This window comes from Phragmites australis, chromosome 11 (assembly GCF_958298935.1).
Source record: "Phragmites australis chromosome 11, lpPhrAust1.1, whole genome shotgun sequence".
NCBI classification, from domain to species: domain Eukaryota; kingdom Viridiplantae; phylum Streptophyta; class Magnoliopsida; order Poales; family Poaceae; genus Phragmites; species Phragmites australis.
In genome coordinates, this window is record NC_084931.1 from 2256139 (window position 1) to 2326797 (window position 70659).

Genomic DNA, 70659 nt, shown 5'->3' on the forward strand with positions numbered 1-70659 from the left:
TCAGTTAATAATATTTAACACCATTGTTTGGCTTTGGCTACTGGAGAAGTATTGCATGATACAACTCGGTGTTATGGAAAGAGTCAAGTTAGTTTAGACAAGTTATCTAGTTGTTATGGGCAAAAGACTAGTCGGATTTGATTAGGAGATAGAGTTTGATTAGTTTTCAATTCAGCTAGAGATAAATTAGGTAAGTTAGGATTTGGATCGTAATTTCTCCTCTCTATATAAAGAGGTAGTCACACATCATTGGAAGCAAGCAAGAAGAATTCAGCAAAGGGCTTTTGCCCACATAGTTAGATCAGAGCCTCTTCTCGATGGTAGAAGCCTAGCAATTAGAGGACGGTCTGCCCTTGACCTTGATCAAAGCCTTTGTACCGGAGAAGCCCGGGATTAGAGGGTGATCTACCCTATCCTACCCCTTGTATCCAATGTTTCCTTTCGTTACCATAATATTTGGTATTAGAGACACTAATCCTGCACCACCACCTTATTGCCCTGCCAAGCCGCAGCTACCGCCTTGTCCTTGAGCCACCCACTCTCCACCAATTTCACAAAAAAAAAAATATCATTGCTACACCAACGTCGCTGCCGCCCTCCTGCTGCACCACGCCGTCGCTGCTCTCCTGTTGCACCCTGCCGCCGCTCATCAACATGAGGTTTTCACCAAGGTCGACAGCTATTGCCACCACCACAGCTCAAGGACAAGCTGTCTTCGACGAGAAGTGTAATGTTATGGAAAGAGTCAAGTTAGTTTAGACAAGTTATCTAGTTGTTATGGGCAGGAGATAAGTTGGATTTGATTAGGAGATAGAGTTTGATTAGTTTCCAATTCAGCTAGAGATAAATTAGGTAAGTTAGGATTTGGATTGTAATTTTCTCTCTCTATATAAAGGGCCAGCCACGCATCCTTGTTTTGCCCAGATGTTAGATCAAAATCTCTTCTCGGCGGGAGAAGCACGGCGATCAGAAGGTGATCTTCCCTTGGCATCGATCAAATCCTCGAGTCTACGGGAGAAGCCCGGGATTAGAGAGCGATATGCCCTATCCTACCCCTTGTATCCAATGTTTCCTCTTGTTACCATAATATCATAAACAAAATTAAGGTTCACATGAAGTTGCAGGTTGAGATATCAGCTCAAAAAGGTTTCCACATCTGATATTGTGAGTTATGTGATAAATTTTCTATCACCGCGAGAAGACTTTTATGTTAATAAATCACATTCCTATATCACTTGCAAATTCATCACAAAATATTCTGTTTGTGTTGCATCTTGCATTCATGCATTTTCTAGGTCTGTGTCACCTTAGAGACTTAATTTTAACTTCTACAGAAATAAATCTCATAGGATGATGCTTAGTGGATAAAGAATATAGTGAAGTCATTCCAATGTACTCGGCTGCTTGCCATGGCATGCTGCAAAATTTGATGTCACTAGAAGGCAGCAAGACAAGTATGGACTCATGGCAACAGCAAACAGCTCTAATTATAAAAATTCACAAAACTGGAAAAGAAGTAATTGCACTTCACCACATTATCAGTGGAAAAGGTAGGAGTTAGTGCTTACCAAGAAGCCACCTTCTTTATTCCAACATGATTAGTTATACTCTGAGATCAGGTTGAAAGCTCAAACATTCTGTACTTGATTAAAGCCTCGAGTACAAATGATTAAAATACCTGCAGCAACAAAATAAAGCAAGTAGCGAATCCTAATAGTGGTATCGCAGATGCGAATAATAGTATCAACAATCTTCAGTTTGCATTTCCACCATATCATGTGAAACCTTGAAGTTGTGTAACACTAAATTACTAAGTTATTTTACATCTTCGTGATTGAAATACCGAATGTTAAAATTATGCACAGTTATCTTATATCAGTATATATGATCGTACCAGTGGGCTGTTGGGAAGCAGGAGGATATTATGTGGCTTTCATGCGTAACTCTTTTACATTTGATATGAATAAAACCCGCAGAAGTATATGGGATTCCCATTTCCAATTGAACAAGAAAAATCAAGCAGTACAGAACGCAATGGAGTGATTTTTTGTGTTTTCCGCACTCAGCAGGAGTCAGGTCAACATGTTTTACTGGGGCAGTGTCATGCAGAGTAAGAATCAACAGCGGATAACAAGAACAAGTTGGCTTATGCAGCGATAGTTCTTTGTATGTACAGCTTGGTGGTTGTTGAGACTGAGAGATGGTATCATTTACCAGGATCTACATGGAAGGGGGATGTGATCTACATTAACTGATCTGAATATTGGTGGTCTCAGTGGTCCAGGCATCGATGCATCATTATCCAAGAGAAGTGGAGGATGCTGCCATACTTCAGAAGAAAACATATGCATAAGATATCATTGTTTAATACTTAATTGATGGATGATGTGCCTGGCTGCCTAGATTTCTTGTTTCATCTGCCGGTCTCAGATATGTAGGGTTGTCCCTTTTTTGGTTTTTTATGAACTGTAAATTTAGTCACACTGGTATGTCTTTGTGGTCTGACTTGATAGAATAGGAGTAAGAATCAAGAGATGAATAACAAATGATGCAAATATGGCCACCACCTGATGGAATTCAATTGCTCGAGATAGTATAACTAAAATAGAACAAGGGTGTAAGGGAGTGATTGGCAGAATAATTTTCTCCTCTTGGGCAAATCATTTTTACAAGAATTTGACAGAATGATAAACTAGAATTTCACCAATGAGGCTTAGCAAATAACAGAAACATTGAATTAGTGCACACAAGAAATTCAGATTTGCACCTGGTTTAGAGAAGCTTCAGCAGTTGAGCTTCAACAGATTTGAGAACAAGCTCAAATTAGAAAATGGAAAACTTTTTGCCATGATAGATAAATTGACCACATATATGTGCTGCCTCTGCATTAGGGATAGGCATTCTGAGGAGTCCACAGTCTAGTCCCTTTCTCTACTAACAAGCATGGGGAATGTATTTTTTTTTAAAAAAAATCACCTATTACCATGCCATATGAGGATGATCCAAAGGTAGATTGAAGCTGATGACTAAAGTGGTATTTCTATGAAAATGAAGATTGCATGTTTCATTATGTTGGAAACCATAACATACATATTTGGTGTTCCATATATCTTTGTATATGTAGCCATCTCCCACTGTAGCTCTAAGAAAATAATGCTAGGCTTAATTGAACTAGTGTGTCCCTCCAATGTTTGCAACAATTACCATGAGTCTGCGCGGGGGGGGGGGGGGGGGGGGAGGAAGGGACTGAGACCTTCCATTTTCAAACATTTGGTGATATAAGAAAAGACAGTTGGTTAGCTTATCCTGCAGTTCTAATCTGTTGCAGAACAAATCCTTCCTAGCCCATCAGGAAGAACACTACCATCAGACTTCCAAACAGGTTTTTTTTTGGACTGGCGGGAGAGTTGCCTGTTATATTAAAAGAGCGGAAAAGCCCGACGGGCTGCAGCTGGAAAGAGGCGAAGCCGGGTTGAGGACCCAGGCTAGCCCCAAAAAGAAAATAAAAAGAAGAGGAAGAGGCGAGAAATCCCTATTCTCGCGCCAGAAGGCACCCTAAACAGGAATTTTGAAGACAACTGACAAGATGTTAATCACAGTTAGATTTAGAAGGATAGGGCAGGGCACTAGGACATCGAAAACTGATGTCCCAATCCCATTGCTGTAACTGAGAGTATCAAAGTTTAGCTCCAGGCATTACAATCCATACAGCTTTCAGCTGGAACAAACTGTAATCCTAGAGAAGCTTACTTATGTATAGCATGTTGATGTCAACTATCGTAGTGACACAAAAGTGATATGCAACGCATAGTGACAATTTTTGTTCGAAATATCTCATATTCCCCTTATGAAGACAATACATTATCCACTGCTTCAATCTCCACTGCACCTTTTGCAATTCAGCAAACCGCCGGTATGGTGAATTGGTGATCCCACATACCGGGCCCTTATTGATCTTCCTCCGTTTATCTATGCTTACATTATGACGCTATCTGAGCTAAAAGACCCCTGGTATGATCATTACAGTCCAAATTCTATGAATTTCTGAAATGACCTTACTGTAACTGTAACCCGCAACGGCAACACCGGCACTCCAATTCCCCAATCCGTGTGCCAGCAAAGCGAAACCCTCCACGAACCCCCTCTCAGGTCACGAGCCATCAGACCCACTCGTGAAGCACAAATTACGGAACGCCGAACCAGCACTACTCGCGCGGCATCCGACCTCCACAGCGCGCCCCAATTCCCGTCTCCCCACCGATCAAACACAACCCGCTCCAGTAGAGGGAAACAGCAAGCGGAACAACGAATCCACCTCCCCCGCTGAATTCGTTAATCCTATCCCGCTCCGTTCGGCGATCGAGCTTCCGACCAAACCAAACACCTATCTACCCCCGGGCCCCTAAATTGAACCAATCGAACTGAATCCCGAGCCGCAGATCAAGCGCCAGGCAGAGCGAATCGGAGCAGGCATGGAGAATTAATCGAATCCCGCGGAAATTAAGAATGGGAAAGTTTCATCCCGAGAGGAATCGCGCTTACCTCGTCGTCGCGGTGGCCGGAGCAGGTGCGCCAAGGAGAGAGACGCGTCGGTTTCTAAGGCGCAGAAAGGCAGGAGGCAGGAGAGAGACGGCGAAAGGTTTTGAACTTGTTTTCTCTCTAAGTCTTCTGGCGGGTGGGCCCGATGAAGACTGGGCACGTGACATGGGCTTCTCTTCCATCAAAGAAAACGGCATGAAGCAACGCTCTCAATGTCATGTGGGCCCGTTAGAGGCAAAAGTTTTCATGAGCTTGCGCTATTTTGTGGGGACTTTAATAATCATTCTTTTCTTACAACAATTCTTTATGTACTTAATTGATTCAAATCTATTTTTTCTTCTACTGTAATAAGTGGGTGAACATACTTATTGTAAAAGGCTATTTGCCTATGTACATGCTTAGATGCCTATTTACTTTATTTGATATTTATTGACTGAAAATCAGTGTGTTTTTGCTATTTTGGTATAAATTTGTATTGGTTGGAACCTGTCACCCAAGTGCCTTTGTGTTATTTGTGCTTTACAAAACATGAATAATGTGTTGTGCAAGGTAGCCTTCCGTTGCAGCTTATTATGTCATGTGGCACTCAATTAATTATATTACCTTGTGAAAATTGTCATCTCCTATTGTAACGTACGTGCATTTAACTAATTAGTAGTCCAGTAATCAACCAGCACAACTCCAAGTATGTCTAAGCTGATGTTGGGGGGTCGTTGTTGAGGACTCCTGACGGCCCCTTGGCTTCGCTGGCCCATGCCCATGGGCTCACGCCTCCCGAAGGTCGCTTTCTGACTTCCATGCTTCGGAGTAACCACCTCCCGAAACCATGCCTCCATAAGCTCCCATCTCCCAGAGCCATACCTTCCGAAGCCTCCTTCTCTCGGAGCCATGCCTCCAGAAGCCTCCATCTCCCGAAGCTATGCCTCCCGAGACCTCCGTCTCCCGGAGTCATGCCTCCCCCCCAGAGCCCCCATCTCTGGGGCTCAGGCAGGCTTCCCAAAGGCTACGGCGTAGGCCATCGGGTCTCAAGAAAGATCTGCTAGGAGAGGAACGCCGATCATCCTTTGCTTGCAAGGAAGTGACCGGTATTAATTACCTAAGCTAGTGGGTACCGTCCTGACAATCCAGTACAATGAAGGTTATCCTGACACTCCTGACATCATAGCGTCGGGCCGTAATTGGCGACCGGCTCGCCCCTCTGGGTACATGTACCCCAATAATTACCATGATAGATATTTATCTTCTATGTAGGGTAAAAAGTAGTTATCCAGGATAAGGCCCTATAACTCGACCTAATCCTGGATATTTTGCACACAGCGGTAACTTGTACGTTAAGCTACGCCTAACCCTATAAATAAGGGGTTATGGTCATCTGAGCAGGAGAGCACGCTCAAGCCGGCACGGAGGAGCACAATCACAAGTCTTCCTGTGATACTCCCCCTAGCTCAGTCCATACTTTTATTATCAATACATTTGTTGTGTTCCTTCTTCTCAAACTTTATCTCCAAGCTTGGGTCTCCTCCTTAGAAGAAACTCTCGTCATACTTGCTGGGACAAGACGAACTCTTGTTCCAACAATGGCACCGTCCGTGGGGACTCGAACACAGAAGTGCTAAGAGAGGTAGGATGCCACCCAAGAAGAAGACCACCAAGGCCGCGGGGATGGCAACCGACCCCCTGGTCACACTTGTACGACAGTCCAGGCGACCAGGCGCAGATTGCGCCGATGACGACCCCCTAACCGGGGGAAGCGAAGGACTTACAATCACCGCCGACCCAGCCATGACCATAGCTGCGGCCGGCACCGAGGGGCTCCCTACCCTGGACACCTAGCAGCAACAGCAGCAGTAGGGCAGGGTCCCCGCTGCACCCCTAGGGGCCGCTGCCAACACCACTGCCCACTACCGAAAACACCAGTCCATCTGAGCATCAATCACGCCTGGCGGCACTCCTAACTCGTATGGAGGAACTACAAATGGCCCTACGAGTCAAGCAGCAGGCTACCCGCACGATCGCCGCTACCCCTGTGACGGCCGCCGCTGTTCCGATCCAAGCTCTACAGGCCGATGAACCCTTCGACGCCAGGGCCCTGCACATTCAGCCTTTGGAGCCGACATCGTGAGGATCCTCTGCAAGACTATGACTCTCCCCTACAGGCCGACCTACAGAGGACGCCCTTCCCGGAGGGCTTTCGGACCCTAAAGCTACCTAAGGTCAGGGGTAATTCAGACCCTGATGAGTTCTTCCGGTCCTACGCCCTCGCCATAGATGCTAACGGGGGCAGACCGGACACCATGGCTAAATGCTTTCCTCTCACTTTGGAAGGGGTGGCCATACACTGGTTCTGGGCACTGGACCCTGGCGCTATTCACGCCTGGTCCCAACTTCGAGACCTATTCCGCAGCAACTTCCAAGGTACCTTCATTGAGCCAGTAACATCTGGAAGCCTGTTCACTATCAGACAGGAGCTGGACAAAACACTCCGGGATTACTTCCTAAGGTTCTCTGAGACCAAGGCCAAGATTAGGGGCATATCAGACTCTTCGGTCATCGATACCGCGACCCAGGGCCTAGCCAAAGGCCCCCTATACAATCGACTGAACCGATGTCCCATACGCACGGTGGAAGTTCTCATGAGCAAATTCAATGAATATGAGCACGTAGAGGAGGAAAAGTCCACCGTAGGCGCTCACAAGCTACCGAGACTTCCCGTGTCAACCTCGAGAAGTCACCCTCGGAGGCAGGACCATCACACGCCCCCTCTCGCCCAACAAAGAGGGGCTTCGAGGAGGCTCATACCTCCAGGTCCCAAAAGGGGGCGGCAGCGGCAACACCAAAACATCAACAATATCAGCCCTAGCCGCGGGGCTCCAAACCAAAACCACCCAAAGGGACGTGGCTGAGGACGCCCTGGAGGCATCCCAGAGTGAGGCCGCGCTCCGAACTGGTGCTCTAAGGATGAATCCTGGTGCACTATACACGACGCGTGACGGGGACACAACATCAACAACTGTCAGACCCTCACTACCTTCCGAGAAGAATACCTCGGGAGGCAGGCAGCCTTCACCTCAACTGAGGGGGCCACCCAGGAGCGGTCCGAAGATCACAGGCTACCGGCCAGCCAGCGGGTCGATCATCTGGCCTTGCAGAACCCTTCACAGCTGGTCCTACCTTCTCCGCCCTGGTCATCCGCAAAGTGATACAATGACGAGGGGGTACAGGGCAAACAGATCGTCCTCGCTATAACCGGTGGAGGGAGCTCCAGCTGCGCTTTGAAACGGTAGTGGCAAGACTATGCACGCGGGGTGTACCACATCAGAGCAACCAGCATCCATTGACAGGCCCCCGAATGGTCTGACGCCCCCGTGACATTCACCAGCGACGACTCCGAGGGGGTGAAATTTCCCCACTCTGATGCCCTGGTCATCTTAGCCAACATCGCCGAAGTCGAGGTCCGGAGAATACTGGTCGACGGAGGCAGCTCGGTGGACCTCCTATTCATACATGCCTTCGACCAGCTCCGAATCCCATTGAGCCAGCTCCCGCCAGGCCACAGACCCCTCCAGGGGTTCAATGGGGACCCCCTCGACGCCCTGGGCTAGATAGCACTCCCAATCATCTTCGACGAAGGCCTCGCAGCATGGACATGAGTAATTACCTTCGACATTATGGACGTACCTTATGCCTACAACGCCATCCTCAAACGAGGAACCCTGAACAAATTCAGAGTCGTGCCTCATCACAATTACCTCTGCATGAAAATGCCTGGACTCCAGGGACTAATAGCTATCCACGGCGACCAAGGCTTGGCTAGGCGCATGAAGTATGGGCACCCTGCCCCACTCCCCGGTCGCCACATCCGTGCAGTACCCGAGGAGGGCTCTAAGGACCCTTCATCAGCATATCCCAAGCACCACGGTCCTCCGAGGCCATAACCAGAGGGAGACATAAAGCGTGTCCCCATACACCCGGACCAACCTGACTAGGCCTTCCAAATAGGGGTAGACCTCACCTCCGAGCAGGAAGCCCAGCTCCTGGCCGTCCTACAGGGTAACCTCGACACTTTCGCATGGTCACCACAGGACCTCTCGGGAGTCGACCGCTGCATTATCGAACACTCTCTTTAGATCGACCTGAAGGCCCGTCCCATACGCCAGGGGCTTTGCAAACTCTCCCCAGAGCGAACAGAGGCCGCAAAAGAGGAGGTCCAGAGCTCCTAAAGGCCGGTGTTATCCGAGAGGTAATCCACTCCGATTGGCTCTCCAACACCTTCCTGGTCAATAAACACAACGGAAAGTGGCATATGTGTATCAATTTCACATTGCTAAACAATGTGTGCCCTAAGGACCCATACCCCCTTCCTCACATTGACCAGCTAGTAGATTCCACCGTCGACTGTGAACTGTTGAGCTTCCTGGACGCCTACTCCGGGTACCACCAGGTGTGGATGGCGATAAAGGATGAGAGCAAGACCAGCTTCATTACCCCCTTTGGGGTATACTGCTATGTCCGGATGTCTTTCGATCTTTGAAATGCTGGGGCCACCTTCTCTCGCCTAGTGCACAAGGTACTACAACAGCAACTGGGCCGTAATGTCGAAACCTACATGGACGATATCGTGGTAAAAAGCTGACTAGAAACCAACCACATCACCAACCTGCAAGAAACGTTTGATAGCCTCCGGGTTGTAGGCATACGGCTGAACCCGAAGAAATGCATATTCGGTGCCAAGGCGGGAAAAATACTGGGATATCTCGTCTCGCGAAGAGACATCAAGGACAATCTTGGTAAGATCCGTGCCATGGCAGAGATGTCACCTCCCACCAATCCAAAAGAAGTACAACGCTTGGCTGGCCACCTTGCAGCCCTCAGCCGCTTCCTCTCCAAATCCGCCGAGCATAGCCTCCCCTTCTTCAAAATGTTGAGGGGCTCTGAACCGTTCAGTTGGACTCCAGAGTGCCAGGTGGCATTTGAGGCTCTCAAGACCCACCTTTCCCACCTCGAAACACTCGCAATGCCCCTCCCTGGCGAAGGGCTGGTCCTATACCTATCTGTCTCTGCCTCTACTGTTAGCGCCGCCCTGGTACGGGAGGAGAAGGGTGACAACCACTCTGCTCAGAAGGTCGTATACTATGTCTCGGAGGCCTTAGCCGAGGCCAAGATACGCTACATCGAGCTCAAAAAAATATCATACGCCTTGCTGATGGCCTCACGCAAACTCCGGCACTACTTCCTCGCCTACGACATCACAGTCCTAACCTCATACCCACTTGGCGACATGTTTCGCAACCGGGAGGTGACGGGACGCATCAGCAAATAGGCGGTAGAGCTAGCCCCCTTCGTGGTAAGGTTTGTGACCCGCACCGCTATCAAATCCCAAATCTTAGCAGACTTCATCACCGAATAGACTCTGGCACCCGCCGAACCGACCACTACCCCTCCCCAAGACATCTAGACTATCTACACCGATGGAGCATATGGCTCCATGGGCGCCGGAGCCGGCACGGTCCTCATCTCCCCCACATGCCAGCAGGTCCAGTTCACTGCTCGTTTGGACTTCAAGACAACTAACAACATAGCCGGGTACGAAGCCGTCCTCTTAGGCCTCCAGAAGGCCCGAGCATTGGGGGCAGCCAGAGTCATCATCCGAACCGACTCTCATATCGTCGCCAGTCACATCGACAAAAGCTTCCAAGTTCAACATCCAAACATGGCAAGATACCTCAAATCCATTCGTAAAGCCGAAGCACACTTTCGCGGCATATCAATATGCAGCATACCACGGACGGACAACGGCCAGGAAGACGCCCTGGCAAAAGCTACTGCCATGGGCAAAGACCCACCATTGGGAACCTTCCTCGAGATTCTACACCAGCCGGCTGCCAAAAAACTTGAAGAGACAGCCGCCACAATCCTCCCCCATCGAAACCACTGACTGGAGAACTCCCCTCTTATCCTTCCTCAGCGGAACTGAAGAGCCGGACGACCCAGTTGCGCTCCACCGCATTTAGCATCACACCAGGGGCTACAGTCTCATAGAAGACGACCTTTACAAAACAGGTGTCTGCACTCCCCTCCTTCATTGCATCGCCTTGACAAGAAGGGGTCAACCTCATCCGGGAGATACATTTAGGCCTTTGCAGCAACCATTTGGCACCTCGCGCCCTGGCCGGCAAGGCCCTCCGCCAGAGACTCTACTGGCCTACAATCATGTCCGATGCAGAAGACCTCGTCCGCACCTGCCAAGGATGCCAATGGATGGGACGACGAAGCTACCAGCCCCTAGCTCCCCTACAGCCAACCGCTCCCATCTGGCCCCTGGCTCGTTGGGGCATGGACCTAATCGGCCCATTCCCCCGTGCCAAAGGCAACCTTAAGTACGCGATGGTAGCATTGGAGTACTTCTCCAAATGGATCGAGGCCGAACCCCTCACGACGATCACATCGAAGAACGTCTAGAAATTCTTCTGGAACAACATAATCTGCGACTTCAGCGTCCCACGACAGCTCACGGTCGACAATGACACACAATTCGACTCCGGGCCTTTTAGACAATTCTACGATGACCTCGGCATTGAATTATGCTTCGCTGCAATTCGACATCCTCAGTCCAACGGGGCCATCGAACGAGCCAACGACAACATTCTTTCCTGCTTAAACCGCCGACTCGTCAGCCTAGCTCGAGGCCTGTGGGTCAAGGAACTCCCCAAGGCTTTATGGTCCCTCCACACCACTGTCACACGAACCACAGGGTTCACCCCTTTCGCCTCCTATACGGCGACGAAGCCATGACCCCTACCGAGGTCAAGGGATGCTCGCTTCGGGTACAACTCCCACAAACTACCAAAGGAACGCAGTTCCGTGCTGTCTAGAACCTCGATCACTACATCGCGAAATCCAAGGTCTGGTATGATCCTAAGGTTGCACCACGAAGCTTTGAACCCGGTGATCTAGTACTTCGACGTGCCTTGGCTCTGCGAAAACTGCACAACAAATGGAAAAGGCCATACCTGGTCCTCAGGTCTAACAGACCCTGCTCCTAAAGCCTGACCGACACAGAAGGAACCCCCCTACCACACAATTAGAATGCGGAGATCCTCCACAAATACTATGCGTAGGGGCCCCCAGACTTCGCCCTCTCCAAAGGTCCACAAACTAATAAAACCGTAGATTACCCACCCACAAATAACCACCTTACCTAGAGGTATCACCTCCCAGAAAATCACCTACCCTGCAAAAACAAACCCACACAGAGCCTACTAAGACCCTCCGGCATCTTGAAGGCACTACCTCCGTGCCAAGAGAACTAAATCCCTCTAGCATCTTGAAGGCAGTGCCTCCGTGCCGAAGAAGTATATCTCTCCGCCATCTTTAAGGCATGGATGACCTACGTGGCAGAGAGGCAAACACCGCTCCAGCATCTTGAAGGCTTAAGCCTCCGTGCTAGACAAGCATATATCCCTCCACCATCTTTAAGGTCTAGCTAACCTATATGACGGAGAGGTAAAGACCGCTCTGGCATCTTGAAGGGATTGCCTCCATGCCAGATAGGCATAAGACCCTCCGTCATCTTTAAGGTCTGACTGACCTACGTGGAGAAGGGATAACCTCCCCGGCACCTTAAAGGCCTAGCCTCCGTGCCAAAAAAGATTCATACAAAGTATTGATCCTCTAGCACCTTGAAGAATAAAAGTCTCTGTGCCAAAATCATCTCACCCCTACCGTATCTTCCCTGCTCACACCTAACGCTACGCTGTACCCCTCAGATCTCGCACCCCGCGGCCACTAATAAGCTGCAAAATGTGAAGGGGCTGGGATAGGGGGCACAGGCGAAATGTCGATACGATATCAAAGCATTGATGCAATAAAATTAAAAAAAACAAAACTAACATAACACAAGTTTATTCATACACGGCATACAAAGAGTCTGCACTCAGCTAACCACTATCAAATCTATGCCTAGCAAACTCGCTAACCTATTACGCTTCCTCGGAACACTACGGGAGGACGAGGGCGCTTGATCGCCATGCCTCCTAGAAACACCACGGGACCTGGAGGATGGAGCCCAGTAACTACGCATAGGGGGTCAACGTGAATCCCCTCCATGGAGGGAACCACTGCCTAAAACAGAGCCCCCTCGGCCTCGGGAAGACGAAGGGCCAGCTGGGAAGGGATACAAGTCGAAGGATGAGAAATCCAGCTCATCCTCCTCCTGTTCTTCTGGTGGGGACTCCGCAGCCTGCACCTCATCCACCTTCACCTCGGCTAGGATAGGCTCAAGAATTTCCAAAGGCACCCTTCCATCAGGATCCCGAGGGAGGACAAGGCTTTGGAAGAAGCGTGAACCAACAACCTCCTGGGTTGTTCGAGCTGCACATCAGTCGTCCTTTATAACAAAACATACATCCGAGCTAGATACAAGGGGGTCCTCCGGCTCGACCTTGACCAAGACATCGGTGGCCACCTTCGGATCCATGCGCCCCTCGGAATCATGGGGCATAACAAAGTGACTCCACCGTTGGACAGACGGAGTGGCCCCGGATGCTCTGGACACACTTGATCTCTCCCCGGAGGCACCATCCTGGATACAAGCGAGGCCCCCTCTGGCTTCAGACCGCCACACCTATACACACAGATTGGACTCCAATTAGCCTCGAAGGCACGAACACTCCAGAACAACACAGGCAAACCAAAAGAAGGCAGACATGACTCCATTTATATAAGAAAAAAATCCTAAATACATAAAGCAGAAGGGGGTAGTCAACATACTAAGACCTTGACCCCCTTCAGAAAGAAAGAAAGCAAAAAACAGACGACCTGCAACAAAGCTACACCTCCAGGGCATCCACACACGAAGACTGCTCCTGTGGGGCAACGACGCGAAGCGAAGGGCCTCCAGAGGGCTACGGCGCGCCTGCAGGTTCCGGATGAGGGCCGGACCCCCTGACGAAGAACTCAGACGAAGACCTCCCGGGGCACCTGGAGTCACATGACCTGCCATGTAGTGCATCGTCATGCCCCGGCCGTGCCTTGCCCACAAGTTATGACAGAAGTTCTCTAGAGCCACGCGGATCTCCACCGGAGGTGCCTCGGGCTGAAAACCCTCGATCATGGAGTCCGGCACCGGCTGCTCCAGTACTTTGAGAGGACCAACCCCCGCTTGGTGGAGCAGGGTCAGCTATAGTGTCACGACCACGCATGCGCTAGACCTCGCGTATGCCTTCGCAGCCCTAACCATTACCTTCGCGGCAGACCGAAGCTAGAAGAGCGGCATCACCGACACCTCCAAGTCGGAAGGGAGTGGCGAACACCTGTCCCAAGGCCGCTCAGGGCGTCAAAGGTGATCCGGGCAACCTCTGATGCAAGTGCAGCTAACCACTGGCACTCCGAGTGCAGTGCTTCCTCCGATGCCTGAGTCTCTTCTAGTTCTCGCCGCACCTCACCCACCGCGTCCCGAAGGGTCTCAGCATCACCTTCGGCCGACACCCGGGCCGCATTGGCCGCATCGACGAACTCCCTGGCCTCCCAAAGGTCTTTTGTAGTCTTTCGCGACTCAGCCTCCGTGCGCTCCTGCTTCAAAGCCTCCTCCCGCCAGAGACCCTCCTCACGCTCACGGAGCGCCATCTCCTCCCAAAGATGACCCTCCGAAGACTCTACCCGCTTTCAGGCCTCCTCCAAGGCTTGACAAAGGCCGTCAACCTCATCACGGGCTGTGGCAAAGGCCTGGCGCTCCCTGTCTCCTAGTGCCCTCGTCAAAATTACTTGCTAGGCACAACAGAAGAAGGAAAAGGACCAAATAAGCTACTCAGTATCATGCACCGAACCCGGTAAATCATGACTAAACCACTAAACCTGCAGGGCCACCGCCACCAGAAGCGCCTCCACTTCCTCCAAAGGACGCTGGGCCAAGGATCGCTTGACCTCTCCACTCTGGAGAAGAGAGGAGGCCATGGCAATCAGTGGGCGCTCGGGCGCGGGTGAGCAAGCGCGATCAGTTGCATGCAGTTGGGCGCTGGTTCGGTCGGGATGGTGGAAGCTAGTTGGTTCGATTAGGTGGCGGAATGTAGATTAATATTCTACACCTTAGGTGTAAATAGCGTTCTCGTGTGTGTGTGTGTGTATATATATATATATAGGCACACATACGGGAATACTATTTTACACCTAGGATGTAGAATAGGTCTTATCCATACACATACCTATTTACACATCGAGTAGCAATTCGTGCTGACAAACGTGCTTGCGGGTAGCAAATAGGGAACAAACCCGACCCTATTAGAATATTTACCCATAGGTAATTGGTTAAAATTGACATTCCTAGCTGCTACGGCTCGTCGGAGGCAGTTGTATCAAGGGCCTTCATGGTGGCGTCACCCCTCCTTTGGCTAGTGCATCCCGCGACCAGATCTTCGAAATTGGATTTTGTGCCATTACATTTTGTATCTGATTTGAAACATGTCATTATGTATAAATTTGGACAGTAATACTATTGTCTTCTTCTCCAACAATCCATCTCGATTTCTTCCATATCCTCTATGGATGCCACCAACTGAGCTCCTCCGGTAGCGACGTCCCCATCTGTCTCCCACTCCTATCTCTCTTTTATCCAAGCTTGGCGCCTGAGTAGAATGGTGTTCTGGCAAAGACCATTTATCGGGGAGGGGACCGGCTCCTGGTGGCGGTGGCGAACGACAAGATCCTTCAGGGCGACACACTGTTGCTGCTACTGCTCGCCGAAGGTAGATGTCTCTTGTTGTTGCTGCTTGCCAAAGGTAGATGGTTGTTGATGTTACTGTGTGCCAGGGGCAGCCGTATTAAGGGCCTCCAGAATGTCGGCGCCCCTCCTCTGGCTAGTGCCTCCCTCGATCAGATCTTCAAAATTGGATTTTGAATATTATTTTCTAAAAAAAAATATTTAAAAATAATATAGGCGGAAGCATTTTGAAATATGAATTTAGTTGCATAATTTTTATACACTAAATAGATTTCTAGTTTTACTAATTATTAGTCAAAATACATGAATTTTGTCTTTTCTAAAATAAAATAAAACACGCCTCGTATGTTTAGACTTAGAATGCAAAAAACTTTTCTCGGCTAATAGTACCTTCTCCAGCGTGAAGTGTACTGGGCGCGATCCCACGGCCGGTGGTGAAGACATGCCACGACAAGTGATGTAGGCGTATGGTGGGCCACAGACTCGTTGGGAGTGTTCGGGCCCACATGTCAGTGAAATGCGCACTGAGAAGAACCACGAAGTCAGCGTCCAGCGACACAGCGGCAGGTACACAGTATAACCCCGACGAATCGAGGCGCCACGAACCATGGCGGCGGCGGCGGCGAGCGGGGCGGCGGTGGAGAGCGTGGTGGTGGTCCACAACGTGGCGAAGCGGCACAACGTGGGGACGCTGGCGCGGAGCGCGACGGCGTTCGGCGTGGCCGAGGTGGTCGTCGTCGGCCGCCGCGACGTCAGCGCCTTCGGCAGCCACGGCGCCACCTCGCACCTCCGCTTCCGCCACTTCGCCTCCCTCGCCCTCGCACGCGCGTACCTCAAGGCAAGCAAGCCTGTTGTGGAACAACTCCCCGCCTCCTTAAACCCTAGGCCCTAGTCCCCTCCCCTTTCATTCGTGTTTGTTCACATGAATCACATACGCTTGTTTTGTTGCGTTCAGGATGAGAGGGGGTGTGACATTTGCGGCGTGGAGATCACCGACGACGCACAGCCGGTGACTGCCCACCCGTTCCGCAGGAGCACCGCGTTCCTCTTCGGCAATGAGGTTGGTCGGATCTCGTCATTCAGTACTGACACCAAAAGTCGGTATGCAATTCTGAAGGGGAGAAATAGTGCATCGTGACTTAGTGAGATGACTCAATTTCGTGGATAGGGATGGGATTTAGTAGCTTCCAATCACATAATCACTGTCATTTTACTCGTCCTTTTGCACTGGAACACTTGTAGATTGTGCAAATACTACACTCCTTCAATGTAACTTACGTTGTAATGTTTCGATCAGGCATCTGTTGAAGGACGCATGGTATTGAATAGTTAATTAGCTTCACTAAAGCACAGTTTTGAAGAAAAGTGCATCTCTCTTAGTCTCTTGCAAAAAGTACATCTGGATGACATGGTTTTCGTAGGCATTTACATCAAATGTGGAATTCTTTTGATAGCATGATGTTGGTAACTGGAAATACTATTTGAATTCTATATATCCAACGTAACTTGAAATTGTACTAAGGTTTGTTACGAGTTGCTGTCTTAATTTCCTGCCCCATCCTCCTCCAAATGTTGGGAATAGGGAGATCTATTGTAGTCCCTACTTCCCAAGGAACATTAGCAAGACAGAGTTGTATGACCATTGTAATCATAATATATCCTCAATCCACCATTTGTAGTTAATTAGTTATTGCTCTGCCACCAGAGCCAAGTGCCAAAAGGGGGAAAGGGAGAAGAAATTAAGTCCATGCCTTAGGGCAGAAGAGTTCTTAAAAGAATGGAATAATTCGTAGTTACCTAAGTACCGAAGACCTTTTCTACTTGATTTATACTTGCAAAAAGAAGAAATAAACTCAAGTCATTTCAAGGTAGCCATTATCATAGTACAGTACTTCTTGATTTTATACTAAGATGTTCTACTACTTTTCATAACTTTCCAGTTATTGAAATAAATAAAGGTTCGTGTTATATGTGCTTGTTAATATAGAAGCATAGCTAACAGTTCTTAAATTCTACCAATTTTTTATTTCATCTGGTAGGGTACAGGACTCTCACAAAAAGAGTGCGAGACCTGTGACTTCTTTGTCTACATCCCTCAGTATGGTGGTGGAACTGCATCTCTCAATGTTACAGTTGCAGCTTCAATTGTTCTCCACCACTTTGGGGGTAAGATTTCATCCTTCTCATATTGTTGCAACTTGATTATTTTTGGCAATGTATATCAAGTTAATTGAACATTAGAAATGAATATGCAAGGTGCAAATAGTCAGATCAAGTTCCTTTGTTGCTTTTTAACTTGACTATTCTGTAGAGTGCCAAATTTCCATGTTCCTACTCTTAATGGCTCAATTGAACCAACCTATTCTTCAATTAATACTTGCTTACTTTATCAATAACCTGGAATGCTGAATTATTTACAATAATATTATCTGATGTCTGGTTTTACCCTATCCTTTTTCATGATGTAGAAGCTGTTGGTTTGTAAATTGATGTTCTGATATCTGTTCTAGAGGGGAGAGGTACATATGGCTGCAGTGGTAAATTTTGGAATAGCTTCAATGCTTCATAATGTCAGTGCTGAAACAGTTCTAGCTGATTTTTTGTTACAACATGAAATTGATTAAAGTACTGATGGCAGCAAAGGCCAGGCCCCCTGAATTTCCACTTTGGTCTGATAGGCAGTTAGGCACAGCCAGAGGAAATTTTTGTGATCGATTATTGTGTCTGTTATGGTGATTTCTGAAAGCACAACTATTTGCATTACGTTAAGTCATTAACTGGTTTATATACGTAGATTTTGTTTAGTGAGTGACAGTATGGATATTGCAGCTATGTCCTGCATACACGTTCTTACAATCCATCTTGGAACCATTTCCAAAGAGACGCTAGTATTGGTTTTAGCTGTTACATGTCAGTTGTTGGCAGCCTCTGTGCAAAATGTAGATTTGCTTTTCTACCCTTGGTAACAATCAATAGAGCTTTGATCAGCCTTCGTCTTTGACCTCACCAGAAACCTGGGAGCTGGGGGTTGTCAGTATGCTCTATATCAGCCGTTTTCCCCTTTCTTGGCTCTACCACTGTATAGATTCATCACTTGTTAGAGATACTTTTAATCACAAGCGAGCATGTTCACATCTTAAGTTTTGAAATTGTACTTGATAAAGAAGCATATTGGTATTCAGGACCGAACCATATGCCCTATACTGGGTATGTCCGTTGTTTGGAGGCTTATTATCTTGTCAATTGGAGACCAAAACCCTGAAATCGTCAAGCAAGTTTAAGCATGCCATGTAATGGTCGTAATATGAGACAAACGACTGACTGAAAAAAAATCACCTCTCTTTTTTGTTGAGAATTTGACTGGTATAAACTGATATAACCTTCCAGTCTGATATATGTATACTTTTTGTTACGGGGTGGTTGCAACCAGTTGCTCTATTTGGTTAATTGCTTTTCCGTGGTCACCTAATTTTTTGCATTGCTTTCTGCAGTCTGGGCTGGCTTTCCGGAACGAAGCCGAGAGGGCAAGAAATTCATTGTAGCTGATAAACCACGGGGGCACTCGAGGGGACTTTACTGTACAGACTCAATTGAAGCTGTGATTGAAGAGCGGAAAATGAGAAAAGAAAATGCCTGTGATATACTCGAGGAAAATGGAAGTAGCCATCCTCAGGAATCAAATGGTCTAGATTTGATGTTTACCGACTAGACTATGACTACATACTATGTCGCCCCATGCTGTTGTTGAATCAAGTGTTGTCATTTTAAATAAATTTTAATGTTGAAATTTATTTTCTTGGACCAACCGATTGGCACTTCTCTTTCGGCCCTTGCTGAAATCGGTCCATGCCCAGAAGCTGCTCTATCCATGAGCTGGGCGCTAGTCCTAGGGTTGCTGGCGGGTATTAGGGACCAGCTTGATTTGGTTTTAGACGACTCCAGGGCGGCGGTGGTGGTGGAACAGCTGCGTTCAGATCTCCCATACTTGTGCACGCATTTGTGCATGGTTGGGCTCACAGTTGTCCTCTGAATTCAACTTGGACCATGGGGATTGGTTTGAGCGGCATGGAGGATCATGGGGGCTGAACCGATTTCGTTTGAGGCAGTCATCCTTGGCGTGCGTGCTCAAGGTGAAGGCCTCCTATATCTGCTGGGGTTCTCTCGGTTGGCAGGAGGAAAAAAAGAACAACTCTCTCTGATGTTTCACTCTATTGCCTTCTCTCAGTCCGGCGTGCGCTTGAGTATTGGGGTTTTCTCCTTGCTCGGTTGTGTGAGACGCTGGAGAGAGCTGGTGGTGGTGGAAGGTGGTGCTGTGATGCTGAGGCTCGCCCGCACGTGCCGTCGCAGTGCAATTGAGGCTCTGTATATCCGTTCTCCTTCTCGTTGGCAGTAACAACGGGCGATGAGATTTCTGGGTCTACGACTTTTGAGTTGTGCCTAGCCTTGATCGTCAATTCGTTTCAACGAGTTTCACTGTGAGTATAAAACTCTCCTCTGATCTAAACAGTGTATTGGTTTCTTTGCTCTGTGATGATTAAATACACTGAAATTGGAGTTGTTATCTGAGTACATTAGTTTCAGACCAATGCAGTTCTCTAGTTGTCTGATTATTCTTGGTTGATTCACTAGACTAGTTGCTGCTGTTGGTTCAGATTGTTTAGTTATGATCGATGGAAATCAGGATTTCATTGTTCAGTTTTGGTCAATAAATGTATTGAAGAGTTGCTGCTCTGTTGTTGTTCGAATTGTAGCTATTAAAGAGTTGTTGCTCTGTTGTTGTTCTGACTATAGCTATAATCTGAATTTATCCTCTTAATTTCTATACTTTGGAAAAGGAACAGCAGCACTGTCCACATGAACCTTTCTTCTAGATTTTTATACAGGTTCTGAAACTAGGTGAAGGCGGCTTAGATCCAGCCTAATTTATGATGTGTAGCTGGCAATAGTTAGGGGGCAAGACTTTTTCTATCCTAGGGCCAATTGTTGCAAACATTCTAAGAGATCTGTTATTTAAATTATTTTCTTACTGTTCAGATTTGTTAGTACACATGATTACTGTAATTATCATCTATGAACTATTGTTAATCACCTGTGAAATTATGTGTAATGGAGATATTTTGATCTGCTCTTGTACTTTTATTTATGACACATTGGTATTCATTCTCTTATTATCGCATTATTTACAACAATCCAGAAATCATATTGCTTCTATGATGGCTAATTCTTGCTCCTCTGTCCTACCACCATTGTCCTCGAACATGATTAAGCCTGAGAACTTTGATGGGACTAGCTTTAAGCGTTGGCAGGCCCAGACGAGACTATGGTTGATGGAGCTCGGATTATTCTAAGTCCTCACCGAAGAGCCGCCCTCTCCTCCGAGGGAAGACGTGCAAGACGAGGTCAAAAGAACACGTCTCAACGCGTTAATGGACCGTTGGAAAAAGGCTAATGCTTCAGCCCTAGCACGCCTCTTAGCTGTCCTATCGAACAGGCTCTTCGACGTCTACATGGGGTTTGGGGAAGCACATAAGGTATGGTCAGAGCTGAATGACAAGTATGCTGAAATCGATAATGGTAATAAGTCATTCATGGTGGTTAGCTACCTGAATTTTTGTATAGGGGATAGTAGATCAGTCATGTAACAGATCCATGAGTTGCAGCTGATGGTGTGAGACTTAGGCCAATATGGTTGTGTCCTCCCTGACAATTTTTAGGTTAATGCCATCCTAGTCAAGCTACCCACTTCTTGACGTGACTTTGTCACTGCATGTCGGCACTTAAAATAGCGATTGACTCTTAATGAGCTCATCGCTGCTATAAATATTGAGGAGAAGTCTAAGGTAGGCTTTGGTGGGGTGAAGGCAGCTGCTCAAGCTAACCTTGTTGAGCATAAGAACCTCATCCTGGGAGGAATGTGAATAAAGAGAAGACCAAGCCTGGATCTTCAAGACCGAAGGCTAATGCTATAAAAAAGAAGAAGAAGCTCGAGATTGTCTGTTACGTCCGTGGTGGGTTGGACCACAAGGTCAATAGATGCTGCGATCTTAAGGGCAAGGGGGCGATGTCTGAGTAGCAGAAGGCAGCTAAAACTTAAGTGCATGTGGTGGTTGCGATGGCCAATGATACTGGCAAAGACGACTCCACTAGTGGGTATGTATCTGAGGCCTTTATGGGATATTTGTACTGATCAAACGTGTTTACTTCTCTACAGAGCATAGATGGTGGATCCATACTGATAGGGAACGGAGTCTCGGCAGCAGTATGTGGAGTAGGGCAAGTGAGCCTAAAGTTGACTTCCGGCAAGACTCTTGTCCTGAAGGACGTGCTATTTGTACCTGCCATGACCCGTAATCTACTCAGTGGGTCAATGTTGTGTTGGTAAGGAATAAAGTTAGTCTTCAAGTCAAATCAAGTAGTGTTGATCAGGTATGAGTCGTTTATGGGAAAAGGCTATGATTGCGGAGGCATGTTCCACATTTCTATTATTGATAGTTTCATAAATATTTTCTACTCTTCATATTCTAATAAGAACATTGATATATTATATTCTTGTCTTTGTCATGTTAATAATGAAGCAATTATGCATTTGAGCAAGATGGATCTTATTTCCTCATATAATTATGATAAGAGTCATAAGTGCGAGGTGTGTGTGCAAGCAAAGCAACCCGCAAATATTTTCACTCGGTTGAGGGGAGAAGCACCACACCACTTGAGTTGATCTATTCTGATCTTTGTGAGATGAATGGTATATTAACTAAGGATGGCAAAAGATACTTCTTTACTCTTATAGATGATGCTACTAGGTTCTGCTATGTCTATTTGCTTAGAACAAAAGAAAGCATTAGAATTTTTTAAGATCTATAAGGTTGAAGTAGAAAAACAGATAGGGAAGATAATAAAGAAATTGAGGTCTGACAGAGGTGGGGAATATATTCCCAGGGATTTCTTTGAGTTCTGTGAAGAAAGTGATATAATCCATGAGTTCACGCCACTATACTCACCACAGGCCAATGGAGTAACCGAGAGAAAGAACCGAACGATTTGTGACTTGATTAACGCTTTGTTACAAAGTTTTGGTATGGCTAACTCATGGTGGGGTGAGACTGTTCTTATAGTTAACTTTGTCCTGAATAGGGTCGCTCCTCAAAACCGCGAAGCAACCCCTTATGAAGGATGAAAGGGAAGGAAACCGAATCTATCCTTTCTTCGCACTTGGGACTGTTAGCCATAGTACTTGTTCCCCAGCTGAAAAAAGGAAATTAGGACCAAAGACTATCGATTGTGTCTTTCTTGGGTACGCACACCAAGTATTGCCTATAGATTCCTAGTGGTCTGTAACTATAGATTCCTAGTGGTCTGTTCTATGATCTTAGACATTACTGTCAACTCGATAATGAAGTCTCGGGATGTGATATTCTTTGAGCACATCTTTCCTATACGAACGAAGGAGGCTGATATCTATGATCTTTTAGTTGATGATCCTGTTCCTCAGAGTGTCAGTGACACAGTTCTTAAATTGAAACTTAGGAGGAGCAAGAGGCAAAGAACTAAAAAAATCACTACACACTGGACACACCACCATACCTCAAGTACGTACGTACTCTGCCTGGCTACATGTACTACTGACACTTATTGATACACATGGCATTTGTTTTTTTTCCTCTTTCGAGACTTGGACACAATATTCACAGCATGCAAAAGAAACCCATGACGACGACACCTCCCACGATGATCACCTCCACGATCTATACATCTCGATCTAGCCAATTCACAACGACGCCTCCTGCAGCCACACGTGAACACGGCACATGCATGAGCAACCATGCAACAAGTTAAACACATGCACGCACGCACGCAAAGGGGTATACGTACCGTTGACGTGGAGGAACTGTACGATCTCAATTTTACTGTGCTCGGTTCAACGGGTATAGCGAGACATAAAGCCTCTTGGCATCAAGTGGGAATGTATCTGCTGGGTGGTGGAGAACTGCTTCTTGTTTTCGTAATCAACGCATAGACAACACATGTATTGAGACTGTGTATTTGACTTGTGCGTCGCGGCTTGTACCAGGAAACAATCCACACCGTTCTTGTATTTTGCACTCACACGGCTCACATCGTACATCCATCTTCTATCCATCTACAATTATATCATTATTGTTAATCCAAATTCATAACATCTAGAATATTTTGCGATCACCAACAAATAAATTACCTCGTCATCTCCTACCGGCAATTGGCCCGGGTTGGAGGAGCAGCCTTTTGCATGCTTTTGCATCCGCTTCCGATGAGTATTTGTTGGTGGCATCCCTAAAATTTTTCTTTATTATTCAACACCTTATTTATGACTTGTTAAGGAAATATGAAAAATAAATATCTAAGGTATTTAGGGTCTTCCTATCCCTTCATAAACCGTTTTCACTCTCAAAAATATCTAATATAATAATTAATCGCATAAAATATAACGTAATATATGAAGACAATGCATGCTTACTTACGTAATTAGTGTTTTGAGATGTGACAAACATCATATTGTGGCAATTCATATATTCTTTTCGGATAGTGTTGATGCCACTATACAGTCCTCCTAACTTCTAACATCTCATAAAATTTGAACAAAAACAACTAAATTAATCAAGACGGTGATAAAAAAAATGCATCACAGTGTGAAACGCTCACCTCCATTTTTGCAATTCCATCCCCATGCTCCTCGTGGTCGTCAGCACCAAACAGAGAGAGAAGGAGCAGGCCCCGCGACCTCTCCCAGGAGGAAGCGATGGACATGAGCGTTGGTGGCGTGGCTGCGCAGATCCATCCCGCTTGGATCCAATCGGGCTCGCCATGAAGTCGCCCCAGTCGTCATCAAAGGTGGTAGGTCAGGGATCAGCGTGGGGTGGCTAGGGCGCTGGTGCGGAGGCGAAGGTGAAATCACTGAAACCGAAGTCATCATCAAGGAAAGGCGGAGGGAACGCAATGACATCCATCGGGAGGGGCGCAGCACGGTGGCGTCGACGTTGATCGACGGCTGTGAATGTTAGAACCATTGATGCTGGGCGGTGAGGGGGCACGGAGGATGAAGGAGAGGGGGGCTGGTAGCACGGGCGAGCGTGCTGGGGAGAGGAGGTGCAGGCGGAAGGAGTAAAAATTAGAGGGAGGGAAGCTGAGTGAGGGCGTGGGATTGGTGGCGCAGAACGCAGCCCATATATCGGCACTAAATCGAGGGGGTGCACACGAGGACAGGCAGGATGTCACGCTGTCTTAAAACGGTCACTACGTATTTTTTAAATAGTAAAGATAAAGATACTTAATAATAGGAAAGACGATATTTATCATGTCTGTTTTTTCTTTTTCTTCACACAGATTAATCTCGATCATCCGATGAAGATCCGTCATCGGACGATTATATTTCTTTCTTCCTCCTTCCGCGGTGCTCTCCAGCCACCAAATCCGTCGCTGCCACTGTCCCTCCCTCACTAACTAATCCATTTCCGAGCTCCTCTACCGCCATCCCCGCCGTAACCTTAGTCTCACCGGTGAACCCCTCCCCTGAAACCTAAGGAGCCCTCCTCTAACCTCCGGTTCACACCTGAAATCGAGAGTGCTACCATTCCCGCCCACCGCCGTAACTAGTCTCACCGGTGAACCCCTCCCCAAAACTTAAGCCCTCCTCTAATCTCACCGGTTCACACCTGAAATGGAGCGCGCAATTTCATGCGACGAAGATTAGGAAGTGTGTAAGGATAAGTATCAAACAGATGTGGAAGGGGGCACGATGGAGTCTGATCCGGATCATGATACGGAGACGACATGGCACGTTTATTCAGACACCTTCCTTTTATACACGTACAGTACTACCTTTTGCTTCGAGCCCTACACGTACAGTAGGTACTCTGCCTGGCTACACGTACTACTGACACTTATTGATACACATGGCATTTTTTTTCTCCCTTTCGAGACTTGGACACAACGTTCACAGCATGCAAAAGAAACCCATGACGACGACACCTCCCGCGATGATCACCTCCACGATCTGTACGAAGTGCCAGCCTCGGTCTCGATCTAGCCATTCACAACGACGCCTCCTGCAGCCACACGCGAACACGACACATGCATGAGCAACCATGCAACAAGTTAAACGCATGCATGCACGCACGCACAGGGGTATACGTACCGTTGACGTGGAGGAACTGTCCGGACATGTAGGACGAGTCCTGGTCGCTGGCGAGGAAGACGTAGCTTGGCGCCACCTCGGACGGCTGCCCGGCGCGCTTCATGGGCACCTCGGACCCGAACTGCTCCACCTTCTCCTTGGGGAAGGACGCCGGGATGAGCGGCGTCCAGATGGGGCCCGGGGCGACGCCGTTGACGCGGATGCCCTTCTCCACCAGCTGCAGCGCCAGCGCGCGCGTGAACGCCACGATGGCGCCCTTGGTGGCCGTGTAGTCCAGCAGCGTCTTGTTCCCCTTGTACGCGTTGATGGAGGACGTGTTGATGATGCTCCCACCCTCCTTCATGTGCTTCACCGCGTACTTGGACACGAGGAAGTAGGAGAAGATGTTGGTGCGGAAGACGCGGTCCAGGTCCTCCTCGGTGACGTTGGTGATGCACGGCCGCTCGTACTGCTCCGCCGCGTTGTTGACGAGGACATCGATGCGGCCGCCGTACGCGTTCGCCACCTCCTCCACCACCTTGCGGCAGTTCTCCTCGTACCCGAGGTCCGCGGGGAGCGCCATGGGGTCCCTGGCGCCCGTGCGGGACTTGATGTCTCGCAGCGCCTGCAGCGTCTCCGCCGCGTCCTTGTCCTCCTGACCCTTCAGGAACGTGAACGCCACCGTCGCGCCCTCCAGCGCGAAGCACAGGCACACCGCGCGGCCGATGCCGGAGTCGCCGCCGGTCACCAGCGCCACCTTGCCCTGCACAAACGATTTTCGAGCTCATTCAGCACCATATATATATATACTCGCAGGGCAGGGGATCGATCGATGAGCTATAGCTGCCATGCATGCACACATGTGCATACCTGGAGCTTGTTGGCCGCCTTGTAGTTCTGGGTGAGGGCCTCAGGGCGCGGGTCCATGGCGTGCTCCTTGCCGGGCTGGGACCCCTGCTGTTGCGGCGGGAACTGCTGCCCCTGCGACGCCATGGCTCGGGCTGACCTTGTTACGCTTCTCGGAGGCCGCGCCGCGAAAGAAGCGAGAGCTCTTGTGGCGGTGGCTGGGAGAACGTTTGGTTTGGAGCTGGACGAGTACTCCGGGAGGAGACAGGGGAGAAGCGGCGGCCGTCGAGCTGATCTAGTGACTAGGAGAAGGTGGGCGCGCATGCATGGCACGGTGAGTGAGGCGCGAGGTGGCGAGAACCGGATATATATAAAGACGAAGGGGACGAGGTAGGCAGGCGCCGGCGCCGGCGCCGGCGCGTGGCGGAGGAGGTAAGAGGACGTGGCGGGGAGCCTCGCAGCTGTCGCGCCCACGAGTCGGGGCCGCCGAACCATCGCGACCGTACGCGCTCGTGGAGTGCACCGCTTAACGTACCGGATTAACCAGGTCGGGTAAAGCAAATCACACCCTCAAGTCAGTATATAATCGTGCTTGATCCACATCGCGACAGTACAGTATATAACCAGGTCGGGCCGCCGAACCGTCGCGACAGTACACGTGTCCGTGGCATTTCGTCACGATGCCTCGGTCCATGCAAACCGACGGTCACCGGGCTCCATGCATGCGGTGCCTGATGAGCAGATGCAGGCCCAGTCCATTAATTCTGGACTTGTACATCCGGCGGATCTTCCAGGGGTGCGTGGGGCATGGGAGCCCCTGAGTCCTCTCCCCCCTCTCAAAAATCCCCTCACCCCAATGCGAAGTGCCGTCATGGTTAGAGATGATATTTAGATATGTGGGTTTAGATCTTTGTAGATTCTATATCTGGTGGGTGCATGATCAGATTCAAAATCCCACCAACGACTCGGGCACTTAACTTGTCGCGGGTGCGGGTACAAATGCGGATTTTGTATTTTCCTCGTGGGTAACCCGTGCCATTCCCCCAAATCGCCTAGACGCCCGTGCCCACGTCCATTCACCGCCACCAGTCACAACTCCCTGCTCTCCTCTCTCACCATTCGCTCTCACAGTCTCGGCACACGCTAGAATCCGAGAATGCGGCTGGTGGCATCTCGGAAGCGTCGCCGTCCCATCCACGCCTCCAATGGCACGCCGTCACGCCGTCACGCCGCCTGCGGTCCGCCCACCCCTTTATCCTCATCGTCCTTTCCACATCGGCATGTCGCCCCTTCGGCCTTGTCGTCCATTCCACGCCGGCACACGTCCCCTTCGGCCTTGTCATCCATTCCATGTCGGCACAAGTGATTAGAGAGCACCATAAGGGAGGCAAGTCAACAGAAGCCAATGAGAAAGTCGCCGACTAAGTTTAGATCCATCTAGACTAGCTATATCATACATATAATAGGCTCAGGTCAATACAAGACAAATAGAATGTAGCGTTATTATCCTCAGGGAAGTCTGAACCTACCTAAAAACCCCTATGTGTTCCCCTGTGATTTGTCTACTCAAAGCATCCTTCAATTCTTCAACAAGTTCGTTAGATCGACAATTCACAAATCATGGACAACTGACGCCATCTGTAGGGATCATGAAAAAACACGTTGAAGAGTCTACACATGACATGCCATCGACATCGCCCAAAGCTTCGCTGAAAACTGGTTTTTCGGATAAGGAGTTCTACGATAACTTTACCTCTCATCCCGATGAGTTGGTGATCGATAGGGTAGATTTCGGTGGTGAACTTTCTGGTGATGATTCAAGCGACAAGGTGAGTCAATTTATGGATCAATGCACAAAAGGTTACAGTATTGAGTTTGAACCACTCAGCTGCCAAGACAATTGTGAATGTTTAATTCACAACATGTCGGGATTAATCCCCATAGTTTCTGACAATATGGATTGTCAGGATACCATTCCGGAGCAATCTGATGAAGCATCCATGATCGATATAGACACCTCATCTAATGGAGATTACCCTCAAGAAGTTTTCGATATCGTAGATGCGTGTCATGATCTGGGTCATCATGACGATGATCCTACAAACAGTCGGGGTCCTTCAACCCTGGCGGCAGGTAATGGTCAGTCTCAAATGGGCACACCACCTCCTGTCCTTATTGGGGCCCTGGTCATACAGTCTCACGATTATCAATAGGGATTGTTCGCTTTAAATCTTTGACTACTAAGAGGATCCTCCTTCTACAAGAGGCCCTCATGCGCCCTCTGATAACAAATCTGGCTACCTTGGCCAGTAAGGATTAGGTGAACTTGATGGTCAATTTAACAAAGAAGATCATCATCCAAGTCGAGAACTCTCACCAGGCCCTAGCCAGAAACAATGCTAATTATGGTAGACCAGGCTTCTTGAGATGTCAATCGGGCAAACAACTGTCGCTGGACCTCACCGATCAAAGGTCATTCGATCAATGACTCACATCAGGTCATCAACGACCAGCGAAGATGCCCGAAGGCTTCTGAGGAGGCTTCTTCTACCCCTCATCGATCTAATCGAAAAACATCCTGACATCAATCAAATCGGGACTGATCTCTGTCAATCGTACAAACAACCGCCGCTGGACCTCACCGATCAAAGGTCATTCGATCAATGACTCACGTCAGGTCATCAACGACCAGCGAAGATGCTGAAGGCTTCTGAGGAGGCTTCTTCTACCCCTCATCGATCTAATCAGGAAACATCCTGACATCAATCAAATCGGGACTAATCTCTGATCGTTGTGGGAAAGACTCTCAGGGGTGCTGGAACCAAGCAAGGCACCATCAATGGGTATCCAGCCTTTTCTCCAGATCTACGAAACGTAAGCTGGCTGGCAAGGTTCCGCCCCAGGACGATCAAGAAATATAATGGAAACATAAATCTCATTGAGTTTCTCTAGATATATACTATTACCATCCATACAATTGATGGGGATGAGAAGGTAATGAAAAATTACCTCCCCACGGCCCTTAAAGGAGCAGCCAGGACATAGTTGATCAATCTATTATCAGGGATAATCTAATATTGGGAGCAGCTTTGCGATGTGTTCCGAGCTAATTTTCAGGGTATCTACATTCACCCCAGCACAAAAAACGATATTCACTGTTGCGAGCAGATGGGGAACAAAACCTTACGCGAGTTCGTGTGCCGCTTTAGCAATACCAGGAATATCATGTCCAAGATTAGTAACTACGATGTCATCCAGGCATTCACTCAAGGGGTTCAGAGCTGGCATTACATTGAAGACATCGCCAGAAAGAAGCTTGAAACGGTTAAGGAGCTCATGCAGATCGTCGATTAGTCTACTAGGGCCAAGGATGCACTCCTCAATATCAAGGAAAAGACTCAGAGCATCAAGCGTTCTCAACCCGAGCTAAGAGGCGACAAGGTCCAGATCAAGTGCAAGAAGAACACCAGGGGAGGTAAGGATAAGAAAGCTAAATCTGATGAAGTTTTTGTAGACCTAACTGACATCCATCCCAACCAGCGCTCCGGTCCTTCCCAGAGTAGAAGCTTTACACTAGGTTTCGATGAACGAGGCGGATAGCCTTGGTGCGACTTCCACCAAACTGACAACCACATCATCTATGAGTTGGTCAAAACAGAGGTCGAAAAAGACGCTAAGGGAAATAAGATCTAGGTCCCGGCCCAAAGCAGAGATTCTGACTCGGATGACACTGAGGACGATAAAGACCCGATGTCTTTCCAGCCAGGTGAGAGAACAATCAACCACATGTTTGGTAGTTTCGTATCCTACGAGTCCAAGCAGCAGTACAAGACGGTAGCCCGAGAAGTCCTAGTCATCATCCCTAAGGGTCGTCAGGTCGTGAAGTGGTCAAACACTGAAACCTCTTTTAGCCAAGAAGACTGTCGTGACAACTTCATATGACCAGGCCACTTCTCGATAGTGACCGAGCCTGTGATAAATAACTGTAGGGTTACCCGAGTCTTTATCGATAGAGAGAGTTCCCTGAACATCATCTTCGCTAATGCACTCAGAGGAATGCAGATCTCCTGGTCTGTGATTACTCAAGCTTTCCACGATATAGTACTCGAATCTTCGGCTACACCCATCAGGCAAATATCGCTACCCATTACCTTAGGAAAGCATGACAATTTTTGGATAAACAAAGATAAAGATGACCACTGAGCAAACTGATGATCACAATAAAAGATAGTGATATGATGTCGATGATGGCCCTGGCTCGTGAGCTACTCACGAGCTAGCTCGCTATCTAAACGAGCTAAAACTCTAACTTAGCTCATTAGATTTTGGAACGAGCCGAGTCATACCGAACCGAGCTAAGAGAGACACGAGCTGAACTAACTCGCGAGCTTCGAGCTTTTCATCCAGTCCTAACTGGCCTTCTCTTATCCATCACATCTAGGCCACCCAAGAACAGAAGAAGGGAGCACTCTATGCTGGACTGTTCAAACCCCAGGCCAGGCCAGGCTTCATGTTGGGTTTTGAAAAACCCGATCAAAATTCTTGAAGCCTGAGCCCGCCCGAGATCCGACACAAAACGCAATTTGCAAGCCCACGCCGGCTCAATGTAAAAAACCCCAAGCCCGACGCATGCAGCAAAATCATCAAGCGGTACCATGTTTTATAGAGCTGAATGGAAAAATTAGCACAAACCAGTGAACCACGTTGCAACCTTGCAATTCACAAAATCACAAGTAATAGCACAAGTACACTACTTGACTCCACAGATGCATAACAGGTTTACAGCATAATCCACGAAGTCACAAGGATACAAGGCTAAACGGTGAACTCGTAAGTCTCCCACTCATAGAGGTCTCACACAAGACAGCTACACATCTAGCATTTGGGAAGAAAGATAAAAGGCATCCGAAAGCCTAAAACCAACACGATTTAATTTAGGTAGCCGAACTTGCCATGTAGCAAACTAACCAGCAAGCCATAAAGACATGAGGCAGCATCTTCTATTCCAGATCTGCAGTTGAGCCTTTCCATTCTTGCAAGATGTTAAAATTGAAAAAAAAGAAACAGTAAGTGACGTAGAAAGGCTAAAGGGAAACAAATTTGACATGATATAATTGGTGCTTACATTCATAATCTGAGGACTCTTCATCAACAGTTACAGTAGTACTTTCAGCACCTTCCTGTGTGCTAGTAGAAGCAGATCCTACAAAACAAATATAAATATTCATTAGGAAACTAAGTAGCATCAAACTACAAAACAACTTTATAATTGCATTTACCTTCATGCATACTCTCACTATACCGGTCTTGCAGGCACATCAAACTTCAATAGTCTTGGACTTGAGTGAACTCCGGTTGTAGGTTATGGCTTTGCGATTTATGCTAAATGCTGTCTTCGAGGCCACGGTGGACACTGTAATAGCAAGAACATCACGAGCCATCAAGGCAAGCTCCAGATAGCGTGCAGATGTCTTGCTCTAATAGTCCAAAACATCCAATTTTTCATTATGTTTTCAGCCGGCTAAGCCAAATAAAGGTCTAATTGTGATTTTTCTTCATGAGTCCGGCGAGCACTCAAGAACTGACCATAATCACTGAACATATCAGCAGCCCATTTTTTCTGTTTGAAGTATTGGGTTCAGCAGCATCATAAACAACACTACCACAACGCGACCGTTGGCCATCATCACCATAAAGCTTTGTGCAACAATAGCTTAGAAATTATAGTTTGCAGCGAGGATCAAGAATGGCAGCACATGAAAGAATAGCAGTATAATCAGTCCAATATTTATCAAACTTCAGTTTCATTTGTTTCACCTTTGGAGTCATGCATGGAATTTTCAGATTCACTCAGTGATTCAACAAGATGTGAGTGCACCATAAAAACAGACCTGAAGTACAAGTTGGAAGTAGAATACTTAGTCCCAGAGAATATGCAAGTTGCAGTATAGAATGTCTTAAAAAAAATTATTCATGATATCAAGCCTGCTCCGTTCTTCAGGAGATGGCATAAAGTTCAATTTAAATGTGTTATCCCCGCGAAAAGTGTGCCGAAACTTCTTGGAAGTACAAAGCATTGTCAATCATCATTTAGGTTGAATGTACAATATAACCTCACCTAGAGTTGTGCTTTTTTTCAAAATCGTTGAAAGCTTCTAGGTATGTTTCTAGACGAATTTGCAAATTTTCCAACATTTGTGCTATTTGCACCTGAGATACGCACCCGTCTTGGGTTTCCCATATATATAGTGACTTAAATGTTTGTCAAATCTAGAAATGGATTAAATTTATGATATGGGCGATGTCTGATCTGGAATAACTCAAGATATGTAACTTAAAGATTTGCAAATTTCAAGTCACCTTAAAATTTGATACGTGTGAGTCATGGTGAAATAGGAACTCTTGGAGGTAGAAAGTAAAATATGAAGTTAGAGCTATGGTGCACTGAGTGTATACGTTTGAGTCATGTTGTTCCTATTTTAGACTAAAAACAGAGACTTAAATAACTATTTTTTAGCCCACAATCTTAAAATCTGACTTAAGCTGGAAGCTGAAGCTCTACCACACAATACCTAAATTCTCATATTTGTCCATCTAAGAATACTAATTATGTCTACGAGTACAATGCATGGTAGGGTTTTAGTATGAAATGTTCTTTCATGTGGCAATTTGTATTGGCTAAAGCACCATCTTGCATGTAACTGCTACTTTTGGCCCGGCCCAGTTTGATTTCTGTCCTACAATGCCAAATCAGGCCACCATAAGAGTATGTTGTTTGACATGAGGTTTTTGGGGTTATTTTATGGAAGCTGGTTTTTTCAGAAGCTGACTTCTGATTTGTTTCAATTTTTAGATTTTTTTTAACGAGGTGACTTTATTCGATTATTATCGGTACAACCAGAAATCTACAGATTACATAGTAATACACATACAACTCACAATCCAGAACACCTCATAGCTTCCCTGATTGCCGCTGCCAAACTGGATCGAAGGAGCGAACATCGATATGTCCACCCCCGACAAGATAGGGCCAGAAAAGATCAATCAAGTTTTTTAAGCTATCATCAGCAACGCAAAGCGCTATTAGATAGTTGAACGAATCGAGCGACCCTGTCAGACGAGATAAGATACGTCTTTCCTTTTTGATAAAGTAGGAACAATGACACCACCAAAAATCAACATAGTAAGCTGACAAGTCAAAAGACAAAAGAACTTATCCGAATCCTCTCAGAGTAGACATCACAGAGGAACAAAAGCACCAATAAATCTACAACAAAATCTACCAAAAAAAAAACTACAAACTAACGTAACAACTAAGATAAAAAAAACTAACTACTAACTATATTACTACTAACCACTAGAAAGACCAGACCACCATCCTCTACCGAGACCGGTAGGCCATCGGGGCGAGGGGGCCGGCCGATCGCCGTTCATCTCGGAGTCGCTTCGGTCGCCTCTAGTTCGCCTCCGTTCACCTGGAAAGGCTTGTTACGACTTACGAACGGTGTGGTCTATCAGTCTAGTTTTTGTTTCTGAAAAGCAAAAGCCCGTTAAAAGCTACTGGGCCTAAGACTTGGGCCGACCCAAGCTTCACCTCGTTCCCAGGCCTGGCCCACATAGTTGGTTTATGGATTAATGACGTGTCTAATGCCCTAAAATATATTCCGCTGCTCTGAAATTTCCCCGTGCACAGGAGCGCGCCTCAGGACGCCGCCACCGGAGAAGCACGAGGCGAGGCGAGGCGAGGCGCCGGCCGAGGAGGACACCGCGGTCCCCGACGGCCGTGGTCCCGCGGCAGGGCCAATCGCTCGCTCTTCTGGCCTCTTGGTACGCCCCCCTGCCCCCATTATTGGAGGAAGACTTGTGTGTTTTATCGTTCTTGATTCTTGTGCCTTCGACTACTTTATTTCATCGATCCCAAAATCTCTGGAGTGGAAGGGCGTATCTTGCTGGTCTTTGTTAAAGCTGGATTGCTATGGATACTGTTGTGCTTGGATTTCCGGTACTTTGCATTTCACATTGTGCTAACTAGATTTCTCCCCTGTGTTGTTAGTGCCTCTAGACTTGTGGCTGGACATGGATCTGATTCTTCCATATAAGATTGGGGATTTCGCGGAGGCGAAGTCCTTCCTGACCGGTTACAGGGGTGCATGGTTTCGCTGCAAGGTCAGGCCTCTAGTCTGTTCTTGTTAACCTTTTGTTCAGCTATCACAATGAGGTGTGGTTTGCATTTCAATTTAGTAACTCGGGGATCGAATTCTTCGCATGATTGCTCACTTTGCAGAAGTATGTGTATGCATTAAACTAGTTTGAGCCGAATAATCATGTCTTAAAATGTTGATATTTAAGTTATCTTTCCTCGGTATTCTCATATCGATAATAGCGTATGGGCATTAACTAAAACGCTATGTGCTATTTGTTTTTCAGGTAGATAACATGCGTGTCACAAAGTCGGGACACCTTGAGTGCTACTTGGAGTATATTGACTATCCAGGCGAAAGTAATGAAATCTTTATGTTAGCTCTCTTGTGTTAAGCAATTGTTTTGTCTTTTCGAGAATGATGCTGCACAATTGTTAATCTTTGGTGCTGCTAGCTATTACTCCCTGCTATCCCAAATATAAGTCCATTTTAGGTTTGTCGTGAGTCAAACTTTCTTTAGCTATGACCATCAATAGTTAAAAAAATCATGTAGATTGACAATACATTCATAATATATAACTCTTCAATTCAAAATAATATATTTTTATAGATATTATTAGTCAAAGTGTCATATTGGAGACTGTGTCAATGTCCTAATGGACTTATATTTGGGATCGGAGGGAGTACATGAATGCATTTCTTTCCTGTACAGTTTATCTAATCATGATGATTTGAAGAATTACAAAGGAACCACATGCACTAAAACACTTCAGCATCTCATTGTTGAACTCTTAGCTTAGTCTAGGACTCTAGGTATTGCGCTGAGTTTTGGTAGGCCCATTTGCTTCAAACTGGGTATAACGGGAACATTGTTTGGTTAAAATTAGCTTGCAGTTGCTCTATTGCTTAGCTTTTGAATTTTGTGAAAAATGGATTGCAGCTGTTTTTCATAATACTGTAACATAACTTTAGCTAAACTGATTTTGTTATCATGTTCATAAGTTACCCACTTACCTGGCCAAACAGGATTTTCGTTAGTTAGGCTCCAAATTCAGATTAACAAAATCTGGTCTTGATAGAATCTAAGATCCAGACAGTCCCTTCGTGATTCATCATTCCTGTGTATTGTTGACAAGAACATTGGAATCTTAGCGTGACTATTGACAGTAGTTCTACACACCTTATGTTTACTCCCATGCTGTTTCCTTGCAGAGAAGGAATGGACTGAACTCTTTCAAAAGAACCCAGCATGCTCCAAACAAAAATCAAGTGAGAGTAGTCAAATCATGATAAGGCCTTCTTTTCCTCAGTGGTATTGGAGGGATCAAGTTCCTGGGCAGTTCCCAAATAGTGATGTCATAGCAACTGTTTATGAAACCTGGAAAGTAGGCGATCTGGTTGATTGGTTGTCTGAAGGTTGTTATTGGTCTGGGACAATTACTAAGTTACTCAATGAAGATACGGTCAAGGTTAGCATTTACTGATTTACCATGTTACTAGAAATTAGCTGTTGCTCTCATGACTTGTTATTTTCATGTACCGTGTAATACCTATGATTCAGCTTTTACTTGTCCAACTAGTTATTCCCTCTGTTCTTTTTTTTTTCAATGTTTTAGAAGTGAAAAGGTATTTTTTTTCTTATGTGATGTCATAGGACTTCAGGAAAACCATATATGCATATCTGAAGTGCCCCTACCTCATTTAGTGTGTGCTAAAACTAGTAAGATGTGATCTCTTTGCTCATTGGTCACAGTGGGTGGTTTTAATTGATAACATTAGGTGGTTTAGGATATAAGCGGATCTAGCGAGGTAGCAAAGATATCATTAGGGCCTGTTTGGAATGTAGGAATTTCATATGAAACATTTCAGTTCTCGTAGGAACAGAAAAATTTACCATATTGTAATATTTATTAATGAATGTTTGAAATATGAACAGGTACAGCTTTGTTCTTTATTCATATTTGAATTTCGAGGTTGCAAACAATCACCATTTAGTCGCATTCTTGCAAAGGTGAACAACAGGAACAAACTGGCTAGAATAAGTAATTGTTACATTGCAATTTCAGGATCCACTTGGGGTTTGTTTCTTTTTATAAAGATTATAACGAGCAGTTACTTATGGAATGTATCCACATCTCAGTATCTTACTTCTTGACCTTTGTCTACAGGTAGAGCTGCTGGCACCTCCTATAGGTGAAGGTAAGCGTTATACTGCTGATCGTAATGATCTAAGGCCTACTCTTGATTGGTCCCTAGCAAAAGGTTGGACGGTACCTCTTTCAAAGGTAAGTGCCTATTGGATGGCCCTAAATTATTTTGTTAAGCATTTCTGTAGTTTAGTGCTAGAATATACTGAGTATAGGTGACTAATGATCATTTTCCGGGGCAGTATTTTTTGAATTTATAATAAATGCAGATTTTAACCCAATTTATTGTCTAGTTACATTTATATCTGTCTAATAATATATTTATTCTAATGTTATCAGGCAAACGGGAAAAGTTGGAATGTTGCTCGTCTGTTTCATCATAGATCTGGTACTACTAATCTCTCCCGTTACTATGACTGTGATGCATATAGAAACAGTGATCCTTCAAAATCTCATCTTTGTTTTGGCAAAAAAAGTCAAAGGGTTAAAGCAATGCATGCTGCTAGGATTTCTCATATTTGTATGTTTGCCATCACAAACTAGCAAATTGCTTTAATGTTACTACAAAGGTGTGATTAGTATTTAAAACTGATCCATCTCAATTTTAAAAATAGAAATTGTAGAGATGGGCAAATTGCCTCACTGCCTTTGGGCGTGGGCTGCTGTCCATTAAATAGCCGAATGGCATTGATACAAATATTACATTCCTCAATAGAGGAGCTAAACTAGGCAGGCAATAATAATAGAAGGAAAGCCTATACTAGGTAAGAGTAAAATAGGAAAGGCTATTATACACAATATCTCTAATACCCGCCCGCAGTTGCAGCAGGAGGAGAACGGACGCAAAGACTGGTCCGGAACTCCTGGAACAATTGGATCGGAAGACCCTTGGTCATGATATCGGCGAACTGATGAGAGGAAGGCACGTGCAGGACGCGAACTTTGCCGATGGATACCTTCTCTCGGACGAAATGAATGTCGATCTCGATGTGCTTCGTCCGTCGGTGTTGTACTGGATTGGTGGACATGTAGATGGCACTGACATTGTCACAGTACACCACTGTGGCCGAAGCGAGAGGAACATGGAGTCCCTAAAGAAGCTGCCGGAGCCAACAACACTCGGCCACGGCATGGGCAACCGCGCGATACTCAGCTTCTGCGCTCGAGCAAGACACTGTGCTCTGGCGTTTGGAGGACCAAGACACAATGTTGTCGCCGAGGAAGACACAGTAGCCTGAGGTAGAGTGCCGGGAGTCTGGGCAGCCGACCCAGTCAGCGTCAGAGTAGGCGGTGATGGATGTCACCGATGATGTGCCGATGTGCAAGCCAGCGTCGAGAGTACCTTTGACGTATCTCAGGATGCGCTTGATCAGCGCGAGGTGTGGTTCCCGTGGATCGTGCATGAAGAGACACACTTGCTGAACAGCGTATGCCAAGTCCGGACGAGTGAGCGTCAGGTACTGTAAGGCACCTGCAAGGCTCCGGTATTCGGATGAGTCGGCAACAGGGGCACCGTCCAAGCCAGAGAGCTTAGCATGAATGTCCACCGGCGTGGAGGTGGGGTGGCACTCAGCCATGCCCGCGCGACGGAGAAGGTCGACGGCGTACTATCTCTGAGACAGGAACAAGCTGTCGGAGGAGCGCGTGACGGAGATGCCGAGGAAGAAGTGTAGCTCACCGAGGTCCGTCATGGCAAACTCCGAGCGAAGCTGGCTAGTAAGGCGCTGTAGTAGTGATGTAGAGGAAGCGGTGAAGACGATGTCGTCGACGTACAGCAGCAGATAGGCCATGTCGGTCCCCTGGTGGAGGACAAACAGGGACGTGTCGGAGGAGGACGCGACGAAGCCCACCTGACGAATGTAGCTGGCGAACCGTTGGTACCACGCCCGAGGTGCCTGCTTCAAGCCATAGAGGGACTTCTGAAGAAGGCACACATGATCAGGATGAGCAGGATCCACGAATCCGGAGGGTTGCTGGCAATACACCGTCTCGTCGAGGGTGCCGTGAAGGAAGGCATTCTTGACGTCAAGTTGATGAATTGGCCAAGAGCGTGACGTGGCGATGGAGAGGACGGTGCGGATGGTCGCCGGCTTGACCACGGGACTGAAGGTCTCGGCGTAGTCAATGCCATGTTGTTGGGAGAAACCCCGAACAACCCAGCTTGCCTTGTATCGAGCCAGACGACCGTCGGAGTGGAACTTGTGCCTGAAGATCCACTTGCCGGAGACGATGTTAGCGTCGTGTGGACGAGGGACGAGGCGCCAGGTACGGTTGTCCATAAGGGCCTTGTACTCGTTGTCCATAGCCGCGCGCCAATTGGGATCGGCGAGGGCGCTGCGGTAGTTGGTCGGGACGGCAGAGGTAGGCGCGTCCTGAGCCATCAAGGAGATGAACTGCATGGAGGGATCCCTGGCTGCACGAGAACGTGTCACCATCTGATGAGATGCCGAGGCTGAGATTGGAGAGGCCGGTGCCGGGTCTGGGGAGACCGATTGGACCGGCGCAGGGGCCAGCTGGGCAGGCGGCCGCACAGGGACTGGAGGAGCCAGCTGGAGAGCCGGTGCTGGTGCGGGTGGCCGCTGCACAGCCAGTGGGAGGGCCGACGCTGGTGCGACCGGCTGCTGAGAGGCAGTCGTCGAAGCAGGCGGTCGTCGGGTGTAGAGCAGGTGAACCAGCGAGCGTGCTGGTAAAGTAGTGGGTGGGGGCTGCACAGCCGGTGGGGGAGACGGTAATGATGTGGCCGGCTGCACATCCGGCAGGGAGACTGGATGTGGTCGCCGCGCGTAGACTACGGACACAGGTGGTAAATCCGGCGCATCAGAGAGGATGCCGGAGGAGGCGGAGGTTCGTGCAGCGATCGCTCAACACCCGAGGGTGGAGCAGTCACCGGAGAGACCTGCAAGGGTGCCATGGCAGCAGTGCAAGGCACCGGCATGGCAGGATCATCGACTAGGAAGTCCAAGTCGGTGTTAGTGGTAGGAGATGATACAGATAGGCTACTAGTGCTAGCAAATGAAAAAATGCTCTCATCAAATACAACATGGCGAGATGTGATCACCCGGTTTGTGGTAATGTCAAGGCAGTGGTATCCTTTATGTTGAGGAGGATAACCGAGGAAAACACAAGTCGCAGACCGAGGAGCAAGTTTGTTAGCAGCAGTAGCGGATAAGTTTGGAAAGCAAAGGCAACCAAAAACCCAAAGATGACTGTATTGTGGTGGCTTTTGGTGAAGGAGAGTGTAAGGTATGGCACCGTTGGTGGAGGAGGAGGGGCATCGGTTGCGGAGATAAGTGGCGGTGGCTAGGGCTTCAGCCCAAAACCTAGGCGGCATATGGGCATGAAGGAGGAGCGTGCGAACAGCATTGTTGAGAGTGCGGAGCATCCGCTCGGCTTTGCCATTTTGTGGGGATGTGTGAGGGCAAGAGAGACGCAAGATGATGCCGCGGGAAGTGAAGAATGATGTGTTGGCGTGGTTGACAAATTCGCGGCTGTTGTCAGCTTGAACAGCCTTTAGGTGGAGGCCGAACTGAGTGCTGGCGAGAGCAGCGAGGTTGACTATGTGTTGGTGAACGTCGGACTTCTTTTTGAGCGGAAAGGTCCAGCAAAAATGAGAGAAGTCATCAACAATGACCAATTAGTATAGCGAACCAGATATGCTAGCCACAGGAGAGGTCCACACATCACAATGGACAAGCTCAAAAGGTGCAAGAGTACGTGAAGTAGATGTAGCAAAAGGTAGACGCGCGTGTTTGCCTAGTTGACAGGATTGGCATAGCGAGCGATCTATATTATTACATGCAATGAGCGAATTTTTATTCAAGCTAGCAAGAGAAGCAACCCCCGGATGACCAAGACGCTGGTGCCATAGCTGGGAGGAGGTGGCGAGGTGGGCGCTGGCAGTGGCAGGAGGATCGACAGCAGGGATGGTGTAGAGGTCGCCCGCACTATTGCAGCGCAGCATCACTCGTTGTGTCTGGAGATCCTTAACAGAAAAACCGAAAGCGTCAAACTCGAGAGAGCAATTATTGTCACGAGTGAACTTTTGAACAGATAGAAGGTTGCGAACTAAATGGGGGACTACAAGAACATCGCGAAGAGAAAAATTTGTGGTAGGTGTGTGAAGGAGGGTGTGGCCGCTAGAGGTGATGGATAGACGAGAACCGTTGCCAACAGTGACAGCCGTGTTAGGTGGGGGAAGAGAGGTGAGGAGAATACCGCCGTCGGACGCCATGTGGGAGGTGGCGCCGCTGTCGACAACCCAGCCGCCGTGTCCCTGGACAGCGAGCTGGTTCAGGGCGGTGATGAGCCCTTGTTGGTCCCATGTTGGTGCAGGGGAGAGCTGAGGAGGCGCAAAGGCGGTGTGCGCCTGTGGAGAAGCGCCGAGGAGACCCGGGGCTGGCGACGGGCGCCACTGGCCGCCATGAGAGGGCCACTGACCGTCGGCACCAGAGGCGGTCCATGGATTGAAGCAGAACCACGGACCTGCCGGTGGAGTGGTGCGAACGCCCGGGTGAGCACCATTGCCGCCGCTGTTCTTGCCACGGCGGTTACGGCCGCCGCGACGGCCATTACCGTTGTTGAAGCTAAAGGAGGCGGCAGGAGCAGGCGCCGGGGTGGAGCGGCAGCCGGACTGGCGGTAGGAAGAGCCACCGGCGACCAAGGCTGTCTCGTTGGTGATCTTCGTCTCGTTGGCGAGACGAGTCTCCTTGAGAACGAGCATAAAGCACGCCCGAGCGAAGGAGGGGAACAACGTCGAGTTGGCGATGTCGTCGGGGGTGTTGGAGTAGCAGGGGTTGAGGCCGCGCAGCAAGTTGAGGACGAGCTGCGAGTCGGAGACGGGGTGGCCGACGTCGCGGAGGGCATCGGCCAAGGTCTTGACGCGTTGGCTGTAATCAGCGATGGATTGATCGCCCTGAAGAAGGGAATGGAACTGGCTGCTGAGGAAGACGGCACGTGACTCCTTGTTGTCGCGGAAGAGAGCTTCGATCGCAACCCAAAGGTCGCGAGCCGTCTCATCGTCGGCCATTGCGGTGTCCAGGACGTCGTCGGCGACGGAGCCGTACAACCAGCTTAGGACAGCGGTCCGCGAGGATCCAAGCGGGATCGTCAGGGTGCGCGGCATCAGAAACGTCGATGTGGGAGAGAAGGCCGAACTTCGTGCACATGGTCCGGAAGAATTTGGACCAGCGAGAGTAATTCGGCGTCTTCATGTCGAGGGTCGTCGGCACGTGAGACTTGACGACGATGGTGCAGTATGGGTTGAGGACGACCGGTGGTGCAACATGCGCACCGGTGGTGCTGTTGTCGGAGGTCGAGGCCGCGGCGGCTGCTGCAGCGGCAGCGGCTGCTGCAGCGGCAGCGGCTGCGGCAGCCGCAGCGGTTGCGGCGTCCGTGAGGGTGGTTGGTGGCGCCGACATGGCTGTTCGTGATGGAGAGGAGCAGTGGCGGGCGGCTGCTTCCGTGAAGAACAGCGGCCGGCGTTCGTGAGGAACAGAGGGAGCAGCGGAGCGGTCTCAGGAAGGAAAGAAGGATCCTGATACCATGTAGAGATGGGCAAATTGCCTCACTGCCTTTGGGCGTGGGCTGCTGTCCATTAAATAGCCGAATGACATTAATACAAAGATTACATTCCTCGATAGAGGAGCTAAACTAGGCAGGCAATAATAATAGAAGGAAAGCCTATACTAGATAAGAGTAAAATAGGAAAGGCTATTATACACAATATCTCTAATAGAAATTAACCATGTAACTCCTAGATCCAGTTGCTTTTTTTCTTTGCCTGATCAGAGCTGGGATATTCAGTCAATTCAATTAAATAATCGTATTTTCCCCTTCTTACATTGCTTGTATGGTGATTTGTGTAAACTATGAAGGACTTTACAACGATGTTAGTTCCTGCAAGTTAGTTGTATTATGTCGTTATAGCAGAGGTACCATTTTCACTGATGTGTGTCGATGTTTGCAGAATCAGGTGAAGAGACAGCATCAGATGATGAAGATGAAGAGGGTGGTGGTGGTGGTGGTGGCAAGGATGTGCCGCAATCAGTTATCAGAGGTTCAAATATGTCTCAGGAAGCTCCAGGTTCCTTCGTCACGAAACCTCCATCCGCAACAAACAGCAATTCCAGCCTAAACGCTCAGAAGGATGCCATCCTCGCGTTCATGGAGGACTCGAAGCCCAGCTCAACGTCCAAAGCTCCGGACCCTAACCATGCCGCACAAGCTGCTGCAACCAGCTGTCAACCAGGTACCGGGAGTTCCGTCAAGGAAGAACCCGGCATCAAAAGTTCCATCAAACAAGAGCAAGACTCGTCTCCGACAGAGCATGAGGCTCATGATGTTTCGGACGAGTATCTGAAAAGACTGGAGCAAGTCGAAGACAAACTCAAACACCTAGAGCGCACACGGTCGGAAGGTCAAATGGGCCGTGCCTGCTAGACTAGCTCAAGGCTCGTTACTGTAGATAAGGTTAGGCCCGGTTTGGCTGGTCTGGCTCGGCACGAAGCATCGGCCCATGTATAGGCTGCCATCCGGCACGATTGGAATAATGACGGTGCCTAACGGGCGGCACGATTAGCCTGCTTTGTCCGTTTATTTAGAATTTGATCTATCAAAAATACAAAAAAAATCAATGAATCATCAGTTCTTGCTTATAAATAGGGCTCAATATTTGATTTCAATTTATGTGTTCATGATTTTTCTTTAAATTTTTTAATTTCGAAGCTATGATGTACTTTTTTTGAATTTTATTGATTTTTCACAAGCCGGCCGGGGCAGCCGTGCCCAACGGGCCTATCATGCCGTGGTCCAGCCCAATACTACATGAAGACTGGTGGGCTGTTCCATGGGCCGCTGCTTAGGCCTGTGGGCTGGCATGACACTACCTTGTGAACCGTGTCTAATGGGCTGGGCTGCTTTCTTTCCCGTGCTGGGCCAGCCCATCTGGCCCATTTGGCCATCACTAGTCAGAACGGGCACGCAGCGCCACCGTGCTAGCTTCTCGCCGTCGGTCGTCGTCGTCGGGCGCGTCAGTGAAGCGGTTTTGAAGGTACCTCAGCCAGCGCCACCGTGCTAGCTTCTCGCCGTCGGTCGTCGTCACCGTGCTGTTGCTGAATGTTGTTGCATACCATGGCTATAGACGTAGTTGCAGTGTTCGAAGATGATGTTGTGAATTGCTTCTGGGGAGTTGTTTGTAGTTGCAGGTAACGTTGAGAATCCTGCTTATAACTTTAGTGTTAAACGATGCTTATAATTGCATTGCGTAGCGGTTAAGCGGAATGCAATAGTGAGTCTACCCTTCTAATATGTTGCCTGGTTCTGAGTTTTCTGACAATATTGCTATTAGCCGTCCAATGCAGGTCACTACTCATCTCGTGCTGCTGTAATCAGCTGAGCAAATCAGGAAAATAGGTACTGCCCAGAAATATTTGAACAATCAGGAAACCTGAAGACATGAGCAACTTTACTGCCTAGAAATATTTGTAACACAATTATTCAAATAAGCCCTTTTTTGAGCTCGCCGGTCATTAAATTGTTAACTTGCTTCACAGGGAGGGAGGTAAGGATTCATAAAGGGGAAATAGAATAAGGTAAGCAAGGTGCACATAAACATCCAATTACGACACGGCACTTGTCAAAGATCCAAACGATCAGTGGTTACAATTATCTCAAATTGGCATGCCAAACATAACAGTAGATGCAACTCCATAAACCAAATCAAGGAGTTGAAGTGCCATGCAACCGCCATGGTCACGAAACGAAGACGGCAGCCAAGCTAATAACAGTCATCAAACTCCGGTGATACACTAGGCAAACAACTGGAATCCCCAGACTTCTTGCACTCCATCACTCCTGTCAATATCATGACATGCTGGGAAACATCAGGATCTTCTCCTGGCCAGGCTCCTTGAGCGACGAGCTCTTGGTGATCTGACAAGAACAAAAAGTACCAAATAAAGTCAGTAGTATTTCATTTATTGGTTTTGATTTGCAGATTTGGTTGTTGGATTGAGTATCAATAAAACAGTCGATATGGGAAAGAATCACAGTGAAGCCCTTGCATGTTAAATCAGAAGGAACTTGAGACCATCTATTAAACTATTGCATGAATACAAGCATAATAATATTACTGTAGCTTGAACTATTAACAGATAAACCAAGCAATTCAACTTCTATAGAAGTGCTAGGCATTAGTTAAAAAAACACTTGAAACAAAAAAAAAATGTATCAGGAAAACATATATATACGACTAAAAAAAAATCTACTCGCCAATGACCACATAACATCGCCTCTAAGACTATCCCCAACCATATTCCCTTCATTTCGCTCCCTTCCCGATTCCCTTCCCCGTTCTCATTCCCTTTATTTCCTCTCATCTCCAACAGTTTCCCTTCGAGCGGAATCGCGAAGGGAACGGAGAGATAATCCCGTCCTGAAGGGAATGACCCTGGGAATCCCGTCGTGAAGGGAACCGTGAAGGGAAACCGTTGGAAGCGCTGAAGGGAACGGGAATCCCTTCACGACGGGAATCTGCCCGTAAAGGGATTCCCTTGGGCATGGTCTAAGAGCGAAGCAGGTGAGCTACTTTACCAGCTTCCCAAAAAACCGGTGGCCTCGTTGTAAAGTCCTTCATATTTTACACAAATCACCATACAAGCAATGTAAGAAGGGGAAAATACGATTAATTAATTGAGTTGACTGAATATCCCAGCTCTGATCAGGCAAAGAAAGGTCCATAGCCTTTCAGTCAATAATTAACCAGGTACCAGCTGAGTTCAGCCCAGACAGTTTAGGTTTCTTATTTCCAAATGTACAGTTCCAGTACTTACATACAAGTGTCGACTCCATGTTGAGCAGCTCAAAATATATTAAGTTGGTCTAATTAATAAAAAAGAATATATATACCTCTCACTTCAATCTGGTCAAACTGGCTTGTCTGCTACACCAGTAGCCAAGTGACAACTGGTGCAATTAACTCCTATTCCAGAAACCTTCCATCCTTAAATCAAGATCTATTGATCAAACCTTTCCTCAGATATTCTGAACAACTCACCAACAGTGGCCATTGTGAAACATGTACCATCCAAATAACAGGGTATAGCAAAGCTAGCACAACTAGCACAAAGAAACAAAAACGAAAAATCTAAGTAACAACCCATGCCCCTGTTTTCTTTCTGCCACAATAAAAAGAAAAGGAGAAGGGAATACCTCTTACGAGTATTCCTGCGGTTGAAAGGGCCATTACTAAATGCTCAATCAACACTTATTATACGTGTAAGAATCTCAGTTGCATCCAGTGTTTTTATTGAAGCCCGAGCTTCTTCAAAGTTCTCGTACTCAATCAAAGCGTACCCCTGTACAGTGAAAGGGGCAAAATAAAACCAACGAGATATCAGAAAGTGCTTAAGGAAGAGTGCAAAAAAAAAAAAAAAAAAACCCTGCTGTTTCAAACAACAGATATCACATTTGAAGGTATGCATTTGCAAGATCAGATATTCGATAGTCGCTATTAAGGAATGCTTTCAAGAATTTTATGGTAATAGCTACCAAATTCTAAAATGAAATGAAATATTATGACGCAGGCAGCAAAGGGGCAGGGTTAAAAATATATTATGTAATAGAAAACACACCTTGACAAATCCAGAACGACGATCCAAATTCAAATGCAGGTTTTTCACCTGCCCAAATTCCCGGAAAGCATTGTGAAGGTCATCTTCTTGTGCTTCTTCGTGAACTCCAGTGACTAGTACAATCTATGCTTCAATTGCTGCAACAAAAGACCAAAGTATACATGAACTGAAAGTGAAACCAATTATCATCATAATTCATACAATGAAAACTTCTTCGAAAAAAGAAAAAGAACAAAGTAGGAAAAATGTCCACCTCTGTCATTGCAATTATTCAGCCTTAATTAGATTGTTTTTCTTTAAAAACATGACCTATTTGTTTTATTTTACATACTCCACAAGCAGAGCATATTATAAAGGCACCAGCAACCAATCACAATTCAACTAGACAGATTTCTTAAAATAAGTAAAAGAGAGATATGAGGTACCAATTGAAAGCAGGCAAGGATAATAACAAAACAAAAGGCTAACAGTCTCAGTTCTGACTCCGTAGCAACCAAAACTTCAGAATAACAATTGGAATCAAATAATGATGTATAACAGTACTCAAATTGACATTAACTCTCTCCATAGCTACAACAAGTATAGAGCTTTTTAATTTATACCCAAACAAGAGTGGTATCGCTTGGCATCTTGGTCACCAGCCTGTTACTGACAACTAACAAGCTGATCAAAATCGATGCCTTGAACAGCCTTCAGCTCCCAAATTGAACAAGATTAAGAACTAATAACCTCAACAACCTCCAAGGAGAACTAATAACCAAAATACAGCAAAAGATAAATGGACAGCATAATACTACAGACAGTACAACATGAGTCACATGTCCGATTGTGCTCATAGAGGCAACCAAAATTTCAATTGGTAATGTATTAAAAAAAATCAATTGGAAATTTAATCTCAGGACAAGTTGCCACCCAAAACGAACTTTCCCAGCCAAACCCTAGAGCAATCAGACTAGTCCGCATCTCAAACGTAAACTAATTCAATGTAACATGCAGATGTCAAACCCTAGAACAATCAAATGTACTAAAGAATATATCATTTGGTGTTATTTTATTCTTCTCTAGTGTCGTTGTTACTTATTATAGTCGCAATTGCAGAACTACTAGAATTCTACGAGTGCTGCGCCAGGAGCATCAGAAGCGAGGAGGATCCTGACTACAACCAAAACCTTAAAAATGGGTGTTATCAATGATAAATTTACTGTTATCAATGATAACTTATATATCATGAAGCCTTGATAGTTGTGAATTCCGTGATAATTATGAAATCCTTGATGTCGAGTGGAATACAATGGGTGATGTGTAAAAATGGGTGAAAACTTTTTGGCGAGGGCAGGTGGAGTAGTATTTTGGATGAGGATACTCCTAGGGGCTTGAGTCACCTCTGTGGTGTTCATTGCTAGAAGATATCTGCCTCGGCCGTTTAAGGATCGAGTCATTGCGCCGTCATCCTTGGTCACCACCGTGCAACTATGCATTCTGAATGGGTAGGACTTGACTTCTCCTTCACCGGACTGAGTGGTGCATCATACTAGGAGGCTGAGAGAAGGGAGCAGTCAAGTGACTATGTGGTCCTTTGTTTGAGAGTGCAGAGACCGATATATGCTTAAAAGGGAATCTGACGTTTAATACAAGACCACTAGTACTTATGGGTAAATCTCATAGAAAAGTCTAACAGGAAAGATGATGAGAGTGTCTCGGTATGATTCTCTCATCCGATTGCAATGGTTGAAGGCTGAGCATATCGCGTGGGTACAACGTACAACCTCTGCAGAGTGTGTTTTATTCGAATAGCCATGTCCACGGTCATGGACATACGAAAGTGTGGTTACGCTTGAGTAGACTCTGGGTGCGTGCGTCTTGATGAGTGAGTGTGTGGACTAGATATCCTTGTGATGATAGTTCTTGGCTCAATCCAGCGAAAGCTGAGTGGTACTAGAGGTACACCAGTTATGATAATAGGGACTATGGAGCGAGGTGTAGCCCCTCTCAGGACCGAAAAATCCCCATATATAACTTGTGGCTTTGTTTTGAACTATTTAAACTATTTTAAAGTCAATAGTAGATGATACAATTGAATACCTGCATAAACAGCTTCACGCTTAAAACTAAACCGTAAAGCATTATCCTTGAATTTCTCCTTTATACATCTATCAACACCTTGAAGTAGAATAGGGCTTATTGAGTACCTTCCGTACTCACTCTTGCTATCATTCAGATGAGGAAGCCGATGCTAACAACACCGGAGGTGAAATCGGGAATGAATAGTAGTCTTAGAAGTTGCGTTCGCAACCTAACTGCTTGTGGCTTGGGTCTTTGCTTTTCGCTGTATTTTTGTTGGCCGTTTGGCCAAGTTTGTAATATATTATATGGTTTGTAAACTTTTTGTACTCTGAACCTTAATACTTACATTTGAAGTTTGATTGTGATACTACAACCGTTATACTGTGCATATCAGCTATCCAGGGACTGATACGGGAGGCACAGGAGATCCCGGGTTAGGGTCTTACAGTTATGATGGGTGATGGTAGTTGTTTACATGAGATGGTTTCACTTACTTTCATGTGCAAGTGATTGGTTATAAGGTAGAAAGGTAATTGTGGTTTAGTATAGGTACTCACACCTAGGTGTTAAGGTTGCTTATGTATATGAATTTACTTAATATTGTGGCATACTCCTTGCTAATGGCTCAATTGCATAATCCTTAGAGTCGGATTATTATATATACCCAATATGGATTAAGTCTTGCGAGTACTTTCGTACTCACGCTGCTCAGGTTTGCAGGCAAGGAAAGGTTAGTTACCGGCTACTTCATGTCCACTGATGCTGGCGGCGGGCAAGAGTAGTGCTATCTACTCGAGTGGCGTGCTTTTGGGTGGAGCCTAAGGACATGGCTTCATCTAGTTTTTGTTGGTCATAGATGTTACTTTTTCACTGCGTAGTATCTATGTAAAATGTTGTAAATGATAATCTTCTAAATGCTTGTAATATAATCTAATTATTCGCTCTTTCTTAAGCTTTGTTGTGATGATATAAGTTGGAAAGACATGTATTCTGAACTTAGGCGCAAAACATGTGCCGGGACTACCGGGATGATATTCCGATTAATCATCGTAGTCGTGATTAAGCAAATGATCGTCCTGATGATTATTTGGAATACTATTTGGATGGTTCCTCACAATAAAGCTCCACAGCAAGGTATGCCACAGCAGGTCTTCCTGAATGAAGAGAAGGTGATCCCAGTGGATTGTGCCCACGACGCCTGGTACCTCGATAGCAGTGCTACCAACCATACGACTGGTAATCGTTCTATGTTTGCATCTCTTGATAATTCAGTTAGTGAGACATAATTTTTTTGAGATGGTTAACTGGTAGAAATTGTGGGCAAGGGCACTATCATGTCTGAGTGTAAGGATCAAGGACATAGAGCTCTGTTAGAGGTGTATTTCATACCCTAGCTGAAGAGCAATATTGTTAGTTTGTGACAACTTGATGAAAATGGGTGCAAGATAGTGATTGAAGATGGGGAACTCTGCATATTTGATAAAGCGCGGGCATTGTTGTGAGGGTGTTGTGTCCAAGGAACCACATGTACAAGTTGATGCTGAATATTGCTGAACTTGTCTGTCTATTGCCAAAGGCAAAGGACGTAGCATGGCGCTAGCATGCATGGTTTGGGCACATTCACTTCTAAGCACTCAAGGAGATGGCTCGGCATGATATAGTAGATGGGCTTCCTCAAATTGATCATATCAAATAGTTATGTGAAGGTTGTCTTATAGGAAAATTTCCTTCAGCATCTCAGTACCGGGCACAAGCACCTTTGGAGTTGCTTCATGGAGACCTCTGTGGCCCCATCTCACCGACAACTCCATCAGGCAAAAGGTACTTCATGTTAATTGTGGATGATTGCACAAGATGCATGTGGATTGTACTGATCAGGAGGAAGGATGAAGCATTGTTAGCCTTCAAGCTCATGCAGATGAGGTCAGAGCGTGAAATAGGGCTCAAGGTGAAGGAACTTAGGACAGATCGTGGAGGGGAATTCACATCAAATGAGTTCACCAGCTACTGTGATCAGCAGGGCCTCAAAAGATCAACCACTACACCATACTCACCTCAGCATAATGGGGTGGTGAAACGAAGGAATCAAATGGTTGTTGGCATGACTAGGAGTCTGCTCAAAAGCATGAAGGTTCTAGGGAGGTTCTGAGGTGAAGCAGCAAGCATCGCGGTGTACCTGTTAAATCATGCACAAACCAGAAGTCTCACCCGCACAACCCCTTTTGAATCCCTGTACAAATGACAACCAAAAGTGAAACACTTGTGTGTGTTTGGTTGTGTGGCTCATATGAAAATAACTGAACCTCATCTGAAGAAGCTGCAACATCAAAGCAAGCATATGGTATTTATAGGTTATGAGAATGGTTCAAAGGCTTATCGCTTCTTTGACCCTGAAACTCACAAACTTTATATGTCATGGGCTGTGGTTTTTGAAGAACAGAGGTGATGGGATTGGGCAGTGCCCAAGGAGAATTCTCCTGCTAGTATGGATGTGGATACATTTGTGATTGAAGAATCAGAGTTGTAGGAAGGAGATAATCCCATGCTTGATGTCAGGAGGGAAGAGAATCAGACGAACCAAGAAAATCAAGTTCATGTAGATGGTCTGACAACACCGGAGCATACTGGTGCTACAAGAATTGGGTGGGCAACTCCGCCGCTAGGGGAAGAAAAGGACTTCGAAGGTGTGCCACTTAGATTCCGCACAGTACATAACCTCGAGTAGACAACAGAGCCCCTGAATCTTGAGTATAGTGGGTTGTATTTGTTCAGTGCTAAAAAATCGGTGAATGTGGAGGCAGCACTCAAGGAGGAGTGCTGGAGAAGAATGATGGAGGATGAGATGAAGTCCATTGTCGACGACATGACTTGGGGTCTAGTACAGCTATCTAAGGATAAAAAACTGATTGGTTTAAAGTGGGTCTTCAAACTGAAAAAAGATCCTAAAGGTAATGTGGTGAAACACAAAGCTCGGTTGGTCGCAAATGGATATGCACAGATGCAAGGGATTGATTTTGACGAAGTATTCGCTACAGTATCTCTCATGGAAACTGTGTGTGTGCTCATCACACTAGCGATCCATGGCGGGTGGGAAGTACACCATATGGACATCAAATCGATTTTTCTTAATGGTGATCTTGCAGAGGATGTGTATGTAGTCTAGCCTCCAAGGTTCACTGACAAGGAGAACTCTGATATGGTGTTCAAGCTTCGCAAAGCACTTTATGGCCTTCGGTGAGCACCACGTGCATGGAATTCAAAACTGGATTGCACCTTATTATCACTCGGCTTTGAACGGAGTCCAATGGATCACATGGTGTACAAGAGGGTCAAGGAAGGTAGATCTGTGCTTGTAGGGGTGTGTGTTGATGATCTTATCATCACGGGGTCATCCACCAAGGCAATTACTGAGTTCTAGCAACATATGAAGGGAAAATCCAGTATGAATGACCTGGGTCTTCTCAATTATTATTTGGGGGATTAAGGTGCATCAATGTCCAAATGGGATCTCTCTGAGTCAGATAAGCTATGAGAGGAAGATCACTGAGATGCCAGGTATGGAGGGCTGCAAACCAAGCGCAACACCCATGGAGTGTCGTTTGAAGTTACAGAAGGATGACAAAAGTGCAGAGGTGAATGATACTGAATATCATAGTATTATCGGAAGCTTGCATTATTTGGTTAATACAAAACCGAGCATTGCATTTCCGGTTGGTTTGTTAGTATCTTCATGGAGTCTCTAATAGCTCAGCATATGGCAGCTGTGAAGAAGATCATAAGATACATCAGCGGCACAGAAGGATATGGGTGATGTTAACTATCAGGAGGCATGTCTGAACTGAATTGATGGGCTACAGTGATAGTGATTTTTGCTGGGGACGTGGAAGATCGCAGAAGCACTATAGGTGTTATGTTCTATCTTGGATCATCCTTGGTCACTTGGAGTTCACAAAAGCAGAAGATTGTGACAGTATCAAGCTGTGAAGCAAGGTATATCTGAAAGTGCATCTAGACACCCTAAGTGGGTTTTGGCTTATTGATGACAAACGATTAAGGTACTAATGGTTTGCTGAGTTTATGAATAGGTTTTAAGTCCCATTGGTTAAGATAAGAGTTGTTGGCATCTCTCAAAAAGAAAAGAGAAGCGGCATTACTCAATAGGTTTAAATTTATTTTACTTTGAATTTGAGTTAAGGATAGTCGTACTATCAAGAGGGATGCATGTTGATAGTCTTAAAGATATCTTAGTTCTCAAAATATCCTTTTAGGACCAAAAGATGAGAGATGCAATCACTCGCGGACACCGGAAAATAGTTTTTGTTGTCTGAGCCTGGAGTCTCCAGGTTAGCTCGGATACTCCAGACTCTGTCCAGTTGTCCGGAGTCTCTGACTGAGACTCCACCAGAGAGTCTCGGTTTGAGTCGAAGAAACTCAACCCGGAGTCTCCGGGTTGGCCGAATACTCCGGGGTTCTGTTTGTGGCCAGAGCCTCCGAGTGAGACTCTCCTAGCGAGTCTTGGGTAAAGTCTTGTGTGCTCAACCCGGAGTCTCCGGGTTGGCCCAGATACTCCGATGTTCTGGTTGCGGCTGGAGTCTCCGAGTGAGACTCCGCCAGCGAGTCTTAGGTAAAGCCTTGTGTGCTTAACTCGGAGTCTCCGGGTTGATCCGGATACTCCGGTGTTCTGTTCGTTGCCGAAGTCTCCGAGTGAGACTCCGCTAGAGAGTCTCGGGTAGGCCTTAAGTGTGTTACCCGGAGTCTCTGGGTTGACCCGGATACTCCAGGTCCTGATGTCTCCGGACCCTCCAGAGAGGCTCCGGACAGTGTATTTTGCCTAAGTCTTCGTGTGTTACCCGGAGTCTCCGGGTGAACCCGAATACTCCGGGTCAGTTCAAAATAGACTGTAACTGTTAGTTTTTTGAAGTGAGCTATATATATCCCTCACCCCCTTTGTTGGGGGGCTTTTGAACCAACTTGTGGACACATACTTCCAAAGCCATTCAATAGCCTCCCTAACTCCTTTAGAGCTCAAATTTGTGCAAGATTTGGAGATTAGGGTTTGGGAAGTGAGTTTGAGTGCTAGAAAGCAAAAATTCCACTCTTGAGCACTTGAGGTCATCAACGAGCTTTTGATTCGCATTCTTTTCTCTTGGAGCTGTGAGCTCCTAGACGGCAAGACGTCACCTGGAGAGCACCCAAATTTGTGGAGTGCCACGGGAAGTTTGTGTTACCCTCGTTGATTTTAGTAAGAATACTCGCTTGATCTTTGTAGTCGCTTGGGAGAGGAAAGGGTTGGAAAAGATGCGGCCTTTTGTGAGCTCCTCAACAGAGACGTAGGTACCTCTTTGTGAAGTGGCCGAACTTCGGGAACAAATTCTTATCCATTTCATTTTGTTGCACATTAACTTACTTTAGTTAATATTTGGGGATTTTTCCCGATCTCCTTGTTAGTGTGCTCGTGACTGTAGGGTGTTGGTGATAAGGTAATTAGACCTCCTCTAGAACTTATGGTAACCCTTAGAATCACTTAGATTTACTCAACAGTTCTTTAGTTTTATTTTCCTGTAAGTTCGGAGTATCCGGATAAGGCCGGAGTATCCGGGTTCTGTATAACCCGGAGTATCTGGATCCAGTTATCCGCTGTCAAGTTTTTAAATTGTACATTTCAATTGGTATCAGAGCCTAACCTCCTACAAGGCTTCATCGCTTGGAGGATTTGAAGATGTCGGCATTCAGAGAGAAAAGCCCGATGAGTCCAAAAGGTGAGACTTCGGGCGGTGGCTCAAGAAGGCCAATGGATTCGGGCGATGCTTCAACAGCTGGTGGCTCCAAAGATAGAAGGGGAGTCGAATTTAATTTTGATTATAGTAAATTGAATTCTCCGTCTAACAACTTCATCTCCGTGCCTTTCTGGCGTGCGTCATTCTTTGATCGCACACATTACGCCGCTTGGAGGCACAAGATGAAGATGCATTTAATCTCGCTCCATTTGAGCATTTGGAAAATCGTGTGTGTAGGTCTCGACTTTCCGGCGGAAGACATTGAACTCACACCCGAACAAGAGCAAGCAATTCATTGAAATGCTCAAGCAACAAGTGTTCTTCTTAGTGCCTTAAGCCCCGAGGAATTCAACAAGGTGGATGGGCTTGAGGAGGCTAAAGCAATTTGGGATACACTCCAAATCTCCTATGAAAGAACCACTAGTATGAGAGAGTTCAACATAGAATTATTTGAAGGAAAGCTGGGAAGATTCGTTATGGAGGACGATGAAACCTCTAAGCCATGTATGACCAAATGATGGTGTTGGTAAACAAGATTAGAGAGCTTGAAAGTGAAGAGCTCGATGATCACAAGGTGATGAGGAGGTTGCTTAGAGCCTTTGCACCAAGAAATCCCACCTTGGTCACACTAATCCGAGAAAGAAAGGACTACAAGAGGCTCACACCAAGTGATGTACTTGGAAAGATCCTTTCTCATGAGGTTATGGAGGAGGAAGCCAATGAAGTAAAAAATCTTGCAAAGCAAAGCTCAACCTCCAAGAACAAAGAAGCAGCATTCAAAGCAAAGAAGAGCAAGCAAATCGAACAATCAAGTTAAAGTGAGGATGAAGACTCGCATTCTTCGTAAGAAAATTCAAAAAATTTATGAAGAATGGTGACTATAGCAAGTACAAGAAAGACATGCCCAAGAAAAGAACATCCAAGAGGGTATGCTATGAGTGTGGTGAAGTTGGTCACTTCATCGCCGAGTGTCCTAACAAGAAGAACAAGGATAAGGAAGAAAAGAAGAACAAGACCTTTAAGAAGGACAAACACAAGACCCACATGAAGAAATACTCAGGTCAAGCTCACATTGGAGAGGAGTGGGATTCTAACTCCGACTCTGACTCCGATGATGAAGGAGTTGCCACCATCGCCATTCGTGCCCCTACACCGACAAAGTCACTTTTGGTGACATGAGCGACGACAACATGCCCTAGTGTCTAATGGCGAAAGGGCGCAAAGGTAAAAAAAATCACAACCTAAGCTCCTAGATAGTGACAGTGATAGTGATAGTGGTAGTGAAAGCATATTTAAAGGTCTTAGCAAAAATGCCATGTCTAAATTAAAAGAGCTCATGGAAACAATAGAGAGTTAAGAGGAGATCCTCGAGAAGTAAGAGGACTTACTCATCCTTAAAAAGGAGAGAAACCTTGAACTTGAGAAAATCCTTGCTAAAGAGAAGGAGAAGGTTGAGAAATTGACCAAATGTCTTGATTTGGCCAATGTCTCTATTACTAGTCTTGAGAGTAAAAATTCTACACTTCAAGAGAAACTATCATGTTTGGATGAAACTCATAAGACTCTTGAAATGCAAATTGATACTCTTAAGAATAGCACATACATCTCTAATGATGCAAACTTATTCTCTAGTACCTCCACTAGTAATGGTTGCTCTCGGTGCTATAATGTTGATATAAATGCTTGTATTACTAATGTCGAATCTTTGCAAGCATTACAAAAGAAAAATGAGAGGCTAAATGCTTTGGTTAAGTATGGATGCATCAAAACTTACAAATCCAAAGATACACTATATAAGACCATTGAGACCAAGGACAACAAGTAAAAGAGAGATCTTGGGTTTGACATGCACAAGCAAGATAAATGAGCGTGTAGTGATCAATGGCAAGGAGTGCCTCAAATTCATCAAGGGAGGCAAGCAAGTTGATCATATCTCTCAAGCGAAGCAACCGAAGACACATGCTCCACAATCTACTTTCTATGCTTCTTATATGCTCAAGAGGAACCACTGTGGTAAAGTGGTTGCTCTATATGTTGGTGCTTACACAAAATATAGAATTGTGAAAAGGAGTGTGTAGGTACTAAAAGTACTTGTCACTGACATGAAAGGATCCAAACAAATTTGGGTACCTAAAGCAAAAGCTTAAAATTATTTTGTATGCATATTCCTCCGGTGGATCAAGTTGGGTGCTTGATAGCGGTTGCACAAATCATATGACCGGAGAAAAGAGTATGTTCTCGTCATTTAAAGAAGATGAAGGACCACATGAAAATATCATATTTGGTGATGATGGAAAAGGAGAGGTAATTGATTTAGGTAAAATTGCCATCTCAAATTATCATTCCATTTCAAATGTCTTGCTATTTAAATCTCTTAGTTATAATTTATTGTCCGTTTCACAACTTTGTAAAATGGGATATAGTTGTCTTTTTACTAATAAGGATGTGACTGTCTGTAGAAGGGATGACGCCTCAATAGCTTTCACCGGTAGGTTGAAGGGTAAACTTTATATTGTTGATTTTTCAATGGATGAAGTGAGGCCTAAAACTTGCTTGATTGCTAAGTCTAGCATGGGTTGGCTTTGGCATCGCTGACTAGCCCATGTTGGCATGAGGAATTTGTCTAAACTTCTAAGGGGGAGCATATCCTAAGACTAACAAATGTTTCTTTTGAGAAAGATAGAATTTGCAGCGCTTGTCAAGCGGGAAAGCAAATTGGAGCTCCTCACCCCGCAAAAAATGTAATGACAACCACAAGGGCATTTGAACTTCTACATATGGATTTATTTAGACCATTCGCGTACATAAGTATTGGTGGTAACAAAAATGGCTTAGTTATTGTCGATGATTATTCTCGTTTCACTTGGATATTCTTTTTGCATGATAAGATGAAACACAAGCCATATTCAAGAAATTCGTGAGAATAGCTCAAAACGAGTTTGACATGAAGATAAAAAGAGTGAGAAGTGACAACAGAAGTAAATTCAAGAACATGCAAGTTGAAGAATTTCTTGATGAAGAAAGGATCAAGCATGAGTTCTCGGTACCCTACTCCCCTCAATAAAATGGGGTTATCGAGAGGAAGAATAGGACTCTCATAGAGTCGGTAAGGACAATGCTTGATGAATACAAGATCTCGAATCAATTTTGGGTGGAGGCCATCAACACTGCATGCCATACCATCAACCATTTATACCTTCACAAGATTTTGAAGAAGACCGCCTATGAGCTTCTAACCGGTAACAAGCCCAATATATCTTACTTTAGAGTCTTTGGTAGAAAATGCTTTATTATAAATCAAAAGGCTAAAAGTTCTAAATTTACTCCTAAAGTAGATGAAAGTTTTATACTTGGTTATGGATCAAATGCCTACTCCTACCATGTCTTCAACAAAATCTCCGGTTGTGTTGAAATCGCGCGTGATGTGACATTTGATGAATCTAACGGCTCCCAAGTGGAGCAAGTTGATCCTAATATTTTAGGTGATGAAGAAATTCCAAGCGAGGTAATTAAGAAGATGGCAATCGGTGAAATCAAGCCTCAAAAACCCCAAGAGCAACAAATGGATCACAATGATCAAGCTCAACCATCTTCATCAACTCGAGTAGAGCCATCAACATCGATTCAAGATCAAGATTAAATTAATCATGACTCTAACAAGTTCCTTGATGATGATGAAGTGGAAGCAATTCTACCGCAATCCCAAGTGCCACATCCAAGAGTTCATCAAAGCATCCAAAGAAATCACCCGGTGGATAATATCCTTGGTGATATACAAAAGGGGGTAACTACTCATTCTAGAATTACAAATTTTTGTGAATACTACTTTTTTATTTCCTCTTTGGAACCATTGAAGGTGGAAGAAACACTTGGTGATCCGGATTGGGTAATAGCCATGCAAGAAGAACTCAACAACTTCAAAAGAAATGAAGTATGATCATTGGTGGAAAGACCAATCAAAATGTGATTGGCACCAAATGGGTCTTTCGTAACAAGCAAGATGAGAATGGGATCGTAACAAGAAACAAGACAAGGTTGGTTGCTCAAGGCTTCACACAAATAGAATGTTTGAATTTTGGTGAGACTTATACTCCCGTAGCTAGACTTGAATCTATTCGAATATTACTTGCCTATGCAACTCACCATGATTTCAAGTTGTATCAAATGGATGTCAAAAATTCCTTTCTAAATGGACCAATCTCCAAATTGGTGTATGTGGAGCAACCACCTGGGTTTGAAGATCCCTCACATCCTCATCATGTGTTTAAACTCCATAAGGCGTTCTACGGGCTTAAGCAATCACTTAGAGCATGGTATGAATACCTTCGGGATTTTCTTGTCAAAAAGGGCTTTGAAATAGGCAAAGCCGATTCCACTCTCTTTACTAAAAATATAGATGACGATTTATTTGTTTGCCAAATATACATCGATGACATTATATTTGGTTCTACTAATAAAAGTTTTTGTGAAGAATTTAGTAGGATCATGACAAAGAGATTTGAGATGTCAATGACAGGAGAGTTGAAGTTCTTCTTAGGATTTCAAGTTAAACAACTTAAGGAAGAAACCTTCATATGTCAAACAAAGTATATCAAAGACATGCTCAAGAAGTTTGACATGGAGAATGCCAAACCCATCAAGACTCCTATGCAAGCAAATAGACATCTTGATTTAAATAAAGATGGCAATGCCGTGGATCAAAAGGTATATCGCTCCATGATTGATTCTTTACTTTACCTTTGTGCATCTAGACTCGATATTATGCTTAGTATGTGCATGTGTGCAAGATTTCAAGCTGCTCCAAAAGAGTACCATTTGGTGGCTGTTAAGAGGATTCTTAGATATTTGGTTCATACCCTTTACCTTGGCTTATGGTATCCTAAAGGTTCATCCTTTGACCTTTATGTCTATCCGGATTCCGATTATGCCGGTTGCAAGGTGGATAGGAAGAGCACCTTGGGGACTTGCTAATTCTTGGGTAGGTTTTTGGTGTCTTGGTCTTCAAAGAAACAAAATTCCGTACCCCTATCCACCGCCGAAGCCGAATATGTTGCCGCGGGTGCTTGTTGTGCTCAACTCCTTTGGATGAGATAAACATTGAAAGATTATGGCTACAACATGTCTAAAGTCCTACTTTTGTGTAACAATAAGAATGCCATCAAAATAGCCAATTCTCCTGTGCAACACTCAAGAACCAAACACATAGGCATCCGTCACCACTTCCTAAGAGGTCACTCAACAAAAGGGGATATCGATATTCTCCATGTGAGAACCGAAAAATAACTAGCCGATATCCTCACAAAGCCACTTGATGAGCAAAGGTTTTGCGAGTTGAGAAATGAGCTAAATATCCTCGATTCTCGCAACGTGGCTTGATATGTTGCATGCAATTGACTGTTCTAGCTTTATAGTTTTGGTAGCTAGATTTTTTGCGAAAACCTCCTTGTTTGATATTTTCAAAAATCATTTGATTCTTGATCTTTTGATCATAGCTTGCTACTTGTGATCATTGTTATGTACTGTTATTTGTTGGCTGATCACAAGTGGTAAGAAGTTCTTATATGTCCAACAATACTTCTCTCAAAATTCTTCATCAAATCTCAGCTCAAAATTCAATCCTGTCAAGGTCCAGAACCCGGAGTATCTGGATAGATCCGGAGTGTCCTGGTTCTGGATGACCAATTCTTTTTTCTGTTGAGTTGACAGAACCCGGAGTCTCCGGGTTCACCCGGATACTCCGGACCTGTCACTCAACCCGGAGGGTCCGGGTCACCCTCCGGGAAGGAGTCTCTGTCTCGTGCCTAACTCCAACCCGGAGTCTTCGGGTCAGGCCAAATACTCTGGGTCATCCAGGCTTTTTAGCCTTCCCCGAGCAGTACATCTCCTATTTAACCCCAAAATACCTCTTTCATCTCTCTCTCTCTCTCTCTCTCTCTCTCTCTCTCTCTCTCTCTCTCTCTCTCTCTCTCTCTCTCTCCCCTCTTCGTGAAAAGCCTCCTCTAGCGATTTGAAGCACCCTCCAAGGATTTTGCAAGCTTTTCTTCAAATCTACCTCAACTCTAGGTCGGATTCTCCGAGCTTCCCTCCGGATCGATCGTTGGTGATATTTTTGCCCTAAAAAGGTATTTCAAGAACTCTTTCACCCGATCTCTCAAATCCTCGATCTAGAGTTTGATTCCTTTAGTAGATATACTTCATTTACATCATAGTATCACATACTCAAAGGATATTGCAATGCCTTGATCCAATCTCTCATACCCTAGAATTTTGCTCTGGAGTCGGGTTACCCGGAGTATCCAAGTTGACCCGGATACTCCGGGTCAGTGATTTTTTCTGCAAAAGCTTATTTCATCAATTCCTTCGTGAGCAATCTTTCTAGTATCTCAATATGTTAATCCTCTGGTGTGTCTCAAGATTTGTAAAGATGGGACGAGACAAGGGCAACTCTTATCAAAGAAGAACTAAAGCGAAGTATCCACTTGCCCAATCTTCTCCACATCAAGCAGAAGGAAGTGAGAGTAGCAATGGCAGTGGCCATGGGAGTGGTCTTAGTCAATCTCGATCAGTTGTTCGGAAAGTACCTCACTCATCAACAGGGATCCATATTAATGAGCTCGTTCCCACAACAACTGCAACTCGCGGGAGAACAAAGATACAAGCTACGAGAGGTAGAGGAAGAGGTGCAGCGGAAGATAGAGGAAAAGGGAAAGCTGCTACTTCTGGCTCTTGGAGTCAACATCATGAAGAAATCGAAGAAGAAGAAGCTCCAATGATGAGTCCTTTGAACCTTCATCAACCCATTAGACTTCACACAACAAATGACATACCAAAGCAAGTGGTTAATTACATGAAGAGGGCAAGTAGAGTCAAGAAAGAGAGATATGAGGACACTTTTCAGTTTATAAAGAATGTAGCTGATCACCATTTCTGGAGTGACTTTTAAGCAAATTTTTATGAAACGGTGATCCTTACAAAGAAGAAGCCGATCACTCATATGCAATGAATTGGAACTACATGGCCAACAGAAATGATCCAACTTTCAATGAGTTGATTTCAGCTTGTGACCATAAAAGAATCAAGTCCATCATGGGTCTGAGATATGACTGGAGTGAACAAGTAATTCCTCAATTCTACGCTACACTCTGGTATGACCGTGAACAGAATCAATCCATGTTTTGGACTATCGAAGGAGAAAAATATGAGATCTCGTATCGAGCCTTCGCTCATGTTTTTGGTTTTGACATCCATGACACTCAGAAGACTAAGATCCATATTGAAAATCAATTCTCAACAAAAGACATGGATTTCATGTATTCGGATCACGGAAGAGTAGTTCATGGCATGGTCACCGGCTTGAGGCCTTTCTATAAATGCATGAACTCATTGTTTAGGGTCACCTTTGCTCCTAAAAGTGGAGATGCCACCGCTGTATAAGGAATTTCAAGAAATCTCCTTGCTAGGATGTCCAATGAGGGAGATCCCTTCAGTGTGATTGATTTATTTGGGAAGAAATTCACACAGCATCTCACACTCCCAGCAGAAGCTGCCCATATGCTCCCTATATCATGTTCATGATTGAGAGAATCTCCCAGAAAAGCTTCTTTAAGGAAGTGAAGCATGAACCTTACAGAATGAGGTTGGTGAGCAATAGATCAGCTACACCTCCACCTTCACCTCCTCCTACAGCTCCAAGCGCTCAAAGGCAAGCTTCACAACATTTGTCTTCCTCACATAGCTCTCCATGTTTCATAAAAAGAGCTCTCAAGACAATTTTCAAAGTGTGCACTCACAACGCCATCAAGATCAAAGAGCATAAAGACAAAACAAATCTAAGATTGTGGAAGATAGAAGAGAGGCAGAAAGCTATTTATGCCAACTTGAGGATTGAGCCCCCTTGCTCTCCACTTACCTCAGAAGAAGAAGTGAGTGAACCAGAAGCGTTTGAAAACCCTTGGGCATAGTATGATGAAGCACAATTAGCTGCAGCCGGGACTTCTCATGTCCAAGATGATGATGATGAGGAGACAGAAGAAGAACATGTGCAAGGAGCCGATGATAGCTCTCCGGACAACAATGACAGCTCCGATGATGATGGCGATGAGGACTTCACAGCAGACAGTGATTAGTTTCTATTCGTTCCATCTCTTTCTTTTTGGTGCTTGATGCCAAAGGGGGGGAGAATGTAATCTCTTAGGCTGTTCATCTTCTCTTGTTTATCTCTTCGAGTCTTTATCTTTCCGTTGGACATGTAAGACATTTGTATCTATTTGTGATGAACTATGTGTGGTGTGGTAGTTGTTAAATTCGTATTTGTAAGTTAATTAAATTTGTGCTAGTGTAATGCCATGAGATGCTTTGATGGTTGTTTCTCCCTTTCTTTTGCTTATGATATATATTGTCATATGCATCACGTACTATCATGTTCACACACTTGCATCCCACGGATTCTAAGATATAGGGGGAGCTCTCGCAAAATTTCTTTAAATATGTGCATTTCATATCAAACTCCAATTTCAAATCAATGCACACATTTAGGGGGAGCTCACTATAGATCTTAAATTTTAAACTCTTTAATCCAATTATTTCTTATAAGCTTTAATCGTGTTGTCATCAATCACCAAAAATGAGGGAGATTGAAAGTGCATCTAGGCCCCTTAAGTAGGTTTTGGCTTATTATTGACAAACGATTAAGGGACTAATGGTTTGCTGAGTTTATGAACAGGTTTTAAGTCCATTGGTTAAGATAAGAGTTGTTGGCGTCCCTCAAAAAGAAAAGAGAAGCGGCATAGTTATTCAATAGGTTTAAATTTATTTTATTTTGAATTTGAGTTAAGGATAGCCGTACTATCAAGAGGGATACATATTGATAGTCTTGAAAATATCTCAGTGCTCAAAATATCTTTTTAGGACTAAAAGATGAGAGACACAATCACTCACAAACATCGGAAAATAGTTTTTGTTGTCTGAGTCCGGAGTCTCCAGACTTTGTCCAGTTGGCCAGAGTCACCGAGTGAGACTCCACCAGAGAGTCTCGGTTTGAGTCGAAGAAACTCAACCCAGAATCTCCGGGTTGGCCCGGATACTCCAGGGTTCTGTTTGTGGCCGGAGCCTCCGAGTGAGACTCGGCCAGCGAGTCTCGGGTAAAGCCTTGTGTGCTCAACCCAGAGTCTCCGGGTTGGTCTGAATACTCTGGTGTTCTGGTTGCGACCGGAGTCTCCGAGTGAGACTCCGCCATCGAGTCTCGGGTAAAGCCTTGTGTGCTTAACACGGAGTCTCCGGGTTGACCCGGATACTCCAGTGTTCTATTCGTGGCCGGAGTCTCCGAGCCAGAGAGTCTCGGGTAGGCCTTAAGTGTATTACCCGGAGTCTCCGGGTCCTGATGTCTCCGGACCCTCCGGAGAGGCTCCGGACAGTGTATTTTGCCTAAGTCTTCGTGTGTTACTAGGAGTCTCTGGGTGAACGGAATACTCCAGGTCAGTTTAAAATAGACTATAACGGTTAGTTTTTTAAGTGAGCTATATATACCCCTCACCCCCTTTGTTGGGAGGCTTCTGAACCAACTCGTGGACACATACTTCCAAAGTCATTCAACAGGCTCCCTAACTCCTTTAGAGCTCAAATTTGTGCACCAGATTAGAGGTTGTTAAGAAATAATTTTGTCTTTTCTTAAGTTTGTCGGGAGTCTATTTATTGTGTTTTGTTTCACTCATGCTTTGAATCTAGAGTCAAGTGGGCTTGTGAGCCGCTCTGTTGATGGTCTGAGTCGTGCCCAGGGTTCAAAAAACCGTCGGTAACCGCCCGAAAATCGCGGTTACCGACCTTCCCGGTCCGGTCCGGTTTCAGAAACCGAATGGTAACCGAAATTTGAATTCAAAAAATTCAAAAAAATAAAAAAATTTAAAAAAAATCTTTAAAAAACCTAGACGCAATTCTAAGACCTTCTGTGAAAAAAATTTCAAAAATAATGTCGTTTGCATCATATTCTATAGGGAGAAAGTTTGAAAAAAAATGAAAAAAATTGAAGTGTGCGGCTCAATTATTAACTCACGTTAAGGAAAAGTGTAACATGCAAACACATATTTTTCTTGTATAAAACATATTTTAAGAGAATCTTTAAAATTGATTTCACTTTATTTAGAGTTTTATTAAATTCTCTATGATTTTTACAAAGTTCACAAGCATAAAGTGAATATGTTAAGAAACAGCACTGTAATTAACTTTTTCATGTCTACTATTATTTTTTCTACGTAAATCATAATATAAATAAGCTAATGAAAGTGGTTTCACTAATTTTTAAGGTGTGATGGGTCAGTTATGAATTAATCTAGTCGCAACACATTTACACAATCATGCATGTTACAATAACTAATTCATGAGTTCATATATTTTTAAAAGATATAGGATCATGTAAGAAGACTAACAAAATTAGTTTCATGATTTTTGAATTAGCAAAGAGTAAACTATGCATTTACCTTGTTTTAACAAATAAAATTTCTCACAGAAAATTTTGAACCTTTTTATGAGTATAAATACTTTTATCATGTAGATAATGTTACAAGGAAGCCAACAAAATTTGTTTCACTTGATTTGAAGCTCGGATGAATTAGTTATTGATTTTACAAGATTGAACCCTTTTTTAGGTTTTTTGTTGAACTGCGCTGAAATTCGATAAAACCGCTCGATAAATCGAGAAAACCGAGCGGTTACCGACCCAAACCGCTCGGTAACCGACCGAATCAAAAATACGAGAAAATCGCTCGGTAACCGACCCAAACCGCTCGGTTACCGAGAGGGCAAAAACATGATTTTTTCGCAAAAATTTAAAATTTGCCGAATGAATTTTCTCCGAATTTTTTTGAATTTTTGACCGGTAACCGCGGTTATCGCGCATTTTCGGTTACCGCCGGAGGTTGGTAACCGACCTCCGGTCGGTAAGATGAACCCTGGTCGTGCCTGAGTTTACGGCGAGATCAGTGAGTCGGTAGACGAGGACTTGTGCACAATCGGCGCGAGTCCGTAGCTCTAGCGGCAAGCTCGGATCATGGACTAGCTCCTAGGGAGTCAGTTAGTTGGTTGCTTTTTCGTGAGCCAGAAAAGCGATGCACTTGAAAGCGCACAAAAAGACTATCCACTCTCATGTGTGTTCATCGCAACAGAGCTTTGAGCTTTTGATTGCAACGACACTACTAGCAATAAGAACCAAGTTACTGCCATTGCTAATGCTCACGGATTCAATATCAAGCCAAGCCATCAGTAGAAGGCAAGAGGATGATGGGAGCGGCGGCGGAGGAGGTGTGTACGACGGGAGCAGCGGCGGAGGACGCTCAGGCGATAGGAAGCGGTGGACGAGGTGGCGGTGCTGCCAGGACGGCGTCGGCTAGGTCTCGCTTGTGGCCTGCCTCCTCATCTCAGCTAGGATCCAGGAACGCCGCTTGCTTGCCATCTCAGCTGGGAACCAGAAGTACGTGTCAGGCTTGCTGCTAATAACAAGATGTGTCCATATTCCCGAGCTAAACAAATAACTAAACAGTTTTCGAATGGCGAAGCTCCTCGAAAAACAATTCTCTTTGGGGCATTGGAGCGCATATATATATGTATATACACACACACAACATATAGTAACATGAACAGTCGATCTTAATTGGCGTTTTAATCAAGGCACGATGTTTTCTTCTCCATTGTACATATTTGATGGATAAGATTCGCCCGTCACATCGATCGGGCATGGCGGCAGGGCTTCAAGAAAGAGTCTCAAGGCGCCGAGCTAAGAGAAATATATCTACTTTTATAAAATTTGTTCGGATTTCATGTGGTGAAAATTGGTGTTGGCTCGAGAAATTTACCTACTTTGTAAGGGCACACCGTTGCCTTTTAGTAGAAAAAAGAAAAGGAGATTTGGAGAAACAAGGAAGGAGAGGTCACCCTTGCCTACAAGGAACTCCAACAGTGATCAGACGACGCATTACATGACATGTGAGTTAATTCTCATCATCGTTTCGGGCATACATTAATTAATTGATTACATATCTCTTATATTCAAGGTTTACAGTAAAAAAGTACACATACACATGTAAATTAGATAATTAGATACGTATGTATGGGAAAGGTATCAAATACATTCGTACGGGGGAAAAAGAAAACACAAGGGCAGCGGTGAACATTTTGTTTAATTACTAGGGAACGCATATATGATATAGCTAGTTAAAAAAAATTGCTAGCTTGTTCACTTGCTTAATTGCTTTGTTGCTGCCACGCACGCACGCACGTTGGATCGGATGGGATAGAGTCGATGAAGCATCCATCCATGCATCTAAGATCCGAGATGGGTGGTCGATGCCAGCGCCACCGCCTGCGCCCACACCTTGAGCTGAGCCTTCACGTCCGTCGGATCTGCACCTGTTGATCAATCGCGTGATTAAGCAAGGAAGGGGATCAACCGGTGAAGTCAGTGATTTTAGATCGATATGGATTGTTAGATCGTTAATGGATAAATCAGATTTTATAATATAATGTAACGTGAGCAGTAAAATATTTTATCGTAAATTTATTACCACAAAATAGATCATAAGTATCAGTCTATTAGTAACGGTTGCTTAAGAACTAGCACTATAAAGTATCAGTGTCAGTTCTAGCAATGAACCAACACTGATAATGAAGGGACCATCGGTTCCGATTCACATCACGAACTGTCACTGATTGTTAATGATAACTAATTTTCTAAAATTCATAACTTTTTCATACGGTATCGGATATAGATAAATTTTATATAAAAATTATAGCACTCAGCACGATCTACAACTTGGTAGTTGACAATATTTTTATTTGACGTCATATAGGTGATCAAATCTAAGTTACAAATAATTTAGCACACGCAACTTATCAGGTTGGAGTTCTTTTATCGTGATTCACTCGTGAGAATATACCTAAGTACTTATGGACTACATGAAAATCGATGAACCTAGTAACACAATATTGAAATGATAATATATACAATATTAACCACGAATACATGATTAACATATAATTTATATGAAATGTATTAATGGAAGTTCTTGTCTGATTTTCAGGCAGGCACCTATTTCGAAATTATATGACATAAGGAATGATGGAAAAATATAAGTTAGATAAATGCTAATCTCTAATAGTAATAAGTACATGCTGAAATGATAATACATGCATGCTAAAGTTTTTTATGTTGAAGCCGGGAAAAAAATGTCGGTTTGCATATATATAGTTAGATTTTAAAAAATTCATATAATATTTGAATGAGAAAAATATTTTTATGAAAATTATAGCTCTTAATGAGATCTATAACTTTGTAGTTGATAACTTTTTCATTTAAAATAATTTAGATAACAAAATAATCATGATAAAGTTTTAGGAGGGAATGGCCAAAAGGGAAATATTTCGTATTGCCATTAGCGATGAGAGATAGGTGAGATGGTGAGGAAGCTACGCGCGAGGGAGGAGGTCATGGGTTCGAATCCAACGGAACGCACATGCACGAAAAATAAGCAAATTGAGACATACGACAGTGTGCGCGTGTGGGGTAGCTCGGGCCTCGGGGGCTAGTCGGTTGTAAAAAAATATCTATTTTTTTTCCTGACATGTCGATTTTGGAACCAACTATTAGTGATGGTTCCAACCAAGAACCGGCACTGATGACACTTTCAACGCCGGTTTCAAAACCAACACTAATAGTTGGTGCTATTTACCATCTCATAGTTTACTGCTCACTCTTCTCTGACTTAAGTGGTGAAATCTGAGAATTTTGATGCAGTTAGCAAAAAGCATAAGCACTTAAGGCTTATTTTCTATTTGTTTCTATTCTAATTATGGATTCTAAGTCTAAAAATAAAAGAAAAAAATAAGCAATCATAATACACTATTCATGAGTCAAAATCTTATGATTCATAATCTGATGAAAAAAAACTTTTCACAGATTTGACATACTAGACTAGATTCTTATACCTTAAAACTAAAACAAACAGACCTTAGAAAGGCTACAAATGAATTAACGATCGGAGAAGAACATACGCGTGTGGGGTAGCTCGGACCTTGGGGGCTGGTCAGTTGTAAAAAAAATATCCATGTTTTTTTGTCGTAGCATGTCGATTTTAGAACCGACTATTTGTGGTGGTTTCAGCCAAGAACCGACACTGATGACACTTTCAATACCAGTTCCAGTACCAGCACTAATAGTCGGTGCTATTAACTATCTCATAGTTTACTGTTACTCTCTGACTTCACATGGTGAAATCAGATAATTTCAATCCAGTTAGAAAAAAGCATAAGCACTTAAGGCTATTTTCTATTTATTTTTTATTCTAATTATGGATTCTAACTAAAAAAAATAAACAATCATAATACACTATTTATAAGTCAAAATCTTATAATTCATAATCTGATGGAAAAAAATTTCCATAGATTTTACATAATAGACTAATTCTTATACTTAAAACTGAAACAAACAGACCTTAGAAAGGCTATGTCCATCACACGATGCAGGATCTGAAATTGCTTTTACACTATCTAAAAAGATAATTAAGGTTTACGGAAAAATTAAGAGCCGGCTTGCACCGATATGAACTATATATATAATTGTATATACATAAGTACACGCAGGCAGGTAACTGAGAATCAATTCAAAAGCTAAGTAGCTTTCCAGGTATATATGTTCTCCTCCGATCGTTAGTTCATTTGTAGCTCCAGCTAAGGCACGTCTAGAACGCGATACTTTTTCTCGGTTTTCTGTGAAATTCATGCGTTTCAAATAGATCGTGAGATCCAGACGACGACGCATGCACGTAGTTTGCTGTGCTCTCTCTTTCTCCCGCACGTGATCCGAGTGTGATGAGTGGCTGATGGTTAAATTGATCACGGAGTACCTACGTACCGGGGCTGGAGATGGAGCAGGGGGAGTCGGCGCCGCTGCTGGCGATGTGGGTGCCGGAGAACCCGTAGCACTGTATCTCCACGGTGCAGTCGGACGGCAGCTCCAGCCCGAGGTCCCTGCACGCCCGCACCTCCTCCACGTCCATGGCCATGCCGCCGTTGCGCTCGTGCCAGCTCCGCTTCATCTCCCACGCGCGGTCCAGCCACGCCTCCCGCGCCGCGCTCTCGCGCCGGACGACGCTGAAGCTGCTACGACGCTGCTGCCTACCGGCCCCGGCCCCGCCGCCTCCACGTAGCAGCCGCATCCACTGCTCCGCCTCCGGTTCGCTGTCGTAGTGCTTCTTCGTGTCCTCGATCGCTAGCCACGCGTGCGGCGGCGGCAGCGTCCGCCCGCCGCCCGCAGAGTGCCGCCCCTGCACCGCGTCCGCACCCTCCAGTTTCGCTGACCTGACGACGTTTCCACCGCCGCCGCCGACGATCTTGTAGACGCCCTGGTCACGGCCGACCTTGCTGTCGGCGTCACCTCCCTCGACGGCCAGGCGGGACACCCGCTCCCTCACTTCCCTAGCCACGACGCCGTGGTCACCACCATCACAATTATCAACAAGGTCCTCCTCCTCCTCCTCATCATCATCAACGCGGCCGATCCGCGGCTCCGTCGTCGCGCTCGCCATGCCCGATCACCTACCAAATTAGTCAAACTAGGATCTCTATAAGATCGGTGATGCTAGCTAGCTGGCTAGTTGAGCTACGCAAGAGAACCTAGTGGTGCAGGTGAAAAATATATAGCTGGAGATCGACCAGAGGCAAGCCGAGGGGCTGGTGGCGCGACACATGGACGGACAAGTAGACGGATAGCTGTGTGATGTAGGACGCTGTCTGCATGGTAAGGTGGCATGGTACGCATGGCAAGATAGTCTCAACAGTTCCCTGTTTTCGGCGCCAAAAAAAAAAAAAAAAAAACAGTGCCCTGTTCAATCAGGCGTGCAGGGCCGGCGTAATTAATTCAGAATAGGCCGCCACTAATTCAATGTATCTGCTTTTTTTTGTTTGTTTTTTGAGATGCCAGTGTACCTGTTTATTAGGAGACTTGTGTATTTTCCGCCGTACTGTTCATGCAGGAACGAACCTCATGATACATTATGAGATAACTGCCGACAAATCGCCTCTGCGCCACAAGTTGTTCAGCATGCTTTTTGTTTGCACCGGTACTGAAGAAGTATTGCATTGCTCCCGGTGCAGATAAGCGAAATCGGGAGGGATCATCGCCCTGAAAGAGACTAGCTAATGGCATATCTGAATATGATCTGGGAATTAAAGTTAAGCAGCCATTAATGAATGGACATTACCCTGAGGAAGACGTAAAGATGGGCATGAGCGCTGACAGCAGAGCTCATAAAACGGAAAAGCAACGTATATATGCAGATACACTGCCTGATCTCATTCTCATTCGTACTGATCATCAGCATGCCAGAGATACTTCGACAGTGTTCCGTGTATCCGCACAAGCTTCCAAGCGAGGCCGTGTATTTGGTGCACATGACGCAGATGCAGCAGATACACGTCCGTGCACTGCCTGTCGGGTGTTGAAAGTGGACAGATAGATGACAGAGTTTAGGTCACTCCACATGGCTTATTTTTTACGTGATGTTTAACACGATGATAAAGTAAAAAATTAATGTTAAGAAATAAGTTTCTGACGTATACATATATGTTATTAGTTTTTTAAAATTTCAAGATAATTATTATCTCACAGC

At 45.5% G+C, this 70659-nt stretch overlaps 5 protein-coding genes, 1 long non-coding RNA gene and 1 pseudogene across 12 annotated transcripts in view; 2 read left to right on the forward strand and 5 right to left on the reverse strand.

The window, feature by feature from the left end:
* Positions 1 to 4643, reverse strand: part of LOC133885588 (phosphoglycerate mutase-like protein AT74H) — a 12015-nt gene extending 7372 nt beyond the window's left edge. For 2 of the 4 annotated variants that reach the window (XM_062325316.1, XM_062325314.1), the window contains exons 1-3: positions 4543 to 4609; positions 2215 to 2329; positions 1569 to 1678 (exon numbers count right to left, since the gene is read on the reverse strand). The gene's annotated coding sequence lies outside the window, so the exon portion shown is untranslated. Of the gene's footprint in view, positions 1 to 1568; positions 1679 to 2214; positions 2330 to 4542 lie in introns of all 4 variants that reach the window. The other 2 variants (XM_062325317.1, XM_062325315.1) reach the window with 1 other exon arrangement.
* An 11140-nt stretch (positions 4644 to 15783) lies between these two features.
* LOC133885954 (uncharacterized) lies at positions 15784 to 19058 on the forward strand. The gene is made up of 4 exons (XM_062325733.1): positions 15784 to 16091; positions 16209 to 16313; positions 17293 to 17419; positions 18745 to 19058. Exons 1-4 carry the CDS (start codon positions 15861 to 15863, stop codon positions 18960 to 18962), a joined length of 681 nt encoding a protein of 226 aa, XP_062181717.1. The 5' UTR covers positions 15784 to 15860; the 3' UTR covers positions 18963 to 19058.
* A 6254-nt stretch (positions 19059 to 25312) lies between these two features.
* On the reverse strand, positions 25313 to 26567 carry LOC133885720 (glucose and ribitol dehydrogenase homolog). The gene is made up of 3 exons (XM_062325456.1): positions 26274 to 26567; positions 25425 to 26166; positions 25313 to 25335 (listed from the first exon to the last, which is right to left on the reverse strand). Exons 1-3 carry the CDS (start codon positions 26394 to 26396, stop codon positions 25313 to 25315), a joined length of 888 nt encoding a protein of 295 aa, XP_062181440.1. The 5' UTR covers positions 26397 to 26567.
* Positions 26568 to 30986: 4419 nt separating this feature from the next.
* LOC133885405 (uncharacterized) lies at positions 30987 to 31856 on the reverse strand. Its single transcript, XR_009903223.1, has 3 exons — positions 31529 to 31856; positions 31375 to 31452; positions 30987 to 31281 (listed from the first exon to the last, which is right to left on the reverse strand). It is a non-coding gene; the product is annotated as an uncharacterized LOC133885405 (long non-coding RNA).
* Positions 31857 to 33909: 2053 nt separating this feature from the next.
* On the forward strand, positions 33910 to 43186 carry LOC133883901 (uncharacterized). 4 transcript variants are annotated; one of them, XM_062323299.1, is made up of 7 exons: positions 33910 to 34076; positions 34312 to 34415; positions 34677 to 34749; positions 35603 to 35859; positions 36559 to 36675; positions 36877 to 36925; positions 42503 to 43186. In XM_062323299.1, exons 2-7 carry the CDS (start codon positions 34326 to 34328, stop codon positions 42973 to 42975), a joined length of 1059 nt encoding a protein of 352 aa, XP_062179283.1. In that variant the 5' UTR covers positions 33910 to 34076; positions 34312 to 34325; the 3' UTR covers positions 42976 to 43186. The 4 variants fall into 4 exon arrangements, with proteins under 4 accessions (XP_062179283.1, XP_062179281.1, XP_062179284.1 ...); XM_062323297.1 differs by having other exon boundaries at positions 34303 to 34415; positions 42503 to 43185; XM_062323300.1 differs by lacking the exon at positions 33910 to 34076 and adding an exon at positions 34101 to 34201.
* Positions 43187 to 44417: 1231 nt separating this feature from the next.
* On the reverse strand, positions 44418 to 47605 carry LOC133885029 (RNA-binding protein Y14A-like; annotated as a pseudogene).
* An 18405-nt stretch (positions 47606 to 66010) lies between these two features.
* LOC133883878 (uncharacterized) lies at positions 66011 to 69702 on the reverse strand. The gene is made up of 2 exons (XM_062323266.1): positions 68904 to 69702; positions 66011 to 66403 (listed from the first exon to the last, which is right to left on the reverse strand). Exons 1-2 carry the CDS (start codon positions 69574 to 69576, stop codon positions 66318 to 66320), a joined length of 759 nt encoding a protein of 252 aa, XP_062179250.1. The 5' UTR covers positions 69577 to 69702; the 3' UTR covers positions 66011 to 66317.
* Between the last annotated feature and the right edge of the window lie 957 nt (positions 69703 to 70659).

Bases quoted from the DNA above. Each gene is read 5' to 3' on its own strand.
- LOC133885954 (XM_062325733.1), top strand. From the start codon at position 15,861: ATGGCGGCGGCGGCGGCGAGCGGGGCGGCGGTGGAGAGCGTGGTGGTG. The intron at 16,092-16,208 runs GCAAGCAAGCCT...TGTTGCGTTCAG, and splicing joins TCGCACGCGCGTACCTCAAG to GATGAGAGGGGGTGTGACAT. The intron at 16,314-17,292 runs GTTGGTCGGATC...TTCATCTGGTAG, and splicing joins CGTTCCTCTTCGGCAATGAG to GGTACAGGACTCTCACAAAA.
- LOC133885720 (XM_062325456.1), bottom strand. From the start codon at position 26,396: ATGGCGTCGCAGGGGCAGCAGTTCCCGCCGCAACAGCAGGGGTCCCAG. The intron at 26,167-26,273 runs GTATGCACATGT...TCGTTTGTGCAG, and splicing joins AGGCGGCCAACAAGCTCCAG to GGCAAGGTGGCGCTGGTGAC. The intron at 25,336-25,424 runs GTACGTATACCC...GTGTGGCTGCAG, and splicing joins ACAGTTCCTCCACGTCAACG to GAGGCGTCGTTGTGAATGGC.
- LOC133883901 (XM_062323299.1), top strand. From the start codon at position 34,326: ATGGATCTGATTCTTCCATATAAGATTGGGGATTTCGCGGAGGCGAAG. The intron at 34,750-35,602 runs GTAATGAAATCT...GTTTCCTTGCAG, and splicing joins TATTGACTATCCAGGCGAAA to AGAAGGAATGGACTGAACTC. The intron at 35,860-36,558 runs GTTAGCATTTAC...CTTTGTCTACAG, and splicing joins TCAATGAAGATACGGTCAAG to GTAGAGCTGCTGGCACCTCC.
- LOC133883878 (XM_062323266.1), bottom strand. From the start codon at position 69,576: ATGGCGAGCGCGACGACGGAGCCGCGGATCGGCCGCGTTGATGATGAT. The intron at 66,404-68,903 runs GTACGTAGGTAC...ATTGATCAACAG, and splicing joins CTGCTCCATCTCCAGCCCCG to GTGCAGATCCGACGGACGTG.